This window comes from Lycium barbarum, chromosome 5 (assembly GCF_019175385.1).
Source record: "Lycium barbarum isolate Lr01 chromosome 5, ASM1917538v2, whole genome shotgun sequence".
In the NCBI taxonomy this organism is placed as follows: Eukaryota; Viridiplantae; Streptophyta; class Magnoliopsida; order Solanales; family Solanaceae; genus Lycium; species Lycium barbarum.
This window is the reverse complement of record NC_083341.1, coordinates 81,667,992-81,740,080: the sequence shown is the minus strand read 5'-3', so window position 1 is coordinate 81,740,080 and position 72,089 is coordinate 81,667,992. Positions and strand designations below refer to the sequence as shown.

General features: G+C 35.5%; 4 protein-coding genes across 21 annotated transcripts in view; 1 reads left to right on the top strand and 3 right to left on the bottom strand.

The window, feature by feature from the left end:
* Positions 1–1,628, top strand: part of LOC132639529 (uncharacterized) — a 2,042-nt gene extending 414 nt beyond the window's left edge. Inside the window, exons 1-4 of the mRNA XM_060355972.1 lie at positions 1–538; positions 776–840; positions 1,044–1,248; positions 1,330–1,628. The exon at positions 1–538 is cut by the window's left edge and continues 414 nt beyond it. Coding sequence (XP_060211955.1) covers positions 1–538; positions 776–840; positions 1,044–1,248; positions 1,330–1,628 — 1,107 coding nt within the window. The remainder of the gene's footprint in view (positions 539–775; positions 841–1,043; positions 1,249–1,329) is intronic.
* Positions 1,629–38,422: 36,794 nt separating this feature from the next.
* Positions 38,423–49,172, bottom strand: LOC132641017 (uncharacterized). Of its 17 annotated transcripts, none has more exons than XR_009582588.1 (6): positions 48,278–49,172; positions 47,884–47,954; positions 42,567–47,686; positions 42,000–42,069; positions 40,593–40,682; positions 38,423–38,822 (listed from the first exon to the last, which is right to left on the bottom strand). XR_009582588.1 is itself a non-coding variant. In XM_060357868.1 (6 exons), exons 2-5 carry the CDS (start codon positions 47,944–47,946, stop codon positions 40,634–40,636), a joined length of 462 nt encoding a protein of 153 aa, XP_060213851.1. In that variant the 5' UTR covers positions 47,947–47,954; positions 48,278–49,168; the 3' UTR covers positions 38,423–38,822; positions 40,593–40,633. The 17 variants fall into 17 exon arrangements, 1 of the variants encoding a protein (XP_060213851.1); XR_009582589.1 differs by having other exon boundaries at positions 42,000–42,059; XR_009582575.1 differs by having other exon boundaries at positions 42,000–42,059; positions 47,407–47,686; positions 48,278–49,169.
* Positions 49,173–60,005: 10,833 nt separating this feature from the next.
* Positions 60,006–65,146, bottom strand: LOC132641016 (uncharacterized). Of its 2 annotated transcripts, XM_060357867.1 has the most exons (9): positions 65,008–65,146; positions 64,707–64,779; positions 64,368–64,609; positions 63,899–64,105; positions 63,693–63,785; positions 63,516–63,617; positions 63,054–63,428; positions 62,800–62,889; positions 60,006–60,162 (listed from the first exon to the last, which is right to left on the bottom strand). In XM_060357867.1, exons 2-6 carry the CDS (start codon positions 64,771–64,773, stop codon positions 63,582–63,584), a joined length of 645 nt encoding a protein of 214 aa, XP_060213850.1. In that variant the 5' UTR covers positions 64,774–64,779; positions 65,008–65,146; the 3' UTR covers positions 60,006–60,162; positions 62,800–62,889; positions 63,054–63,428; positions 63,516–63,581. The 2 variants fall into 2 exon arrangements, with proteins under 2 accessions (XP_060213850.1, XP_060213849.1); XM_060357866.1 differs by lacking the exons at positions 60,006–60,162; positions 62,800–62,889 and having other exon boundaries at positions 62,906–63,428; positions 63,516–63,785.
* A 1,094-nt stretch (positions 65,147–66,240) lies between these two features.
* On the bottom strand, positions 66,241–69,021 carry LOC132641015 (uncharacterized). Its single transcript, XM_060357865.1, has 2 exons — positions 66,594–69,021; positions 66,241–66,500 (listed from the first exon to the last, which is right to left on the bottom strand). The coding sequence occupies exon 1, from the start codon at positions 68,870–68,872 to the stop codon at positions 66,716–66,718; it is 2,157 nt and encodes a 718-aa protein (XP_060213848.1). The 5' UTR covers positions 68,873–69,021; the 3' UTR covers positions 66,241–66,500; positions 66,594–66,715.
* Positions 69,022–72,089: the final 3,068 nt, after the last annotated feature.

Here is a 72,089-nt window from a genome sequence, read left to right as displayed (position 1 = left end):
GTTTCTCTTCAGTTTGCAGATCAAAGTACTAAAAAACCTAAGGGAGTAATTGAAAATATTCTTGTAAGAGTTGATAAGTTCGTTTTCCCTGTGGATTTTATAGTACTTGAAATGCAGGAATGTCGTGATGAACCGATAATTTTGGGTGGACCATTTCTTGCGACAGGAAGAGCAACCATAGATGTCCATCAAAGACAATTCATTTTAAGAGTAGATGAAGAAAGAGTCATTTTTGATATGCAAAAATTGCTAAGATTTTCAGGAGATGAGACATCATCCCCATGTTTTTCAATTGACATGATTAGTGATCTTGCAGATGAATTCAAAGATGATAAATTGATTCTAGATTCTATGGAAAGATGCTTGTCCAAATCTGGCACCTCACAAGATGATGATCCCACCATCAGGAGCGAAGTTGAAATATTGGAAAAACATTATAAGGATGAGGAGATACAAGCGGAAGAAGTTCAACCAAAAATGGAACTCAAAATTCTTCCTTCTCATTTGAAATATGTTTATCTTGAGCATATTATTTCCAGTAATTATTTCATCTTCTCTATCTGCTGAACAGGAAGACAGTTTAATTAAAGTATTACGAGCACACAAAGGAGCCTTAGGGTGGACAGTGAGAGATATCAAAGGGATTAGTCCAGTTATTTGTACGCACATAATCCTGATGGAAGATAGCTACAAACCAATAGTCCAGTCCCAAAGAAGATTGAATCCTACAATGCAAGAAGTGGTGAAAATGAAATAATTAAACTTCTTGCGGCAGGTATCATCTACCCCATTTCAGATAGCTCTTGGGTAAGTCCTGTTCAAGTAGTACCAAAAAAGGAGGTATGACGGTCTTGAAAAATGAAAATAACGAACTCATACCTACTAGAACAATTACTGGATGGAGAGTTTGTATTGATTATAGACGCCTCAATTATGCTACCAGAAAATATCATTTTCCTTTACCATTTATCGATCAAATGTTGGAAAGGGTAGCAGGATATGGTTTTTACTGTTTTCTTGATGGATATTCAGATTATAACTAGATACCAAGAGCACCAGAAGACCAGGATAAGACAACTTTCACATGTCCCCATGGAACATATGCCTATAGGAGAATGCCATTTGGTTTATGTAATGCACCTGCCACATTTCAACGTTGTATGTCAGCAATTTTCTCAGACATGACCGAAAAAATTCTAGAGATTTTTATGGATGATTTCACTCTTTTTGGAAAATCATTCGAAGATTGTCTTTACCATTTGACCTTAGTTCTTAAGAGATGTGAAGAGACAAACTTGATTCTTAATTGGGAGAAATGTCATTTTATAGTTACAGAAGGAATTGTTCTAGGACATAAAATCACTGCTAAAGGGATAGAAGTTGATAAGGCTAAAATTGATGTTATAGCAAGATTACCCCCTCCCACAACAGTTAAAAGCATTAGAAGTTTTTTAGGGCATGCAGGTTTTTATAGACGGTTCATAAAAGACTTTTCAAAGATTTCAAAACCGCTGACTAACCTTTTGATGAAAGATGTTAAGTTTGAATTTTCGGGTGATTGTTTGAAGGCATTTGAAACCCTTAAGGAAAGATTGTCAACAACCCCTATAGTTGTGTCCCCTGATTAGAGCCAACCTTTTGAGGTCATGTGTGATGCTAGTGATACAGCCGTAGGAGCTGTTTTAGGCCAGAGAAAAGATAAGATTTTTCGTCCCATTTACTATGCTAGTAGAACATTGAATGAGGCTCAATTGAATTATGCAACTACAGAAAAAGAATTACTAGCAGTAGTATTTGCATTTGACAAGTTTTGTTCCTATTTAATAGGGACCAAGGTTACTGTTTATACTGACCATGCAGCTTTAAAATACCTCTTAGCGAAGAAAGATGCTCGACCGAGATTGTTAAGATGGATTTTACTTCTGCAAGAATTTGACCTTGAAATAAAAGACAAGAAAGGAACTGAAAATCAAGTAGTTGACCATTTGTCTAGATTAGAGAACCCTCCTTAGTTTACTGAGATAAAAGAAGAATTTCCCGATGAGCATATTTTTTCTGTTGTAACTCAACCACCCTGGTTTGCAGATATCGCAAATTACTTGGTTGGAAAGTGGACACCTCAAGATCTCACTTATCAGCAAAGAAAAAAGCTTATGTTTGATGCTAAATATTACCTGTGGGATGAACCTTACTTGTTTAAAAATTGTGCAGATAATATCATTAGATGTTGCGTACCCGAGGAGGATATGAAGAACATACTTTACCGCTGTTATGGGGGAGCAATTGGTGGACATTATGCAGCCAACCGAACTGCCTTTAAAGTTTTGGAAGCTGGATTTTTCTGGCCGACAATATTTAATGATGCTCGGGCATATGTTGCACAATGTGATAAATGTCAGAGAACAGGTAATATAACTAAGAGAGATGAAATTCGATTACAATCAATACAGGTATGTGAAATATTTGATGTTTGGGGAATAGATTTTATGGGTCCTTTTCCTTTTTCTCACTCTTATACATATATCCTTGTAGCTGTGGATTATGTATCAAGGTGGGTTGAAGCAATTCCTACAAAAGAAAATTATGCTCGTACCGTGTGTGATTTTCTTAGAAAAAATATTTTTACCAGATTCGGCACACCACGAGTCATCATTAGCGATCAAGGGACTCATTTCATCAATAAACAATTTTCTTCGTTGCTGTCAAAATATGGTGTGACTCATAAAACAAGAATACCATATCATGCTCAAACTCAAGGGCAAGTTGAGGTATCCAACCGCGAATTAAAAAGAATACTTGAAAAGACGGTTGGAATCTCAAGAAAAGACTGGGCTTTAAAATTAGATGATGCTCTATGGGCATACCGAACGGCTTTCAAAACGCCAATCGGAACATCTCCGTATAGATTAGTCTTTGGAAAAGCTTGTCATTTACCTGTTGAATTAGAACACAAAGCTTTTTGGGCGTTAAGAGCACTAAATTATGAATTGACCTCTGCTGGAAAAAATAGATTTCTCCAAATTAATGAATTAGAAGAAATGAGGTTGGGAGCCTATGAAAATACGAGATTTTTTAAAGAAAAAACAAAAAAATGGCATGACAATTTGATCCGACCAAAGAGTTTTAAAAATTGGAGACTTGGTACTTCTTTATAATAACAGGCTTAGGCTATTTCTAGGAAAACTAAAATCCCGGTGGACAGGTCCCTACAATGTTACAAATGTCACTTCATATGGAGCTATTGAAATTTAACAGATCAGTGGCGGAAACAAGTTTAAGGTAAATGGTCACAGGCTGAAATTATATTTTGGAGGAAAATTTGAGGAACAACTATCGGTGACTCTGATTAAATGATGAATCAAGAAGTCAATAAGTCGAGCTGGCGACATTAAACTCAGAACTCCTATTTTCAACTGTAGCCATTGAGGGTGAAGCAATGGAACGTCATAAGCCCAATATAAATTTGCATCAATAAATTGCTTAACCAATTAATCTGGTGAATATCCAGGTTAGTGTACAACCGGAGCATCTCATGAAGGCCTCTACAAAAACAGAGTCACCTACAAAGGAGTAATTCCATGGTGATCGATATGCCTAAGTAACTGGTTGGTTAACCAATTTACTGTAGAAGTTAATTACTGGCTCAGGTAATTTTTTGGTTTATAATAAACAAAGATCAAATAACTAATAACGTCTTGAATTAGTCAGTCTAATATAGACATGTGAGTTCACAGTTATTTTAAGCCTATAATATAGATATATTTCTTTTTAAAGTATGTTTTTGTGTGCATGTGTGTGTGTGTGTATATATATATATACATATACATATTAGTTAGAACATAAGTTTTATTTTATCTTAAAAAAAATGGAGGTGGAGTTGGAGGACTCGTTTAAACTGATTTTCATCTGGAAGAATGAAAAGCTCAAGTGTGGGGAGACTTTTTAGATCTAATCCACCTGTTTTTGTGTATATATCCATATGCTACTTCTGTTTAGGCTATATATATATATATATATATATATATTGCAGTAGGTGAAAAAGAAGATGGAATCTAGGAAATACTTTAATACCTCAAAGTGGGTAATATTGTATTCCTCTCTAATAATGATTAGGAACTAGTAATGGGTAACTCTTTGATAGGACCAAGAACAAAAAAAATAATTATATAAAACTATGTTATGGCATACATAAGGTGTGGGAATGCAGTTTCTTTCAAGCTTTCTTCTGCAGTTGTAAATTTGAAAGCCAAAAATATTTTTATTTTATTTATAAATATTATATATGTATTTCTTTAAACTTGATCTTGTTGTAGGTATTTTAGTTTTAAAAAAAAAAGTACTTTACATTATGTTCAAGATAATTTTCTTTTTACCTTCACCAAATGATTTTCATGTCTATGATTTTGACTTTGTGAAAGAAAGAGCAATCGTCTTCAACTCAAGAAATCATTGGAATTGAGAAAAGTTATGATCACCAAACAGGAAGAATCACTCTATTAGCTAGAACTTGCTCTTAATGTTTTTCAAGGCGAAATAATGGATGATACTTATTTTTGAAAAATGATATTAGGCCTTCTTTCATAGCCTATTTTAACCTTTTCATTTTTACCCAAGCATACACATTTTCCCTTTTAGAACCCTTCTTTGAGCCATAATTTTTTTTCTTTTTCTGGACACCATAATATTCTACATATATGTGTGTATATACATATATACGCATACACACACAGAGATCTCCTAGTCCTTCCAGCTATAAATAAATGAGCAGAAACCAAAAAGGGGAAGAAAGTGAAAGAAAAAAAAAATAGGGGTTGAGAAAAAGAAAATTGTGAATATACAAGTCTTTGAGACATTGCAAAAGAGGAGAAATGAAAATCAAGAAAAGTTTATCAAATGGAGAAATATATATATAAAAACAAATAAAATAAAAAGAGCTTTATATATCTACTCCATGCTGGGAGAAAAAAGTCACTATTAAAATATCCTTATCTTACCAGCCTGAAGCCTGACATTATAAGCCAATAAAAGTCCTAAGATGATTTCAGAAAACAGTGTCGAATCTATATTAGTGGAGATAAACATAAGGAGCAAGCCTATGGACAAGACTGTGATACTCAATGAATAAGTGATCATAAATTTATCAATTCTAAAAGATTCAAGGGAAAAAAGAGTGCAAGTTCATTCTGATCAAAGCGGAATTCAGAAATCAGGAAAAATATTTGGTGAACTTGAAAAGGTTAGATTATATTGAGCATTATGAAAGAAATTTATTTCTGAATAATTTTTCTATCCTATAAAGATCATTGATTTTTAAATGTTTGAAAATTATCTTTCTCCTCGAGGACGAGCAAAAATTCAAGTATGGGGGAGTTTGATGGATATAAATTATTCATGATATTTTGTATATAAAAATAAGTTTTTAAATAAAACATGAATAAATATATCCTATTCTCGCATATTTTCTGACAATTTCTACAGGAAGAAGAGTACTGCAGAAAAATATAGAAGAAACAAATTGTCAAAGAAGTAAGCAAAGAATTCAATAGGTGCAACCACGAATTCATAAGTCATAACCGTGGAGTTTTACATGTGTCGCTTACGAGTTAGACTTACCATCTGATCTGGAGGCAGTACATCCGATATTCCATGTATCAATGCTCCGTAAGTGTATTGGTGATCCTTCCAGAATATTTCCTATAGAGGATATCCAGGTAACTAAGGAGCTATCCTACGAAGAACGACTTGTAGCTATTTTGGATCGTCAGGTGAGGAGACTGCGCACCAAAGATGTACCTTCTGTTAATGTCTTGTGGCGAAACAATAACCGAGAGGAAATGACCTGGGAAGCGGAGGACGAGATGAAGAAGAAGTATCCTCACTTGTTTCCTATGCCTACAGGTAATCTAAATTCCTAAATTGGTTATATTGATTGGTGAATAATTTATATGTGCTGTCCATAAAAAGAAACTCCCCCGAAATGCGTACAAGACCCTATAAGGCTAGTTTAACATTCGAGGACGAATGTTTTAAAGGGGGGGGGGGGGGGGGGGGGAGGATGTTATATCCCGTATTTTGCATATTCGGAAAAAATTAAAATAATTGTGACTAGTAAGAGATAAGGCAATATTTTGATTTTATTTAATATATATGTTGTTCATGAAAAATATTGAGGCGGAAATATGGAGGAAGGCTAAGGGAAAAATTGGAATTTTGAAAATTTGTGTCATGACTTACAAAATATTAACTAAAGTAAATGGGCTAGGAAAAAAATGAAAAAAAAAAAAAAGAAAGGAGAGGCCCAAATCTATGGGGTGGCCGGCCATGGGAAAAAAAAGGGGACCAAGCCCATGTGCTAATTTAATAGACCAAATAAATAGATAAAAAGGGCCACCATTCAAGAATATTCAAGAAACAAAAGTTAGAGCAAGAAAAGAAGGGGAATTCGGCCAACAAGAGAAAAAAGGAAAACAAATTTGAGCCATCAATCTTGGATCCAAAAATTATAATTTTCTTGAATTCTTACTAAGTTCAAGACTCTCTTCAACGTGGTATAATTATTTAAGCAAGAAAACCATTTTGGTGGCAAGTGGAAAATTGAAGAAAAAGGTAAGAATTATATTCTTTTTATGTTATGGAAGACTTATATATATGTTGTAGTATGTGGAAATGAATGAAAAGTATGAAATTTGTGTGTTGTGGGTGTGGCCGTGTGGGTATGTGTGAGTGTATGTGGCCGTGTGGGTATGTGTGAGTGTATGTGGCCATGTATGTGTGTGTAGTGTAGGGAAGATGAACTAATTTTTATGTAGTAATTTGGTTGTTGTTGATATGTATTCTATGATGAAAATGAGAATTTGGTGATTCGAGTTGAAGTTGTGATGAGTGTGGGCTGTTTTGGAAGCCACCATGGTCATTAATGTAGTTCTTGTATTTGCGGGAATAACATTGCTAACGTATGAATTGTTGTTGTAGTTTATGAATTTGAAAGAAGAAAATGCGTCGTCGTAGTTTCGTTGCATTTGTAGAAGTTTCGGGTAGAATATGGTGTTAGTGGGATTGTTTGAATATTGTACAAATTGTTTAATGTGTTCTTGAATTGTGTTTGAATGATCTTGGATTAGTCATGAATATGTGAGCATTGATATTGTCTTGAAAATACGTAGTTGAATTGAATGTGATAAGCTACGTAGAGAAGAAAGTTACTAATGTTAGAATGCGTTTAAATTGATTCTTGATGTTATTGGTATGGTTGTTGGTATTGTTGGTATGGTTGTTGATGAATTTGGCCGAGTTAAATTCTCGGGGATGTTGAATTTACAGGGGAGATGCTGCCGAAATTTCTGTAGACAAGTACTAGTTAGAATTGGATTTCTAAGTACTTGTAGCTAATGTTTGGTAATTGATAACATTACTGTAGATATTGGAGAGCCCGAGACTTGAGTCAGGATTTGGTTAGCGAGCGATTGAGATATGTAAAGCCTACCTTTCCTTCTTTTGGCATGATCCTTTTGAAATGAACAAAAATGTATATGTATGCTTATAAAGAAAATCCTACTCTTAGAGCCACTAGGATGGCTAACATCTTTGACTTCCATAAGCTATTTCATATGGCTTGATACGTATTTGTTATATTCGAAGACTCTAGTTGTTATGTTTCCGAATGTTGTTCGAAAGAAAAATCGAGATGACTAAGTCTTTGATGAATATTTTGGTACGTAAATATGGTCCAAAAGTCTCCATTTGATTGGATCCATAATGTTATTCGAAAGTTTCCTAATATGAATATTTGATCCATAATGATGTTCGAAAGTTTTCTAATATGAATGATACTTGAATTTCCAAGTATGGCTTATGAAATATTTTTAGAAGGTTCTGTACTTCAAAAGCTCGTAACTTTCTTATACTAATTTCGATTGACCCGAATCTTATTTTTGAGCCTTCAGATGTCGGTAAATATATTTGTCCATCGAGTTTTGAAATTTATTTATGTACTTATATGCATATGGTTTCCTCACTACTCCGCTCGTGCATAGAACTATGATATCGTTCGCCGGATCCCGAGCCGGTTTTGTGATCGTGCGCAATATGTTATATTCGGCAGTATGATGTGTTACGGTTCCCGAGACCTCGTCATAGGGTCGGGTACCGCTTATATACGGCGTTATGATGTGATATGGCATATGATGTGTTTGATGTTGTGATATGTCATGATGATACGATATGTTCGGGGATTGTACGAAGATTTGAAACCTTCTGGAGTATGATGTGTTGTGGCGCCAGCGTCGGAGTGGCGACCACGTTCCTGACCCCTATGCATGATTTTTATTTGCATTATTTATATTTTCAGCACAGGTTTTGATATACTAATTCTGTATCCATTTTCTGTACTCCTCACTTCAGTTATGATTCGGATTACTGTGCTTCATGCTTTACATACTCAGTACATATTTCGTACTGACCCCCTTTCTTCGGGGGCTGCGTTTCATGCTCGAATGTACAGACGTTCGTTCTGGTGACCCGCCAGTGTAGGATACTTATTCTGCTATTTGGAGTTCTCCTTTGATCTGGAGCTCATATTTTGGTACATATCTTTTGTCATACATATTTCTGTATATATGACTATTTGAGGGTACGACAGGGCCCTGTCCCGTCATATGTTTCTGTTATGGTTTGTAGAGGCCTGTAGACATATATGTGGGTCATGGGTCATGTTTGTTCGATTATGTTTGTGATTTGTGCCTTAAGCGGTCCCGTTTGCTATCATGGCCAAAACGGCCCACATGTTTGTTTGTGTATGTATATTCGGGCGATGTGTATTCCGCCAGCCTGCCGGCTTTTGGTATGATATTTTGTTACAGGTGACTGCTTAAGATGACGTCTGTTTCTCTGTATCCGTATAAATAACGTATGTTAAATTTGAATAAGTCTTTGATATGTCGATCTGGTAATCAAGTCTGTATGGGTGTCCAGTTAGGGCACTAGTCACGGCCCACGGGGCGGGGTCGTGACAGCATCTACCACATGGAGAAGAACTTGCAGAAATATTTCTCATCCGAAGCGATCCTATCACTGTTCTACAATGCAACAACTACCTACAAACAGGCAGAGTTTCGTACCTATATGTCACAGATACAACAAATCGACCCAAAAGCTGCAGAATACACAGAAGAAGAACCACCGGAAAGATGGGCACGTTCATTCCACACCAACAGGCGTTACAACATGCTCACAACAAACAATGTCGAGACAATGAATTCTATATTGAGGAAAGCAAGGGAGTTGCCAATGATGGCATGTATTGATTACATCTAGAACAAGCTGCAAAATTGGTTTTACCAGATAAAATTGGACGCAACAGGACCGTCCCATGACTGACATGTTGGGTTGAAAAGATTCTGCTTGAAAAGATAAGTAGAGCCTTCACAATGAAAGTAAGTACATTTTACCAACACACACTTCAATATTAGTTTGGTGAGCAATGCATAGTTTAATTTTAACCAAACACAAAAGTTATGCTGGATAAAGGAAGAACTATCACCCTATTTTTATACTTCGTTCTGCCGGAAGGGGCAGACACTTATATTAACTAGCATGGAATTATGCCGGTGAGGGCATAACTATGACACTGTTTTTATGCTCACAATGAAAGTAAGTAGATTTTACCAACACACACTTCAATCTTAGTTTTATGAGCAATGTACAGTTTAAAATTAACCAAACACAAAAGTTATGCTGGACAAAGGAACTATGACCCTAATTTATACTTAGTTCTGCCGGAAGGGGCAGACTCTTATTTTAAATGTACAGGAAGTATGCCGGAAAGGGCATAACTCTCATATAATCTGAAAATTCCCACAAAAAATATCACTCATTTATATTGTCAATTTTCACAAGTAGAAAACATAACTCCCGTCAAATTTGTTGTGAAAGATGAAGGATATCAATACAATGTAGACCTGAAGAATATGACTTGTGAGTGCTTGGAGTTCCAAACTGATGAGTTACCGTGCACACATGCCATGGCAGTTATAGACAAAAGAAGTTTGCCAAAATCTACATACTGTGCGGACTGGTTCAAGAAACAAGTCTGCCAAGAGTCATACAAAGGTGAAATACTAATAGTTGGTAATCAAGACTCATGGATTATTCCACAAAACATTATGGATATTAAAATAACGTCGCCTGATGTTAAAATAAGCCTGGAAGAAAACAAACAAAAAGATATCGCCCAAGAAGAGAATCCACAAAGTACACATACAGATGTGGTAGATGCAAGTTCTTTGGACACACTAGGGCAACCTGTAACCACAGTCCAACTCTCAATCCATATTCAAGAAGATACAGGAAGAGGAAATTGTCATCCTAACATCACACTCTTATACATGGTTTATATGAATTTATCTTATGATTCTTGATGCATAATGCACACTCTGCCTGAAAGAAATGGCAAAACTTTGGTATTACTAAGACTGAGACTTCAAACATCTTATCACTCATTTATTCTTCTGTCCATTCTTTCTTTTATTATTTTCTTTTATTAAGTTGTTATCTTCTTGTTGCTGATAATAAAAGACTATATAATAGCAACAGATAAATGTCCCTACATGAAATCTACAATTCTCTACCATAAAACATTGAGGAAAAAGAAAAAAAATTATCAACTTTAATTATCCAGTTTTATAATTTATGCCTCCTCTGACAGGTATAACAGTTTTTGCCGGGGAAAATGGCAAAACAAAATTGGTATCTCAAAGACTACATCCTGGTAAGTTTAATAAATGTATGCCTTGGGACATAACAATATTCCTTCTCTCTGTTGTTTTCAAGTTTTACATTTATGCCGGAACTGGCATGTCTTCCGCTTACAAAATAAATAAGTATGCTGTTAGGGGCATACTTATGTGCTTTGTTGTTTATAAAATATTTTAAAATGCTGAAAAATTGGAAAAAACATTCAGCACAACACAATTAACATTAAGTAAAATATTTCATTCATTCATAGTAAAATTTCATTCATACAAATTTTGGAGAGCAACAAAAAAAAAAACAACAACAAACATAGACTAAAAATAAAAATTCATTCATACCAAAACAAAAATTATGAGCAGATTTAGTCTATAACTACAATCCCCTCCTTCTTCTCAACAATAATCCCTATGCCAACATTGCACTCAACAAGCCTAAAGCATAGAGTATCTCCTTCCTGCAGCCCATTGGAATCAACAAAGTCTTTCCACCCCTGGCAAAGACGCCGATATGCACCAACTTTGTAAGTCATCTTGTAGTAATGCCGACCATAAAGCACATAGGCTTCACATTCAGAGTTCGGAAGGCTGTCTGAGATGTCATTTGGAAGGATCTGCAACGAAATAAACACGCAAAATTATTACTAAAAATAAGGATGAATGGAATAAAAACCCAGATGAAAACAAAAAAGTTTCTTGGTAACATTTACACATACAAAGTCATCGTTAAGGACATAGGACCTGCTTAACCTTTTCTCGAAATTCACATCCATTGTTATGCGGCAAAAGTTGTATAAGAAAGAGATAAAATGTGAGTGAATGTAAAAATGGTCTAATTTATAGTGTAAAATCATAAGTATAGTCAAAATACATTTAATTAAAGTTAATAAATGCGTTTGACTGCCCAAAAAGTTGGCCACTAATCCCAATAAAATGCATTCTGATTGGTCAAAAAAGTTAAAAGGTTTTGTCTTTGTTGCTGGTTGTGGCAACTTTTCTGAACTTAAATTATGCCGTAATGGGCAGAACTTCTATTTACAAAATGAGAAACTATGCCGACCCCGGCAAACTCCTATTACACAACCACCATAAAGTTGTGATGCAAAGGGCATAACTTTGGTTTTCAACAAAATAACAGCATTACGTCACAAATAATCCCCAATAAATGCATTTTGGCTGGTCAATAACTTCAAAGGGTTTGTCTTTGTTGCTGGTTTTGGCAACTTTTCTGAACATAAATTATGCCGTAATGGGCAGAACTTCTATTTACAAAATGAGAAACTATGCCGACCCCGGCAAAATTCTATTACATAACCACCATGAAGTTGTGATGGAAAGGGCATAACTTGGATTTTCAACAAAATAACAGCGTTTATGAACAGAGAAGTTGAGATTAAAAATGAATACCATCAAATTACAAAGGGGCTTAAACTTGAAATTTATAACACAAACAAACTATACAATCTTATAGCATTTACAAAAAACACAAGTGCGCACGAAAAAAAAAATTACATAGTGCAAAAATAACTAAAACAAACTATTTTTTTCACAGATCTAGCTCAACTAAAACAAACTATTTTTTTGCTTTCTTCACATATCTTGCTCTCTTTTTCATCTCATACTCACACTCCATATCGTTATGCTCATGATAATCGCTTCCAGCTGTATCTAGCGGCATGTCATAACCCTTTTTCAGCTTATCTTTCCCATGACAAACAAAATTGATTGACCACTCTTTCATGTAGTCCATCAAACCAGAACCATCCCAATCAGCAGGATCTTCACCACTAATCAGCATATCAGCAAACTTGATCAAAAAATGACCACAATTATAATATGTGAAAGTCATAAAAGAGAGATGTTTTAGAACAACAGAAAAACAAAAACAATAAACAAAAATAAAAATCAACAAAAAACAATGGAAAAAGCTAAAAAAAGATAAGAATGAAACGTACGATCCTTGCTTTGGACAGGCAGCCCAGGTATATGTCAGATTACTGAAGTTATTGTATGATGGCCTGAATAATTGAAAATCATTGACCTCCAACAACTTAGGGATCATACCACTGTAGTCCTCGACAATGCAAACCAAACGATCATCATTATGATTGAGTGAGTTATAAACTACCAATTTATGCTCATCAATCATGAAAATAGCAAGTACATAGTGAGAAATTGCTTTAGGATCATCAGATCCTGGGTGAATAGGAATTAATACCCTGTCGACATTCTCCCATGATATACCACATTTTCCTCTTTGCCCATACACAATATTACTCAGCAAAAATGCATCATCACTGCCACCAGCATACCAGTGGTAATTAACCGGGTCTTGGTAGTATCTATTGATGTCAAATTGCACAAGCTGATCAAACATCATATCTACGGTTGTGTACTTAACAGCATTGGCAGCTGGAGGATGATACGTCATTTTCTTCCTCAAATAATAGAGCATCACATCAATATGCTGTGTTAAGGAAAAAAAATAGCGATTCAGCAATAAAGAAAAAAAAAGAAGCAAGAACCAATAACTAATAGAAAAATAAGAAAAGAAAAAGTAAAAGACAATCACGAACCTCATCATTAAGCGCATAGACATCATGGTACAGCTCCAAAAAAAAACATCCTATATTTTGGCTCAACATCACCCAACTTATAAACTTCACTCAGTTGGTTCAACTTTCCAGGATACATTACCTCATCTTTTTCCTTGATTAAAGAAAAGGGAACAAAAATTAGAAAAATACAAACAGAAGTTTGGTTCACAGAAAGGAAATTTTATGAATAAGGTTTGCCGGAAGAGGCAAACCTTATGGTTGAAAAAGGGAAAAGTATGCCGGAAGGGGCAAGATTTAGGTTTCAAAAAGTAAAAGTATGCCGGAGTGGGCAGAAAATAACTTTCCAAAAGAGATGAGTATGCCGGAGGAGGCAGAACATGAGTTTGCAATAAAATGTGAAACTATCCCGGAAGGAGCAAGAGCTAAGTTTCAAAAAGTAAAAGTATACCGGTTTAGGCAGAATTATAACTTTGCGAAAAACAGTAGTATGCCGGAGTAGGCAGAACAAGAGTTTGGAATAAAAGGGGGGATTATGCCAGGAGGGGCAAAAATACAGAGATTGTACCTAAAAGTCTGAAAAGAAAAAAACATAAACCCAAAAATAAGGAAGAAAAATGCAAGAAAGCACACAATAACTAAAAACTTACCCAGTAGGTCGAAAGCTACTTGGTGGAAGATTTCGAGGATTGATAAATTTTTTCCAAAAGTTCACGGCAAGTTTACTTTTGAAGTAATGGAATGGGCACATCCTTCTGTACTGTTCATCCCAGTCACTTTCGTCCTTCCGTGACCTAAAAGGAAGATCGTTTCGTCCAGAATATAGCATCCATCCGGGTGCCGGGGTATCACCCACTACTTTCCTTTTCCTCTAGCCCCTTGTCTTCAAGGAAGATAGCACTTCCGCCACTTCAACAATAGGTTCTTCTACAGGAATAGGAGGGGTTTGACTAACAGTACTCTCTTTCACAGCGGAAGAAGCGACATTTACAATATCTTCAAAGGACACATATCGAAAATTGTCCTCCATTCCTTGAGAGTTCTCAACCTTTCCATCAACAACAGCGGACTCCCTTGGAGTACTGACTTGAACCTGGTCTGCATTGGCTGGTTCGCTCCTCAATGGCTCAACAGCATTAATAGGCTCGGGCAGGTCTGCATTGGTTGGTTCGCTCCTCAATGGCTCAACCGCATTAATAGGCTCGGGCATAACACCAATATGAGGAACAACAGCGCGTTCATCACCCTCGTTAGAAACTTGAGCTTCAGGTGTTTCACATCTTATATGCTCAAGATTTTCAAGTGTTGTTTGCTCAAGATTTTGAGCCATATCTCCTTTTGGTGGAGATACAATGGATTCTTCGCAATTGGCGTCACCAAACTGTTCACCGCCCAATTGTTCCTCCACAACAACCTACATAAAGTAACAAATTAAGAAACACAACATCCGTTATCAAAGCAAAAATATTAAATAAAAAGTTAACAAATTCTGCAAGTGGTAAAAGATTGAAAATTATGTCGAAACAAGCAGAAATTAGGTTCACAAAAAGGAAAATTTACGAACAAGGTCCGAAAAATATGCCGGAAGGGGCAAACCTTATGCTTGAAAAAGGAAAAAGTATGCCGGAAGAGGCAAGATTTAAGTTTCAAAAAGTAAAAGTATGCCGAAGTGGGAGGAAAATAACTTTCCAAAAGAGATGAGTATGCCGAAGAAGGCAGAACATGAGTTTGCATATAAAATGTGAAAGTATGCCGGAAGGGGCAAGAGCTAAGTTAAAAAACTGAAAGTATGCCAGTGCAGGCAGAAATATAACTTTGCGAAAAAAGGTAGTATGCCGGAGTAGACAGAAAATGAGTTTGCAATAAAAGGGTTGATTATGCCAGGAGGGGCAACACTATCATTTGCATAAGCAAAACATAGAAGAGCAAACAAAGTGTTAAAAACAACAAAGTATAAATGTAAATTTACCGAAGGCAATTCAGCCTCAACATTTCCAGTTGCATTTCCTTCAGCTTGAGATACAATGGATTCATCATGATGAGGCGACACTAACGTATCACCCTCTTCTATCCTATCATCTCTGGCAGGAGATAAATCTCGTTCGAGATAATCAGAAACCACCACATCGTCATCTTGAATTTGCTCAACATTTTCAAGCATATGTTCTTTCGGTGGAGATACGTTGGATTCTTCACGATTGGCGTCACCAAACTGTTCACTGGCAAATTGTTCCTCCACAACAACCTACATAAAGTAACAAATTAAGAAACACAACATCCATCATTGAAGCAAAAATATTAAAATAAGAAATTAACAAATTCTGAAAGTGGTAAAAGATTGAAAATTATGTCGAAACAAACAGAAGTTAGGTTCACAAAAAGGAAAATTTATGAACAAGTTTTGAAAAATATGCCGGAAGGGGCAAACCTTATGCTTGAAAAAGGAAAAAGTATGCCGGAAGGGGCAAGATTTAAGTTTCAAAAGTAAAAGTATGCCGGAGTGGGCAAAAAATAACTTTCCAAAAGAGATGAGTATGCCGGATGAGGCAGAACATGAGTTTGCATATAAAATGTGAAAGTATGCCTGAAGGGGCAAGAGCTAAGTTTCAAAAAGTAAAAGTATGCCAGTGTAGGCAGAAATATAACTTTGCGAAAAAGGTAGTATGCCGGAGTAGGCAGAACATGAGTTGCAATAAAAAAGGGGATTATGCCAGGACGGCCAAAACTATCATTTGCATATAGGAAAACAAAAAGAGCAAACAAAGTGTCAACTACCAGAAAAGGCAACTTAGATTTAGAAAACAACAAAGTATAAATGTAAAATTACCGAAGGCAATTCAGCCTCAACATTTTCGGTTGCATTTAGAGATTCAACTTGTTCAACATCTGTCTCCATGGGACATGTCACATTTGCTTGGCCTTCTCCAAAAACATCTTCAAATGCCACATTTAGAGAAGCATTTGCATCTTGTAATGTTTTGCGTAATTTTCTTCTCTTGTAAAACTGGATTTTTCGTCCCAACTCTGTCTCATCAATGGTTCTTTCACTCGAACCGGCTTGCACATCTTCGATCTGAATTTCTTGTTTACTTTCAGCCTCAACATTAGACAAATCAACACCGTTGCCCCCCTCATCTCTGGTGGCAGTTTCAGATTCCCAAAATTCCTGTTCAAGATCAGCAATATCTTCCCCAACATCAGACTGCACTGATCTTCTTCGTTGCCCAACGGAAGATTGCTCAACATTTTTACGAGGCATGGCTTGTTTAGTTTTCCTTTTAGCAGCAGCACTTTTACGAACAGATCTTGTGCTCTTGCGCCTACCCTTTTCAACATGACGAGGAGAATCAATATGTCGATGAACATATTCAGCATGAGAAGCAGTTTGGGATTCAAAATTTAACCCTGCTTTTTGCAAAGCAGAAATCAGCTGATCCTTCCGAGCCTTCTCCTTCTGTTGATTATTCAAAATCCTATCCAATTTAACATCACAAACATTTTCCAGGAACTGTGAAAATAAACAAATACAGCAAAGTGTTAAACTCAAGAGAAAAAAAAAAGGAACAAAACGTTTACAGGAAAAACAGAGAGGACCCATGAGAAATACCTCAATGCGACGCTCTAGAGAAGAGCTTTCAGTGGATTTGCCAGCAATATTGGCATCTTCAGATTCACTTTCAACAACACTTGAATTGTCCGGAGATTCATCAACCACCCCTTTACCTCGCTATTGAAATAAAATCCATACAATAATAATAATAATAAATAATGACATCAAAACAGAAAAAGAAAAACCACATTAAAAGTTGACACGAAAAGTAAAGGGCAATAAACACCATTACCTTTCCACTCGTGTACTCTTCGGATACAAGCAATTTCTCCACTTCATTGAAATGTGGAGATTTATTGCTGACATACGACAACATCAGAGGTTCACGACAATTGCCAATAATATCAACATATAGTTTGCGATAGTCATTGAACCTAGACCAAACCCAAACACTAAAGCCAAAAACAAAACCAACAACACCATAATCAATGGTATGTCTGTTTATCCCTTGCTTATATATTGATTTGAAACACCTCAGGAGTTCAGCAAAAAACAAAGACCCCCAATTAAACTTCTCGAACAATTCACTGTCCTCTATGTATACAATATGCCGCCACAACACCTTTTTATCAATTCTACCGCCCAATAAAACACGACCAAGAATGTATACCTCTGCTAGCATCACCGCATCAAGGTCATCTTCAAAATATACATTTTCATCACTCATCACATTCTTCAAATCCCTCATTTCCAAATTCCTTTTACCATCTTCAACACCAAAATATCTTCTCAAAAGACGACTGCCACTGGTTTTGTTATATTTAGCATAGAAAGATCTAGGAGGTTCAGTAATTGATAACCCAGTGACTCTCTTAAATGATTGGTCTGTAAATGTCACAAGTTTATCTTGTATATTAAAATGCATTTCATTGGTTTCAGAACACTGAACTTCCGACAACAACATAAAATTCACCAAGATACCCGGCATTTTTATATTATGTAATTCCATAAATTTCCCAAAAGGACGATTCTTCAAAATTACCTACTGTTCTTTTGTAAGAAATTTCTCAACAAATTTAACAAATTTTTCATCCCCTCGCCATACAACACTGATGCGTGTGTCCGTCCACTCTTCCGGAGGAATATAATAGTCAGCAACTTGTCCAAATTGTCGTTTCATGATTTAGCACACTGACATGAGCAAAACATAAAATTCAATCAGAAAAAAAAAACACATAAAAAACATTACCAACAAAAATACATTACCAAAATGCATTACCAAAAACGTAAAAAGGAAAAAAAAAACAGAAAACCCTATTCAAATAAAATACAAATACAAACAATTGAAGGAAATAACTTATCAACAAGTAATAAAATAGTAACTAATAACTTACAGATGAAATTGAAACCCCACTAAGAGAAATCAATGAATGATAAAGATGATATAGGAAACGTGACAAAGCAACTGCCTTCTTCAGCTTTAAAGTGAACAAACAAAAATAAAAAGTAAATTACAGGAAGAGCGGGCAAATATATATTGAACAAAAAAAAAAATTAAAACGCACACGTGCTAACCACGTGACAAAACTTATGCCGAAAGCGGCATAATGTAAGTGTGTTAGGAATAAAAGTTTGTCGTTGTAGGCATAACTGTGTGGCTTTATATAGAAGTTCAAATTAGTGCATTTTAAATTGGAATAACTGTTGAAACGATTGGATTTCAATTGAATGAGGATACAAGGAGTTTTGCAGTTTTTTCTAAAAAAAAAAAAACCAAAACAGTTAGTGAAATTTGAATTGAGGTAACTGTTGCAATTATTGACAAAAATACAAAGAGTTTTTCAGTTTTTTCTTTTTTCTTTTTTTTAAAAAAAAAAAAGAATTAATACATTTTCAATTGCAAGTAAATGTAGCAATAACTATTAGAGATATTGGGAATAAGAGTCACTTTTTCATTATCTTTTTTTATTTCTAGCGAAAAAACAAAACTGTTACTACGAATTTAGAAGTATGCCGGAAGGGGCATAATTTCTATTCCCAACAGGTAAACTTATGCCGGAGGCGGCAAGATTAAAATTATTGAATTTTTTTTTAAAAGCAAAAACAGTTACTGAAATTTAAATTGGAGTAACTGTCGCAACTATTGACAAAAATACAAAGAATTTTTCAGTTTTTCTTTCCATTTTTTTTAAAATAAAATAATTAATACATTAATTGGAAGTAACTGTCGCACTTATTCGAGATGTTTTGGAACAAAAGTCACTTTTTAATTAACTTTTTTATTTTTAGGAAAAACAGTTACTTCCATCTTAGAAGTATGCCGGAAGGGGCAGAACATCTATTGAGAAATGGCAAAAGTATGCCGGTTAAGGAAGACTACAGAACACAGTTTGAAAAAATGAAACTTCATTATATGTACAAAAAATGAAAGAACAATTTACATATACATCATTCGAAAAAGGGAGAAACACAATAACATAACACTTGCCGTAAATAACAACAAAAAAATCAATTCACTTTCCTAACTCTTCTGCAGTACAATATATATCTTCAACAGCAGAACTCAATCGTTTCTCAACTGGAGTACTGCTTGGTGTAAGCAAATACCAATTAGGATAACTATCATCTTCTTTGTTTCCATCTTCGCATCTCGGACGTTTTCTACTATCTTCAACAGCAGCTGCTGCTTCATTTACATTTGTGATGCTTCATTAGAAGAAAACACATAATCTCTGCATAGAAAAGCATTATTAATTGCAGCAATTTCTTTAACGCGGTCTTCATTTTCTTTCACAAATTCCTTTTCAAACTGAGAAAGAGTTTGAGTTTTATCAGACGGTTGACTTGATGAAGAAACAACAGCATCACAGAGCATATCGAGCATGGGAGACGTCTCATTTTTTTTAGACCTTGCTTTACAAAGCATATTCTCCTCTTTTCCAAGATGTGCATCTAACTTCACCTCATCATTCACTGAATAACCCAAATCAGGTTGTCTTTTACCAGATGCACAAGCTTTACAAGATTTGTTTTCGCTATGCAGTCGAACTAAACTTTCAACACAATGCATCACATAATCAAATTTACTTTCCAAACTGTCAAGTCTACTTTCTAAACAAGTTCTTTTAGCACTTTCAGAAGCTGCTACACATGAATTTGTTTCATCATGTACATGAACTAAGCTATCCATAGCATTAATCGCGCCAACAAAATTTTTATCTAATTCTTCGAAACGGCTATCCAAACACTACAAAAAAACGAAAAAAAAAATTAAACAAAGAAGAAAAGAAAATGAGAATAAACAAAAACAACGAATGCAGCATGCAAAGTATACATATCATATTAACAAACTCAAAGATAAAAAAATAAAAATACCTTTACTTGATTGACAATTGTAGATCGTTCATCATCAAGTTGCTTCTTCACACTAGACAAAATAGCCTGTATAACAGATCAATAAAACAACACATTACTTTTGATGTCACTAAATTAATGTTGAACAAGTATGCCGGAACCGGCAGAACTGAAGTCTGAAAATGAAAACAGTTTGCCGGTAGGGGCAGAATTCAAATATGAAAGGAGAACTGTATGCCGGAAGGGGTAGATTTTAAGTTTGCAAAACCAAAAAATATGCCTCAAGAGGCATAAACTTTCATTTCCAAAACCAAAACAGAGAAGACTGCAAAATGTGTTACCTACTAAAATTAGTCTCAAAATGAGAACATTATGCCTGTAGGGGCAGAACTGAAAATATGAAAGGAGAAATGTATGCCGGAAGGGGCAGATTCTACGTTTGCAAAACCAAATAATATGCCTCAAGGGGCATAAACTTTAATTTCCATAACCAAAACAGAAAAGACTACAAAAATGTCTCCTACTAAAATACTATACCACAAGGCCTCTAACTCAGAATTCAGTTAAACAACCAAAAACACAAAAAGCAAAGTACAACTTACATCAACTATCTGAGAAGTAACTTCAGATGGCAAAATCGCACGGGAAGAACAACGGCCTGAATCATCAGGAAATTTAAGTGCAACTGGATAATCCAGCATCTCTTGTTTCGTACCAACAACAACAGCATGGACAATAAATTTCTTGAATCTCTATAACACAATATAAACACATCAATTTAGACAAAAACACAAAAAATAACAAGATGGAAAAAGAACCAAGAAAAAGAAGCACTAACAAAAGGGAAACACATACTTTTTCAGCATGGAAGAAATTATCAGTAATAACTTTATAATCAACTTGCTTTGAAGGACCCCAAGACAACATACGAGGAGACTTCAGACCATGAAAACTTGAAAACCCTCGAAAGATAGGGAAAACCTCCAACAGCCACACATTTAAAGCGTAAGGGAAACCACTAATCATATAATGTGTAGATGGCATGCTCTTGAAAGTCTTCACACAACCACAAATCGACCGTACCAACCAATTAAAACTAAGAGAACCCCAAGGATAAGACACCCGAAGACTGTCATCGTCAATTATCTTCATTAGATGACCTTTAACAATACATTTCTCGTTACGACCCAACAAAACCCTCTCCAATATATAGACCTCAGCAAGTCTAACAGGATCACTATATCTTTCCCAAAAACCACCAGTACGATTACTTGACTTGATCTGTAAGAAACTCTTGAGATCACACAACCTTATTCTATCCTGATTTGGAAAATAAAGTCTCAACAATCTATTTGGTCTGCTAGACATAACACTAAAATCGCCAACACAAGAATCCAACCCAGTAATAAGACGGAAAGACTCGGAATCAAATACACACACGCGATAAAAAATCTGAAACTTTAACGCACTATCATTACTAGATGAAAGTTGCGATAAGATCAAGCAATGGAAAATACTATCACTCAGGCGGACATCAACCAAATCCATAAACTGTCCAAACACACCCTTTTTCAACAACTCCAATTGAGAGACACTCAAAAAGGACAAAATCAAACTCCGAAAATGAAAATCACCACTCCACATGCCACCTCCTTCAACCCAGTGTTCAAACTTAACCAAGGGATGTTCCTCCTATAAAAGAAAAATTAATGTCAAAAGAAACCAAGAGTTTACATAAGAATAAACCAAAAATGAGAATGAAAATAATTAACATATACCATAATAAAAAATCAGCCCCTAGACTGGTACACAAATACCTGCATAATAGAAGAAAGAACCAAAACACATAAGATTGCATAAAAAGCCAACATTATTAACAAAACAACACCAAAACACATAAAGATTGCATAAAAACCAAAATTATTAACAAGACAACACCAAAAAACCAAGACACACACAAATTAACTTAATTCATGAAGTTATGCCGGAACAGGCATAACTTTATGCCGGAACCGGCATAACTTCAATTTCAAAAAGCAACAACTATGTCGGACCTAGCATATGTTGCCTCAGACAAACACATTCTTCACAAAACCCAGATTATTAAACAAAAACAACAGCAACAACATAAAACAGCTGTTCACAGGCAAAACTTCAAAGATTCAACAAAGAGAAAACCAAAACGCATATCAAAATCAACTAAAACATATTACGACATTCATAATACGACATTCAAAAAACCAGAATATATACATGGGGAACGAAACTAATGTTCAAAAAATCATACAGACACTGTAACAAAAACACTATAATTTTAAATAAAAAATGATCAATTAAATATAAAAAACGACGAAGACAAAGATATCAATTCAACAAACAACAATTTAACATAAAAACAAATATTGAAACGAGCAAAATATCCAAATTCGTACCTAAATTTTAGAACAGATAAGACATACACAAAACAGATGAGGAACGAAGAAGCAAAAAAAGAAAAGAAAAGGGCAAATGACGAAATAGAAAGGGTTTTAATGGGGTAAAGGTAATTTCGTCAAAAAACATTCATTAAACAGGCGGCAGGGGCAAAAATTAAAGAAGGCATAAATGAAGGGCAAAATATAAAGACCAACCCAAAAGAAGGGCACTCCGCGCAAAAAAAAGTTTAAAAAGGCTAACTCGATCAGTTGGCCCCCTAAGCTATCTCCAAAACCATGCCCAAATATGAGGTATACTATATTACTTTACAAAGTATATATTTATATGTTCATGTCTATATACACATTATACTATCTAGTACATGTTACTTCCTCATATGATATACATATATCTATCTATATGCATATATACTTTTTTTACATACATATATACATCATTATACTGTTTAACCCATATACATTCTATATAATACTTATATGTAATCTGTATGCCTCATAATTTTTCAAAAAGATTGCTTTCCATTTTATTTTATTTATTTATAAATCACCACTTCTTTTTAAGCAAATAATAATTAGAAATAGATAATCCCCCTAGTTAATTAGACCAAATTTAAGAAACCGTCTTAGGATGAATTTTAAGTGATCCCTGACTATAACGACCCGTTTGGTCGTTTAGGCATTTTACCATTTTACCTCGTTGACCCTTCCCCTAGCCTCGTTAGAGCGTGTTTGACTTGCGGGGATGGGTAGCACTGTTCCCGAGGTGATCGGGCGAGTCTTATTTGATTTTTGAGGAAATTAGAAGTTCTAAGTTTAATATGTAGAAACCCTTTGACCAATAGTTGACTTTTGGGTAAACGGACATTTTTGTGATTTCCTTTAGTTCCATTAGGTCCGGCGGGTCAATTATGACTTGGTGGGATGATGGTTTTGGTTCTCGAGGCACTCAGGAGCGTTTTGGGCCTTTGGTTGGAAACTTGGTTTTGGCCATTTGGGGGTGACCGGGTCAAGGTGACCTCCGTTGGAAATTCTGAAGCTACGGTTGAGTTCGTAGCATGTTTTATATGTGTCTACATATTTGGTTTGTATAACGGAGGTCTCGGATGGAGGTCGGATTTTCGGGTTGAAAATCAAGTTTTCTGGCGTGTTGCTTCTGTAATGGGGTGACCGCTTCTGTGGCCCACCTCAGCGAGGCTTGGTCCACATATGCGATTTTCTGCTAAGTTGGGTATTCTCCGCACATGCGAAGTTCCTTCCGCAGGAGGGTTATCATGCAGACGAGCATTCTTTCCCATCAGTGAGGATGCTGAGTCATTAATGAACCTGCACGCTTTTCGAATCCTATTAACTAACAAAGGCCACGCTTGTTACAACCCCATCTGGCAACGCTTTCACACCTTAGGCCTACACTGCGAAAGTGTGTCCTTTATTGTTTTATAGGCCACGCTTTTTAAACGTGACTTCTAAAGGAACACTTATAAAACGTAGCCTTTGCCTATAGACATGCCACACGTGCAACCCATATATATGGCCACACTTTTAAAGCATGATCATTTTGCTAGATTATAAAATATATTTTTAAAGATTTTACAAGCAAAAATTTTCTAGTTAAAAGGTTACATTTTGGATATATCATGTAATCACTGTTATTTCAAGATATGCATTATTTTTATATAATTTGCTGATATCAAGAACAAAATTAGCTAATAAATACCAAAAACTAATTCAAGTTCATATATATAAACTTGCAATGGACTTCGACTTAGTCATGTAATACACATGCTAATAAAACAATGTATCAAAATGCCCTACCAATAAACTTTACAAATTAAACTGAATGTATTCATATAATATCATGAATAATAGACATCCTAATTATTCAATAGTCTTCGCCATTCGCATCAATAGATCAAATTGACTTTCTGCCATCATTGCCAATTGCATCACCCCTATTCTCCTACACATAAAAAGAAAATGTTGAATTGATACATAACTAAAGAAAGAAAATTAACAAAAGAGATGTACACATACTAATGTAAATGCTGCTAAAGTTCCAACTACAGATAGAACCTTAATACTAATATTCTAAAGAAAACTTAGCACTCAGAAGAAATGTTGTCCTTTGAGTTCATTGCAATATTTGTACATTACTTTCCTACCAAAAAGCAATGCAACACTTGCCTTCAGACAACTATATTATCTATCATAAATTGATACTTTCAATAATCACATGTCTATTTTGGGGGTGAAAGGTAAAACATATTAGAAGTTGATTCAAATTGAAAGAGGAAATGCAAAACAGGAATATTAGATAGTCATCATTCTGAACGACAGTAAAATATTCTTACAGCTAAAATTTGCTTATTGAATTTAGATACATTAACACAACCCTTAAATAGTACACGATATCATAGGTGTCTTATGTGTCTTCTTTTAGAAACAACAATTCATATATCCATTGGTGTCACACACAACTCATGTCTAATTCCATCCTATATGGACTTAAAAAAAAAAGTCCTATCTCTATTTTTCATATCCAATATAATTAGTTTGGTCGAAAAGATCAAATAAAGCTGGAACTAAAACCTGATTCCATGGATCTTTGCTCAATGCAGTCTCGAGTTGTCGGACATGGATGCATAAAAGGGTACAAAAATTTCAGCTTGACTAAATTATCTTTGTAATTCAGTTAAATACTTTGCTCACTATTTTTCCCAAGTGGATCTCAGACTGTCGCTACCACTAGCAGAAAAAATGAATATTTTTTCGGGTATTCATTCTTCCGGATAATAACGCAAAGTAGGAAACTATAAACAAAGATGAGAAAAATGGGTACTATCAAATGGTGGTCAAGCTGATGTTAGCTCAACCAATCAGTCCATTAAATTTGTATCTCTGTTGCTAAAAACAAGAACTATAAAATCTGCATCACTAGATTCATAGTGAAAATCATTTAAGTTTGGTGGGATGTGGAGTATAAATACCTTTTCAAGAATTGAATCATGAGTTGATGCAAAAGAATGTGGAAGATTATGGCTTCTTACTGCCTGTGAACTATTAGCATCAACTGGAGAAGGTTGGTTAGATCCGACAATATCTTGAACATTTAGTCCAGGATTATTTTGCACCAATAGACTAAAGCAATGTCGCAATTGCCTCAATTCATGCATGTCTTCTCTCATTTCTTTCATTTCTTCTTTCATACTAGAGACTTCATTGTTATGCTTTTATTGGAGCTTGTTGATTTCCTCGCCTTTTTTCAGAGAACTTGTTGTCACTGATCTATCGTAGCATCTTATTCGACCAGGCTGCTCCTTTCCAAATACTGCCCTAAATGCTTCATCCGCTGTTTTCCCAGAGTTTTGACGGTTTTGAAGTTCAGACTGTCATAAAAAACACGTGTGAGAATAATATATGTGTATCTGATCTTCTTCTTCTCTGCAGATACACAAATATTAACTATCCAAATCTATATTTTTCAAAGAACATGTTATTTAAAATAAAATCTATCAGCTATATTTATATGTGTATCCTCAAATGGCTGCTCTGTAAAATCATTCAAGTCAATTAATTCCCACTTGTGATTCTGTTTTGAAATGCTAGCATGTTATTTAAAATAAAACCTATCAGCTATATCAATTCAAACTTAACACCAAAATAAGATGCAACAGCAAGTAAATAAAATATTCAAGAGTTAATAAAATATTCAAGAGTCACAGGCACAAAACATAGGCAACTATCCAATATTTCACCCAATTCCACTAAATTTACGTGAAAAACAACCACATTATAACTCTCAACTGAAACTACATCAAGGATAAAATTAATTCTGGCTAGGAACTTAGCTAATTGTGGCTTGACAGTTTCTCGAAACACAGCTTTCTAGACAATCCTTCGCACCACTCGAGCAGGTATAGATAGAGCTCTTTACTAATTCCATAGCTCATTGATCTTAAAAAAAAAGGCAACTGAAATGAATATAAGGCAGGTCGTCCAGTACTCTTTTGGCGTTCACGAATCTTCTATATGCTTTACATGGACCACATAATTGCAAACCATATAGGCACAATCAGGAGAAAGACCTTTTGTTAGACCTCCACGGATGATCCATGGATAGAAAAACACGATGGTCCATATAACACATTTTTCGACTATGTTCAAGATAGCGAGGATTAGTGCCATAATTACAACAAGGGCAAGCCAATTTTCCTTTTGTACTCCAACCGGATAACATAACATATGCAGGGAAATCATTGATTGTCCACAAAAGAGTTGCTCGCATTTGAAAAGTTTGATTTTTTGAAGCATCATATGTTTCTACCCCGAACTCCCACAACACATTTAACTCTTATATCAATGGTTGTAAATAAATAGTAATATCATTTCCAGGTGATTGTGGCCCAGATATAAGCAAAAAAAGCATACAGTATTCTGGCTTCATACACATCCAAGGAGGCAAATTATACACCATTAAGATAACTGGCTATGTGCTATGAGATATGCTCATCGTCCGAAATGGATTAAACCCATCACTTGCCAAGCCAAGTCTCAAATTGGAAGAATATCTTGCAAAATCTGGATTTAAGCTATCAAAGTCTTTCCATGCTTGGCCATCAGCAGGATGTCTTAACTTTCCATCTTTAGAACACTCTTCGTCATGCCACCTCAACGTATCTGCTGTTTTTGAGAACACAAATAGCCTTTTGAGTCTAGGAATCAATGGAAAATGTCTCAAGGTTTTTGCTGGAACACGATGATCTTTTTTGGACGCTCAAGCTCTCTATCCACTTCAGGACATTTAATATATCGAGAAGCTCCACAAATATGGCAATATTCATCAGCCTTATAGTCATTCCTAAATAGCATGCAATCATTGGGACATGTATAAATTTTTACATAATCAAAACCGAGATCCTTTACAATAGACTTCGCTTTATAGGAGGATTCAGGAATTTCCAACTCTGGCATCGCCTCTTTCAATAACCCTAGAAGGGAAGTAAATGATGCATTGCTCCATCCATGTAGACACTTCAACAAATATAGGAGGATCGTGAATGATAATCTAGATAAATCCTTTACAACTGGGATATAATTCTTAGCTTGCCTCATCAACTAACTTATAAACTTTATTGGCATTTTCATTGGGACCTTCATAAGCTCCTTCAGCTTGTGCAACATCTCTAAATTGATTAGTCAACGCTCCATCAATTTCATCGTACATGTTATCAACATCATACATATCACAATCAACAACCTTCGAGATTTTCCATTCTCCATGATTTATCTTGTGTAACCTATAACAAATTTGTACCATATTAGATGATTATACAATACACCCATTCGAGTCCAACGTATATTGCAACACTTTGCACATGGGCATTGAATTTCTTCACCTTGGGGATCTCCATAAGAGTAAGCAAATTCTAAGAAAGATTGAACACCATCAATATACTCTTTGCTATACCTTGGTAAATCCATCCAATCCTTGGACAGAACATTTGAAGTCCCAAAAATTAAATATTAATATTAGATCTTTAAATATATAATCATTTAAGCATATGTGTTACAAGATGATAAGGATTTCTTACGTAGTCATGACACTTACGCTAAACCAAAATCAACTTCAAGTAGACCAAAATTCCTAAGCGTTGACTAATCTTCTTAGAGAAAAGAAATCGAAATTAGCAGGATCCACACAACTAAGAGAGAAAACAACAAAATACTCTTGCGAGTTAGGATGACTGAGCTGGATACATACTTATTAGGCCAATACCACTTGTTAAATTGGTTTGTTTCATAATCAAAAACATAAAAATTCAACAAACATGACCCAATATCTCCTCAACCTCCCCCACTCCATGAATAAAATTATTACATAAATTATACTAAGATATGGGATTAAACTACCTCAACATTAAAAGGAACTGGAATGAAAACAAAAACTAACAAAACAAATGTTGAAAGAAAAAGCAGGGAGCGAGAAAATAGTAGTGTCAAATTTCTATATACCAGACAACTTTTCACTCTTATAATTAAATCACACTAACCGCAACAGTATATCTCATCCAAAATATTTTGACGAAGATGAAGAACGATATTCTTAGTGTCACGACCCAATTTCACTAAGTCGTGCGGACACCTACCTTTCCTACCTCGGTAGGCGAACCCTTAACCCAACATTCACAATTAATAGAAAGTAGTGGAAGAAGTAAAATAATGAAAGCCTCACAAATATAATATAAATAAGAGAATGCGGAAGTAAATAAAATCCGCCCTAGTATCCGGTCTGGTCATACAAGAGCATCTAAATAAATATTACAAGTCTGAATCATAATAATACATAAGTAGTCTCAAAGATCATGTCTTAGAATAGAAATAAAGACATAATGATAGAAAGAGTCATCGGCAGCGAACGTCCTCATGCTCACCCTGAAGGACTCGAATCAGCCATCCTTGAATATCACTCACGAGGAGTAGAAGTCGATCTCACCTGGTACTCTGCATTCATAAAAGAATGCAGCAAGTGCAGGTCAGCACAAACAATAAGTACTGGTAGGTATCATAGGCCGACTAAGATTAGAAAACATATATCAAGGAAATAAAGTAAGATTAACAGGTAAATCAACAATGTATAAGTTAAACACGAGCCAGTAACCAAGTACATGTCATCACCTATGTTATAGCATCTAACCCAATTGTGCCAAGTCTCAATATACTCAATCTGAATCCGTATATCACAAGTACATCACAAGAATATTACAATAGAAGCCATAGTACAATGCTGCAATAATGTATGGAATGTGAATGCAATGCATATGCACCGTACACATGTACTCCCATGATGGAACATCACATCTCGGCAGCACAACCCATAGGGGACCCGCAAAGTCCATGTACCTCATAGTTCAGGTAATAAACTCGGCAACCGCTACCTCACAATTCTGGCAACAACCTCAGCAATCGCTACACTCATCCTCGATTCCGGGATAAACATCAGACATCGGTCCTCACATTACTCTCATCCAACTGAGCCCAGCTCATGACAGTGTTTCCTCAAGTATCATCAATGTATCAACAGTATATCATGAAGGATGAGAATGCATGCAATGAATGAGTTCAATGTCAATAATCAAATCAATATCAAAGTACCACACATGGGCACACCAACAACATCATGAAAAGGCTACACAATAAGCCATAATAGAATATATTTCCTCGAATCAAACGGCAACAGGTAAGATACTACAAAGCCATAATCAGGATGTATCAATAGTCTCCAATATCTACTATCTCTACGTGACATCGAGCCAACAACAATAGAGCAAGATAGGTCACAGCATAACGGGGTGGCTAACCCCAATCACACAACAGGGCCCAACCTAAGACAATATCCAACCCAACTTCATACCCAAAGGTTTATATGCATTCTCCGATAATATCATCTAAATATATGCTTTGCTAAATGAAGTCTCACCATAGGGTAAACCGTAGCCTACCTGGAGGGCGAACAGCAAGTTCTCCAATAATCAGACCTTAGTCTTCTCTTTCCTTTGAGCCTCGAGATAATGAAAGTCTAAACAATCCGAATTATGGAATTAGAATCAAGAAGAGCATCATTCAAACCCTACTTCTATTCAAGACCCAAATTCCCAACCTATGGAATAGGGTTTATAAACTAGAAAGGTGAAATTAAGAATCTAAAGATCTCAACATGAAATTAAAGCTATAGGTGATAAATTCCCATCAATATCAAGCTAGAAGAACCAACAATTTATTAAAATAAGAATTCTAGGCAAAACCCCCAAATTTGGATATAAACCCTAGCTCCTAATTCAACAATTAGATCTTAATCAAGAAGTAAACATGTTACTAAAGCTTATATTCATCAAATCAATGCTAAATAAAGCAAACCAAACCACTAATTTCAGATTTATAGCCAAGAAATCCATTAAAACCCACTGTTAATACCCAACTTATTGATGAACTTAGCTTGAACCATGAATTTTTATAGTGATTTAATGATCAAGGGATGAAGTATAAGGTTGGGGAAACTCACCACAAAGCTTAGCCTCTTCAAGAACTCCAAAACCCTCTCCTAGACTAAATGGGAAAATGTTTAGAGACTTAGGGGTTTTTATCACTTAGAACATTCAGTTACTGTCCAACAGACGCTTCAGTGCTTAGCTTGACCGCTTCAGCGGTCGCGCTTCGGCGCTCAGGGTACCGCTTTGACGGTCCCTTGCAAATGGTCTAGACCTCTTCGGCGGTTGGTCAACCGCTTCCGCGGCGCCTCTTCGGTGGTACTGGTGTCGCGGAAGCGGACACCAGTAAACCAGAAAACAGCCCAAGTTTCATGAACTTCACTGAAGTCCCGACTAACACTCGATACGGTCTACTCAAAAACTAAATATGCACACAAGTTCTAACAGACCATCCGGACTTCTCGGAATCAACGAATTCTCGAAAAAGGTCTGTTTACTCAAAAGTCAACTTTGAGTCAACTACTTTTTGCTTTTAAGCCAAATTTTCCCAAAACTTACCCAAATCAACTCCGATGATCTCGGAAAGCGTGCCAACGGTCCCCGCGGGTCAAATATGAGCTAATAAAGCTTGATAAAGGATCAAAAGGCTCAGAAACGCAATAACGACCAAACGAGTCGTTACACTCAAACATTACAAATCTATAATAAAAAGGCATAAATCAAAACATCTCATTGAATTGCGAAAAAATAGCTCGGAATTAATTTTCGTGCATGCAAAGCTCTAAGTTCCAAAATCTCTCAAGTAATAACTAATAGATGCCTTGGTACTTAGCATTCTGGGACTTAAAAATACTTAATCTACCTATAAACCTATATGATGAATAGCAAGAGAAAAGTAGCAGATAACATATATAGAATCAGTACATACCCTAGTTGTCTTCCATCAACTCTTTGCAATAACACACAATTCCAACTGAACCACAAATATACAGCACCTAAGCGGTTATCTCATAGAATTTTGCAACATATAAAATGCATTTCTATCGATAACAAAAATAAAAAGAAAAAAGGGAAAAACCAGCAACTTAATTCATGAATTGGCAAATGTAGCCTTCTACTAATTAGTAAAAACACCCACTTTCAGCTCAAAATGCTTTTACCCAAAAATTATGTATACATGTACCAACATTTACCTATAATGAACTCTGTGATGCAACACTAATACAAAATGTCAAAATTGTGATGGATTTGTGACGGAACTGCGGCCGTCACATAGTCTTTGGTCATAAATTTCTTTTGACGGATCTCAATTTTGTCACAATTGTTTTTGATGAAATTGTGACAGATATTTTCGTCACAAAATTGAGGAGCCTTGCTAGGCTTGATTCCGTCACAAAATTGTGACAGATTTGGGATGACTTACTCCATCACAATATTTGTGATAAAACGTTTTTTGTCACAAATTTTAATTTCTCACCCAAGCATTTTTGACACCATATTCCATCATAAATCTTTATGACACAATATTCCGTCACAAATTCAAACCTTTGGTAGCTATTTTGTGTCACGACCCGACTAAGGGCCATGACGGGTACCCGGGGCTAACCACCGAGCACCACTCATACCTTTACCCATTGTACACATCAAGCGTTCATTCATTAATCTTATACTCAAATCATAGGAAAACCATTTCTCACTTCGAAACATAATTACCTTTACATACATAAGCCCTTCGGCTATCAAAATAATATACATACAATAAGGACATCGTGAGACCATATTACCCACACATGCGTATCTACGAGCCTCTACTAGAGTACTAGACATATGGACGGGACAGGACCCCGTCGTGCCCAAAACATATATATACACAAAATAATAAGTCAATGGAACCTCCGGAACAATGGAGTGCTCTCAAGTCTGCTAATAGCTCCTACGAGTCTGGATCACCTCCCTGTCTACCTGTGGGCATGAATACAGCGTCCAAAGAAAAAGAAAGTCAGTACGAACATTGTACTGAGTATGTAAGACATGAATCAAATGAACATAATAAAGAAATCATAAGACATAAGATGGACATATAACCTGCTTAACTTTTACGAGTGGATGCATTTCATACATATATCATATATAATCGTAGTACATGTATCATCCCAGCGCATACATCATATATATATCATCGTTAACTCGCGTCCGGGTAACCATCATATGCCGCCCACTAGTGGTGTCATGCCCGGCCCTCTAGGCTCAGTGTAAACATAGCAGCCCGCCTTAGCGGTGACATGCCCAGCCATCTAGGCACAGTGTAATCGTATGCAGCCCGCCTTCACGGTGACATATCCGGCCATTTAGGCACGGTGGAATCGCATCGTCATATACTCATCATAAACTTAACATTATCATATATTTCATAGGCATATCATAAACTTGGCATCATCATACATTTATCTTTAGAACATACATTAGAACTTGGAAGCAACTATGGCTATGTCGAGGTGACATGAGGTCGTGAACCCCCGACTACGTTATGGAGTGATCATAATCGTCATATCCCACCTTGAAGGAACTAACATTTTAAGGTGAGTGCACACAAGGGAAAGCATCAATGGAATCATACTTAGGATCATTAACCTCATGGACATCGTACCTTACTTTAAGATTCTTTATACTTAACTCGTCATCATCATTATCATGCTCGTATCGTATCTTCTTTCTTTATCATATGCGTATGTAGCTCTTTATAGTCATGGACTCATAATTTCCGTTATTTAGGAAGATCATGGAAAAATAGGAAGATTCATGCCATAGGAATCATGCTTTAGAAGGAAAGGGTTAGTCTTACATACTTTTTTCATTTAACAATTCTCTCGCTTAATTGTTCTCCTTCAATGCTCACGTTTCTACCTTCAAGAGAATTCACATCAACATTAGCTAATAGATTATATGAACGTGCTTACTAATGCTAGAGAAAATTGGGCAGCATTTCCTTTATTTATACCACTTTCCTCATATTACATATCAACTCCCAAGCATCCATAACAACATTCACAATATTATAAGCAACAATCATCATTCATCTACATTATCCACATTTCACAATTTCACTTCAATTCCTCCATAACCATGGTCATAGTTCACTATTAGGATTTCCCACATATAATATTTATCCCATGTTCTAAATGTCATTTATAGCATACTTACAATCACAACATATCAATAGTCATGACTCATTCCAATCTACTACTCAAAATCTCGTTATTCCTATTTTTGTGACCCATTTTCTATCTCCTTCCACAATCTAAGTCTTTCAACCTCTCATTACCTTAAAAAACATGAAAAGATCATAAAACTTACCTTAGATAGTGTAGGAATAATCCTTGAGTGTAAATACTTCTCTTGCACCAAAACCCTAGTTCACTCCCATTGGAATTCCTTGGCTTGGATGAACTTCAATGAGTTTCATACACTTGATTTTGTTGGTTTGATGAAATTGATCACAAACCTCTGTTGGGTTCTTGTGGATGAAGAGTGGAGATCTCTCTAGAATGTTCTTGAAGTGTGGAGAGAAAGAATGGAATAAATGGAATGAGATTGGTCCCTTATATAAATTTTAAAAGCTGTCCCGACCAGATTCTACGGACCAACATACTGGCCGTATAATTTATACTGGTTGTATGTATGGCCGTAGATATGGTCCTGTGAAGGACCCATTCTGGTCACAACATATGGCCAGTATGTTTTATACGGCCAGTATGTTGGGCCGTATAATGCCCAGCTTTCCGAAGTTCGTTCTCGTTGACTCGTTTGACCTCCAATCCTTATGGAACCTTCTTGACACTTGTTTAACACCTCATTACCAATCTAAGGGACATTATAACTCTTCTCCAAAACATCATGGCCCTGAATGTAATTTTCTGCACTGACTACATCGTGGAACTGGTGGTCTCCTCTGGCTATAATCACCCCTAAACTGGGGACCTGAAGCTCTCGAACTCTGACCCTGTCCCGAAGGAATGGAGCGGTCAAATCTCCTACCTGCAAATCGTGGAGGTGCACTAGTCGCCGACTGGCCTGAGAGTCTAGAATGTGTCTGTCTTGATCCCCCTCTATAATCACTACCTGCCCCCATAGATCTGGCCCTCTTGCTTTGCCCCTATCATTATCACGCTCACCCCTTTGTGGATGTTGTTGTCCTTCTAAATTCTAGGCATGGGCTTTAATGCGGGAAATATCCATCCCGTCTTGCAATGAGGCCGTTAGACAATCTTTAAATAAATGTGGCCCTAAGCAGCTCACAAACCTGTGCCACCATAGTCGGGGCATATCTAGCCAATGAATGAAACTGAAGGCTATAATCCCGAGCATTCATATTTCCTTGCTTTAAATTTAAGAACCTGTCCGCTCTAGCTCGGCGGACCTCGGGTGGCAAATAGTGGCGGATGAAGGCATCTACAAATTCTTGCCAAACGGGAGGAGGCGCATTCTCTTTTCTTGATGATATCCAATTATTGTACCATAAGACTGCCACATCCCGGAGTTTATAAAATGCTAACTCCACAGATTCGGTTTTGGAGGCATGAATAATCTTCAATGTTCTCAATATTTCATCAATAAAACCTTGTGGGTCTTCATCCGGCTTTGACCCGAAAAACTCCGGAGGATTCAAACTCATGAAATCTCGAGCTCTAGTACTAACGGCCCTGTCACTTGAACCCAAACCTGCCGCTGTGCTTGGGCGGAAACTAACTGCGTCAATAGATGAATAGCCTCGGTCACTTGTTGACCCGAAGTAGCCGGTGGAGGGACTGGAGGCATAGGAGCAGGAGCTAAAGCTCCTTCCTGTTCTTCTATAATAGGCGGAGTAGAAGAGGCATCAGATGAAGCCTCATTATGTGATTCACCCTCTTCTACATTCATTTGCGGCTCCCTTTCTACCCGTCTTTTCATCGCAATCTTGCCCTTCTTGGCGGCTGTAGCTTTTCCCTTTGGCGGAATTTCTTAAATCATAGCACACTATTAAGGAGGAGATAATCTTATAACACAGCTCTATCGCACGATCTCTTAAGATGAAGGATGGTCATTTTTCCTAAATGCCCTGTGGCCTCCTGTTTATTAGTGTGGCGCGCAACACACCATAAACAAGACTCTACTAGACACGGCTCGTAGACACTTCCCAGGACTGAACTACTCTGATACCACTTTTGTCACGACTCGACTAGGGGCCATGACAGGTACCCGAGGCTAACCACCGAGCACCGCTCATACCTTTACCCATCGTACACATCAAGCGTTCATTCATTAATCTTATACTCAAATCATAGGAAAACCATTTCTCACTTCGAAACATAATTACCTTTATATACATAAGCCCTTCGGCTATCAAAATAATATACATACAATAAGGACATTGTGAGACCATATTACCCACACATGCGTATCTACGAGCCTCTACTAGAGTACTAGACATATGGACGGGACAAGACCCCGTCGTGCCCAAAACAAAAATATACACAAAAGAATAAGTCAATGGCACCTCTGGAACAATGGAGTGCTCTCAAGTCTGCTAATAGCTCCTACGAGTCTGGATCACCTCCTTGTCTACCTGTGGGCATGAACACAGCGTCCAAAGAAAAAGGACGTCAGTACGAACATTGTACTGAGTATGTAAGGCATGAATGAAATGAACATAATAGAGAAATCACAAGACATAAGATGAAGATATAACCTGCTTAACTTTTATGAGTGGATGCATTTCATACATATATCATATATAATCGTAGTACATGTATCATTACAGCGCATACATCATATATGTATATATATATATATATCATCATCGTTAACCCACGTCCGGGTAACCATCATATGCCGTCCACTAGTGGTGTCATGCCCGGCCCTCTAGGCTCGGTGTAAACATAGCAGCCCGCATTAGCGGTGACATGCCTGGCCATCTAGGCACGGTGTAATCGTATGCAGCCCGCCTTCGCGGTGAAATGTCCGGCCATTTAGGCACAGTGGAATCACATCGTCATATACTCATCATAAACTTAACATTATCATACATTTCATAGGCATATAATAAACTTGGCATCATCATACATTTATCTTTAGAACATACATTAGAACTTGGTGGCAACTATGGCTATGTCGGGGTGACATGAGGTCGTGAACCCCCGACTACGTTATGGAGTGATCATAATCATCATATCATTCCTTGAAGGAACTAACATTTTAAGGTGAGTGCACACAAGGGAAAGCATCAATGGAACCATACTTAGGAACATTAACCTCATGGACATCGTACCTCACTTTAAGATTCTTTATACTTAACTCGTCATCATCATTATCATGCTCGTATCGTCTCTCCTTTCTTTATCATATGCATATGCAGTTCTTTATAGTCATGGACTCATAATTTCCGTTATTTAGGAAGATCATGGAAAAATAGGAAGATTCATGCCATAGGAGTCATGACTTAGAAGGAAAGGGTTAGCCTTACATACCTTTTTCGTTTAACAATTCTCTCGCTTAATTGTTCTCCTTCAATGCTCACGTTTCTACTTTCAAGAAAATTCGCATCAACATTAGCTAATCGATTATATGAACGAGCTTACTAATGCTAGAGAAAATTGGACAGCATTTCCTTTATTTATACCACTTTCCTCATATAACATATGAACTCCTAAACATCCATAACAACATTCACAATATTATAAGCAACAATCATCATTCATCTGCATTATCCACATTTCACAATTTCACTTCAATTCCTCCATAACCATGGTCATAGTTCACTATTACGTTTTCTCACATATAATATTTATCCCATGCTCTAAATGTCACTTATAGTATACTTACAATCACAACATATCAATATTCATCACTCATTCTAAACTACTATTCAAAATCTCATTATTCCTATCTTTGTGACCCAATTTCTATCTCCTTCCACAATCTAAGTCTTTCAACCTCTCACCTTAAACAACATGAAAAGATCATAAAACTTACCTTAGATAGTGTAGGAATAAGCCTTGAGTGGAAATATTTCTCTTGCACCAAAACCCTAGTTCACTCCTATTGGAATTCCTTGGATTGGATGAACTTCAATGAATTTCATACACTTGATTTTGTTGGTTTGATGAAATTGACCACAAATCTCTCTTGGGTTCTTGTGGATGAAGAGTGGAGAGCTCTCTAGAATGTTGTTGAAGTGTGGAGAGAAAGAATGAAATAAATGGAATGAGATTGGTCCCTTATATAATTTTTAAAAGCTGTTCCGACCAGATTCTACAGACCAACATACTGGCCGTATGTATGGCCGTAGATCTGGTCCAGTGAAGGACCCATTCTGGTCACAACATACGGCCGGCATGTTAGGCCGTATAATGCCCAGCTTTTCGAAGTTCGTTCTCGTCGACTCGTTTGACCTCCAATCTTTATGGAACCTTCTTGACACTTGTTTAACACCTCATTACCAATCTAAGGGACATTATAACTCTTCTCCAAGACATCATTAAGTCATCATTAATTCGATACTCGCAAATCCTATCCGACACACAACATATACCTTACTTTCCTTAACAACTTTCTTGTCTTACCTTAAATGTCTTTGAAATCTCGATTAGAATCATCACATGCTATTTCTTACTTATCAAAACATACGTCGTGCCCTTTGTTAGTCTATTCACTGTACGTTAACGGAAAATTTCCGAGGTGTAACATTTTGTGACGGATTTGAGGCTAGGTTTTTTGTCACAAATTTTATTTGTCACCTTTCACATTAATATAAAATGACATCAAGTTAGCTAAAAGCACAAAATAATTAACAATAACAAAAATGTAACTTTCATACTATGAAATATATTACAAATGAATTTAAAAATTGCAAATACATAAATTCTTCTATAAAAATTTAGAAATACTAAAGACTGAGTATAAAGTTAACAAAAGTCTAACATTAGTAACCACTAAAGCATCCGAAGAGTCAGTATCAAAGGGACGAGAATCGAAGAAGGAATGATAATGCCATCTCACTCATCATGCACACATAAATCGCTCCTCCACATAATGTAACCGACCTTCTCTCTGTTCACTCAAATGTGAAATCTCCTCCTCTATGCATGGTTAGAGAACGATGCTCCAGTCTGTTACATCAGCTACTCTGTTTTAGCCTCAGCTCCCTTATCAAAATAATTATTTTGCTGCGTCAAAGGTAAGAGATCAAATAATAGCAAATGGCTGACATCAAGTCAATGCTATCATCATACAATTATGCCCAAAATAAATTGAAATGTGCACAATGCACCAGGACAACATGGTGAATCTTTTGTATATGACAAAAATATGACATAACTATCTCAAACCAGTGAACCACAATTGAAAAGTTGAACAGATTCCTAATCTTGAGAAATTTAATCAGTCACCAGAAAGTAGAGGAAAATTGTATCTCAAACACTTGCTTATAATTATAAGATCAGCACCACCTCAGAGAAAAGAGAGGGAGGGCGTCAAGTACTTTTCTATTAATGCGGAATTAGTGTTAAGAGAAACCTTGTTATACCCTGTCAATAGAAACAATTAGACTTTCGGCTAAAATAGCTCACCAAGATGCTTACCAAAGTCATGCAATTTTATTCCCTATGAGAATATCCAACCACACGATACATCGTCACGAAACATGCAATAACCATATGACATGTCAATAAATTTCAAAGTAAACTTTTTCACTTCTCAAATTAATAAAAATGTAGGAAGGTGATTAACTTTATTGCCTTCAAAGGCAATTTTCCATTAGTTATATTACGCTCCACTAACATAACAAATCAAACAACTTTACTACAACCCTACTAGCAGAGATACAAGACACGACACCCAGAAATACAAAAACGGATCAATTGATTAATTTGATGAAACCATTTGGACTTAGTCAAAAGATATAACCGCCCTCTCATAATTAGAAGAAGTGCACTCTACATAGCAAAAAGCACATGTAACGCTTTGCTATCTCTGTAGTCATTGACAATGAGAAATATGGATATGATCAGTAAAATATTACATGTCTATAAAGTCAATGATGCATGTTCCAGACCTAAACCATGATTTTCAGGCTGCGGAACATTAAGGAGAAATATAAATATGACCAGTTAAGTGCTTAATCTCTATCAAGTCAACGATGCATGTCCCATCTGACAGAGGAAGGACAAAATTCAATTCTCCTTTTACCTTTCTTAAAAAAACCATCAATAAATCTAGTTAAAAAATAGATGAATCAGAACATAGCAAAAAAGGAAACATCTCTGGTAAAAAAATTTAAGAACGGGAACAGAACAAAAGCACTCAATTTCTAAAATTTTAGTAGTTAGACATGGAGTGTATGATTGTTTAAGCCACAAAGGTGTATTGGTCACAAACTGAAACAAAATGAGTGGCTAATTTAGTTTATCCCATTAAGATTGCAAAAATATGATATGTATATTTTTCTTATCTTCTAACAGAATAAGAATATTATGAATGATAATATCAAGAATAAGAATAGCATGCTAAACATGACCCTGGCACAAATGAAGTCTCCAGAATTCTAGTTATCCTGAACATACATGATTCTTTGGTGAATATTAGTTACCCAGAAAATCACAAATGAAAGGCACAAGAAAAAGGCCCCAAGAGAGTGAAGTGTACGAGCACGTTAAAAAATTATAACTCTAACGTTCAAATATATATGGACATATCATTCCCCTTTGTGAGTATAATGCTGAGGCGTCTTGTATAAACTGATCGCACAAGTTATAGCAGCTTAAAAGTTCTCACTGGATGCTTGGCATCAACTAGTTGTCTAAGTACTTAGAATTATCCATTGCATAATGATAAGCAATAACAAAAATGCCAACAGAGTTAGCAAAGAATCCTAAATCTTATAGGCATTATCTGCTACACTGATTTACTATTTTCATGCACATTGGGCAAATACTTACATGAATGATTACGCCAAAGTCCCTCCACTGAATCCCACAAATCAGCAAAACGAAGTAAGAAGCTCTACAAAATGCAAGCCTTGAACATTTCTGCAAAATAAGTTGCAATACACGATAAGACAAAAGGTTGATGAAGAGCCACCAAAAGATTCTAACACTATTTCATCCAAAATCTGTTTAGCCTATATTATCTTAGCAAAAAAAAAAAAAAAAAGGGAAGGTATTCAAAGCTGGCTACCAACAAAAATTATCTTAGCCAAATTAGACAAACCACCTATGAAGATATAGAGTTGGGATCCAACCACTCAGCCTTGTCAACAAAGTCATAACAATCTTTTAACTTAAAAACTTTTAACTAGTATTCTCAAAAAATAATCTTTACTACATATAAAGTACCTTTTTTTTCTTTCACCAGAAACAATTAGAACGACATAGCTCTCATTACTATTAACTGAAACACTTAACAAAAAGCCTTAAAAGGATATGGAAAAGTGATCAATTTTCATACTGAACTTGTATATTAATCTCCATGTAAAACATTTTTTTTTTAGTTTAAAAATGTGATTGATGTATTTCTTATTCTCAAAACATCATTTAGATGTATTTCTAACTAATAACACTAAAAATGAACACCCCTTGACATGAACAGACAATCATTTGGACTCACACACACACCCCTTCACATACTGGGGGAGTTTCATGAATTAAGGCTACTCAGACTTCAGCACATCCAAATTTATTTGAGTCATTTCATCGAACAATTGGGTGGCATAACTACCATTCCTCCATTTTTGAAGATAAATGGTTGAAATGCCCTCTGACTCGATGAAATGTTGAAACAACCCCCATACTAGTAGCACACATACCAAACCTACTTATTTTCAAGTCAAACAAAGTCCATCTCTAAAAGCTTTTAAAATAGAAGCAAGTTACCATCTAAAATGAAATGTCATCCAACAATAAATTGTAATTGAATTGAATTAATGAATTCTCTTAACCGTGAATTAGGACCAGCATCCTATTACCAAAAACATCTGCTAAGGTAGTAGGTAAGCTAGACTAATTAACTATATTAGTTTGCATTGTTCTCTTCATGCTCTAAACTTAACAAATTCAAATAAACTAATGTACTCCAACAGATTCACCTGTATCAACAATGAAACAATTGTACTTTGAATATAAGAAAATGAAAAGCAAAATCAACTAAAAAACCTCTTCAGTCAAGTTTCAAGAATTCTAGTTATCCTAAACTTACTTTCTATTTATCCTAAACTTACTTGATTCTATGATGAATATTAGTTACCCGGAAAGTGCCGCCAAATACTTACATGAGTGATCACGCCAAAGTCTCCTCATCGAGTCCAACAAATCAGCAAAAAGAAGTAATAAGCTCTATAAAATGCAAACCTTGAAGAAAGAACTCCTCTTTGCCTTCTCCTCTTGCAATACACCATAAGACGATACGAGCTACCAATATCTAGACATATAAGCTTCAAAACTAAAGGCACAACTAGGATAATACTACGAATATCACTCAAATGATCTGAGCTACAAAAGATAGTGAAATAAGTACATCTATGATAATACTATAAAGTAAAACATGAACTTCGGCACCAAGCTTATACTACGAACCCTTTTCTTTTGATAACAAAGAGTGATTTTTAGGACGTAACCATTGCGACCATAAATTGATCATGAACATCGGGAGTTCCTTTAGGAAAATCAACATTGCAACAAAAAATTCCTTTAGTAAAATCAAAGCTTTTCCATTTAGCCCAAAATTTGTTCAAATCAGAAAGAAAGTGATCAAAATTTTACCCACTTCAAGTGAAGGACGCAATATTCTAGTTTGATGAAGACCCACCACAAAAAATTCAAAAATCGGTGCATGCAAAAGCTGGTAGGAGTTTTTTTAAACATAGATTGAAAGATCTAATAACAAGATCCAAAAATTATTCACTTTAGAATACTTACACAGGAAATCAGAGACAAATTTGAGCAAGAATTGAAGGACCCAATATGAAGATCCAAAAGTTATTCACTGTAAGTTTTGGTTAATAGTGAAAAACTAAACCTCCTAGTGAAGATGACAGCGGAGTCGAAGTGAACGGCTTGCTACTTTACTGAAATCATCGAGAAATTAACGGAATCGAAGCTTAGAAGGGTCTAATTTTGGGGAAAGTAAAGCTACTTTGCTGAAATGTAATGGGGTCTAATTTTGGGGGAAGTGAAGCTATTTTGCTGAAATGTAATGGGGTCAAATTTTTGTGGGAAACTAAAAAGTAGTGAAAATTTTTGGGGCCAAAATTAAAAAGTTGCCTAATTTTGTTGTTGTGAGGGAAACAAATCTATCACAAATTTATATATTTGTTATTAATTGTCTTGTTATTATATTTGTGACGGAATATTCAATCCGTCACAATTTTTGTTACGGATTTGTGACAAATAATTGTCATTTTTTCTTATCAGCCTTAATTTGTGACGAAAATATGTCCGTCACAAAAATCATATTTAAAATTTGTCACAAATCCGTTACCCTCAAAACTTTTATGGGAAAAAAAGTTTTTTAAAATTTTTTATGTATGAAAGGTTGATCCATCACAATTTTGTCACAATTTGTGACAGAACTGCTCCATCTCAAATATTCCGTCACAATTTTGACATTTTCTTGTAGTGCTGCAACTCTGTTAGTTACCCAAAGAAAAGGAAGAAAAGTGCAACCCCGTTCATGAATCTGCAAATGCAACTTTCAAATGTTCTAACAGAACCACAACATAGTACTTGCAAATAGCAAGGTGCACAATATATGAATTTAAAAAGTTGAGTAAAATCTACAATATATATGTATTAAAGGCAAAGGAAAAATTGTTAAAGAAAATCTTTACAACAAAGCTCTCAAATAAAATAATGATTGTGGAAAGTACCCGCGTATACCTATTATAGCTAGAAACAACATGAGCAGAAAAAAGAAAAATTGAAGCAGGGACTAGAGCTCCGGCGTCCGCATCCACACAAAACACGCAAATAGCACCGATATTTTCAATTCTTTTACCAAATTGATCAGAAATTAGAGAAAACACTTTGTTGAGATGGGTTTGATGAGTAATACCAATTACATTTTAAAGCACACAATTTCATCCAATTTAAACAATAGTCTAGAAACCCAAAAACCCATATTTCGGCAAAATTTCGAAAAATCTCACATAAGCATATTGTAAAGCAGGATAAAGTCTCCTTTAAGTTAACTAGGAAAAAATCATTATGGTAATGGTAGATAGCTATCTGAACAAGAAAACCCACAACAAACATAATATCGAAGTGTAATCAGAGAGTAACTAGCACTTCAATAAATGAAGAAAAATGTAAACCTGTATGAGTAATGAATTAGGAGAAACAGAGAAGAAAAAAGATGATAATATTGAAGCCAAACCTGTAAAAATAAGCAAAACCCAAAAAAATCTTGAAGAAAAACAACAAATGGAATATGGGTTTAGCTACTATAACACTTTTTAACTAATACTAGTATAAGTACCCTCGCGATGCGCGACACGGTGATGTGGAGTAATCACTCGGTGAGAACCTAACAACACTTCCTCTTAAACAATACTTTGGTAGATTAAAATTACCGTAACAATTCTAATATATGGAAGTACTTTATACAGCAGCATAAATTCTAGTCAAAACTTATTCTGACATAGACCAAATGACGAAAGAAGTACATTGTTAACGTGTTCCCCTTTTTCGTTTTGTGTGAATGCTAACAGCTTAAAATAATCTTGTCTTTGTTTTTTGATGAATCAAAGTAAAAAGCTGAAGGTATTATTAATTGTACTTGCTGTCCAGGAAAATCATCACAGTTGTTTTTGCCACAAATGGTCAACATAATTCTTCTCCCTGTGCGCTAATGAATATGAATAATAGCGACCATCAACAAAACAATCCATCATTAATGCTCACGAATTTGCAAAATAGACATGCTAAGCAACAATCTTTGTTGATGTCGTATCTCCTTTCATCAACTCCGTATATCCCTTTTATTAGATAGCACAGTACTTAACATTGGAAAATAAGTAGCATAACGTTTAGGAACAGTGAATTATTAAGCCACATAACTTCTCTTTTCTTCTCCGAAGTACAGTTAATTCTCAAATGATCTTTGCGTCTCATATCGTTAAGCTCATCTGTCCAAATACTGATAGAAATTTGAAGAAACCTCAATGCACCACATGCATATACCATTTTTGCACTACTACTACAGAAGCAGAGCACACCATTGATTCCAAAATGAATATTCAAGAACCAATTAAATTCACAATCTTTGCAGATAAATGGAGTGGCTATACTTCAATTTTTTGTCGGTGATGGAGATTACTACCCTTTTCAACTGTGGTTAATGCGACCATTTGATGATCCTGTTGCCAAATTGAATAAATAATAATGCGCTTGCCAACAGTTAAAGCCATTGCGAGGTTGAGAAATTGGGCCGTTTTGAGTGACGTTGATTATTAAGATAGCAGTGACTTCTATTGGTGTTTATTCAATACTTCAAAGAATTGCCGGCTTGACAAAAAACATATATTTTCAATCAATTTATAAGGCCTTAGAGTAATAAACAGAGTTTAAAAAGTTTCAATTGATAAGTCTAAAGCTTTATCAATAGTCGCATATTTTTCAGTTGATTCAAGTTTTAGCTGTGAATCAATTTATTATTACAAAAACATGGGCTGCATTCAATTTGCAGTACAATAAAGTTCGAAAGTGTGCCTAAATATACAGACGGCAAACAATAGTAATGACTAAACCATAGATGATGATGTGGCTAAAAAAAATACAAAAGAACACATCAATTAAGAACAAACTGAATAACCAAGTTGCTTCATTTACGTTCTTTGCTGCTGTGATGTCATTTTATAAGTCTGCTCATGCTTCATGGTTAATTAGACATGTTCCTAGGTCCAAGAAAAAGTGCTCATCTAAAGGATCAGAAGACTAACACAACCTAACATTAGGGTCTGCAACAGTAGTAGCCTCTTAACTATTGCAATGTGATTTATCCAGGTTGCGATATGAAGGGGTGTAAGGCCAAGGCGTTCCTAAAATTGATTTCCCTCCACTCTTCTTAAGGAATGTCAAAGATGAATCAACATCACTCGTGTCATACTGCAGCCCACAGTTCTTTTGAGCGTTCATTGAATAAAACTTTCTAGCAGAAATGTGTTGCTGCCTCTCACTACTAAAAATCACTATTTTCCCATTGAATTTCTCACAGAAAAATGTTCAGTGGCTATTTTCCACTGAATGTCAGTGGGGAAAACCTAAATAGTAGTGTTTTCACATGAAAAAATTATAAAGTTTCCCACCGTTTCAATGGTAACATGTTTCCACCATGCGTCTTCTCAGTGAGATTGTTCGATGTGAATGAGGTGGGAAAATCATGTTTTATAGTATAAATTTTTCACTGAATGACGGTGGAAAAAACCTTTATTTCTAGTAGCGTCTGGCATGATAATGGAACTACTTCCTCCATTTGGTCATATAAGTTAGTCTCTATCTTTTGGATCTCTTATAAAGTTAGCAGCTATTCCTACCACTCACGACAGCAAAAATCATTTGCCCCAAAGATAATATGCTAGTGAATATAATATTAAAAGGTCATCCAAGTTAGTACTTCAGTCTTCAGAAAATGAAATCAAGACATCTTAAACTTGTCGTGCAACAGGCTAAATGTATAACGGAGAACTTTGAATTAGTAGTAATTGACAGCAAAAATTATTTTAACTAATCAAGACACGAACAGAAACATCAAAGTAACAATGAAATATCAAAGTACATGACGATACAATGTAGTAGAAAAGATGGCAGCAGCAGAAACAGAGAATGCTAAGAGTGGGGAGATATATGGAGATTCTGGGGGTAGGTGTTGATGGTAGTTTACAAAAAGTGGGTCAGAAACATACACACTATAGAGCAAATATGTTTATTTGTTTTTACTTTTTTCTTGATTAGGCAACAGTTATCTATTTACGTGGGCGTTAATCTGTTCCCAAAACGTGCATTGGATGATACAGGGTTACCACGATTCAATTAAAAAAATTTACAGTAAAACAAAATGAATTAGTTAGGCTTCAACCTAGAAATAAATTCAACCATAATTCAGTGGAAATAAGTTCAGTTATAGTCAATTAAGCATCAATGAATATAAGTACAGCAAACAGTAAAAATAAAGTAAGTCTAATTCTGTACTAACCAGGCAGGATATCTTGAGGCAAGGCTTCAAGAAATGGAATAGGTAGAATATAATCAAAATAGACCATGACAATAGCTTATAGAAACATTCTGGACTCATCCAAATAAGTTGCAACAGTTAGCCACAATAGTACTCACCACAAGAAAACAAATGATCCTCCAACAAACAGTAGAGAGAAACCTATAATACTTTTCTTGCATAGAATCTAAAGAAACTGGAAGTACTGCAATTACTATCTTACTAATAAGAAATTTCATGAAAACTACCACCTATACATTCTCTCCGGTAAATAATTTTATGTAATGTTAGTAGATTCATTTCCTGTTCTGCGAAATAATATTGGGTTTTAACGTGTAAAAGCATGAGATTCACCACATGCTCAAAGAGTTTAGATTTATTGAAATTACTACTTTGGCTCATGGGCTGTTGTTTAAAGTTTAACAGTATAATTTAGATAATAGTTATAGATAGTAGCTTGGTTTGTAGGTATTAGCAATCAGTTCAACCCATGGACAACAGAAAGCAAATAACGGAAAGTAAAAGAAAAAAGGAAAAAGATTTAATTACCGAATAGTTCGGTGTTGTCAAAGTCCTGTGGATTAGACAACTGCTCATAGGGTCTGAATTTGAAGATACACATGTCGAAATATGGATCCTGTATTTCCTCGACAATGGTCTTCTGCGTGAAAATCAACTTACACTTGTGGTCTTTGGTCCTCAGTTTCTCCTTATTTGGACAAACGATGAAATTCTTCATGATGTACAAACCCAATTCCTTGATTTCTTGGTTCATCGTTTTCAAACTTTGAATAATATTCCTGCCAACACTTGCGTGAATTCGGCCGCCCTACAAAAACACTAAATCAGTAAATAAGACTAAGTTTTTCCGGAAATTTTTCTTGTATAATGATGCATATGTAAACAGTGCAAAATAGAAGTAAAGTGAAAATATTTAATCTTTTCATCCATCAGAATAAGCTCAGTTGAAAAAGGACTATCAGGTTTGTTGTGAAGTGGTTTTTCCCAAAGCCTGACAATACGAACCTTTAACCTCCAATTCATCGGCTTGGTGTTAATTTCGCTAATAAAATTACTTTGAGCCGCCATTAATTCCTCTGTTAATAGAGAAGAAGTGTGAATCAATATTGACAGCGAGTCAGCGAGTAGAAACGAAAAGCCAATATTATAGAGCAACTGTTATAAGAGAAGAGTAAAATCAACGTTTTCAAATTATTCAAGCATATAATTAAATAAATTGTGTTCATCAATGTAGAGGAATTGATTTGGTTACCCAATTCACCAAATACCTAAATGATATAACCATGAATATGAAAAAAACATAAACTATGAAAAGAATATTGTGCAGATGGTAATCAATGTGAAGTACAACAATTATGTTTAAAGAAATTATTCAGGAATTAGAAATCAGATTACTCACTTTAGTGCAAAGAGAGCTTTTTGCAGAGAACATTCAGGACTTCTGTCAAGAATTATGAGTGTTGACAAACCGCTGCATCGTGATTTATTGCCCTTTGTAAACTGCTCCATTATGGAGATGAGGAATGGAAACGTGGAGTAGATGTGGGTTACTTTAGGAGTAGGTTTTTTTTTTCTTTCTGATTTCCCCCTTTTCCTTTTCCTTTTCCCAGAAGAATTTAATAGAAAATTAATTGCCAAATTTTAAAACTGAAACGTGGAAGTTGTATCCACACCATCTGGAATGTTTTTTTCCCTGTTATTTTTTTTTTTTAAATCCACATCTATATATAATTAATTATTAAATAACACTAACTAATAATTACTTAATAACTAATTAACTATTTTCTAAACTAATTGTAACACATGACATTCTGTTACACTGCCACTTGTCACAATGCTATTGCAAACTATCCTCTTTTTAATTATATATAGATTAACCTTGTGGTTATTCATAAATAGGTAAAAACAACCAAATAGAAGCAAGAAAAATTTGTGAAAACTGTATAAAATCCTGGTAGATCAACGGACAAGATGAACCAAAAGTAATAATAAAATAAAACCAAAAACATGAAATACTTACCTGTAACAAAGTAATTCAGTGGATGTTTATGAGAAGAAAAATTGTGAAGTAGATAGCACAAAGCTTATGTTTAATGACAGAGAAAGAGAGGGGAAAAGTAGAAAACTGAAGGGAGATAAATCGAATATAGGGTTTACCTATAAATGGGAGCAGCAATGAAGGGAAAGGGAAAAGAAATAGGGTTTTCACTATATGCCTTGTGAAATTTGGTATTTCAGTAAGTACAGTTTTGGTAGGAAAGGTTTTGGGAATTTTTTTTACAAGAATTTTTTGGTGTTTAATATAATAATATAGCAATGCCACAAAAATGTTGCAACACAACTAATAAGTGTGGCCAAATAGTTCATGATTTACCAACACTTAAAAAGCGTTGCCTTTACTTTTAAAGGGAATGCTTATTAAGTGTTGCCTTAGAAACTGTGGCTAAAGGCGCTAACCAAACAGAGCGCCCCCAAAGACATTTTTGGCAACACTTTCTAAGCGTAGTTATGAAGTAGTGTGGCTATAAACCAAAAATGTTGTAGTGCTTACTCTATTTGTGTTTATTTATGGTCTGAGTATAGACTTTATGGTGGAATTAAGGGATTAGTTGGGAAAGATGGGGTTGTAAATCCTAGTGTTGAATTTATGAATCTTGTGCTATGAAAATGAGTTTTTTTGGGAAATCGTATGAAATCTAGTCAGGGAATAATTGGCATGGATTAATTGGGATAAGTAGATATTAAGTTGAATTACTCTTTAATTCATGGAATTTGCAGAGGTTGGTATTGACATGATATGGAGGTTATTAGCAAATAATTAGTATTCTGTGCTCATTAATGGTCAAGCCCATGGGTTCTTTCATTCAATGAGGGGAGTAAAACAAGGTGATCCTCTTTCACTTACACTATTCATCTTGTCTGCTGAGGTTCTTAGAAGGGCTCTAAATGCATTGTTTGAGGACAAGAACTTCAAAGGATTTGGTATGCCAAAATGGAGTCCAGAGTTGAATCACCTTGCATATGCAGATGATACAATTATATTCTCATCTGCAGATAACTATTCCTTAAGTTTGATTATGAACACTCTGCAGAAATATGAGGAGATATCTGGATAGTTAATCAACAAAAGGAAAAGTTCTTTTTATATGTATTCAAAGGCTACTAACAACTTGATTCAACAGGTGGAAACAATCACTGGATTTTCAAAAGGTTCCTTTCCTTTTGTGTATCTAGGCTATCCTATAACTCATGCTAGGAAAAGGAAGGCTGATTATAATGAACTTCTCAAGAGGTAAGGCACAAACTGCATGCATGGAAAGAAAAGTTGATATCTCTAAGGGGAAAAACAGTTTTGATTTCTAGTGTGTTACAAAGCATTCCAATTCACTTATTGTCTGTTATTAAGCCTCCAAAGTGTGTGATCAACGAACTTCATAAGATTGTTTCAAGATTTTTCTGTAGTAGTAAAGAGGATAGTAGAAATAGACACTGGTCTGGATGGTTGAATATGTGTTATCCAAAACTTGAAGGGGACTTAGGATTTAGATATATTTTTGACATGTCAAAAGCTTTATGTGCTAACTTGTTGTGCAGGTTCAGAACATCAAACTCTCTATTGTCAAATTTTCTTTGGATTAAATACCGCAAAAAACAGTATCCTCAGAATTTACAGTGGAAGAGTGGATCTCAAGTTTGGAAGATGATGCTTGAAGCAAGGGACAATATTGAGCAGGGAAATTAGGCGGGAAACTAGAAGTGGCACTGCAAATGTCTGGTATGACAACTAGACAAGATTTTGCGCTTTATACTATGTCCTTCCATGACAATTTGAAATTGATGAGTGTCACGACCCAACTTACTGATCGTGCGGGCACCTACCTTATTATCACTAGTAGGCGAACCCTTAGCCGTTAACCCATTAATCACTAGCCAATTTCAACTTCTTTAATCATTTATACTCTAACAATAAATAAATAAATAAGTGAGTGAATAAACCAAGTCATAAATAATAAATAATATAAGTGCGGAAGTCTTAACTATTACACCTCCAAACTCTGAAAGTCATCATATAAGAACCCTAACCAACAATGTCTAAAGAATGAAATATCTCTCAAGTATAATAACAAATAATGTCTAGAATGAAAGTAGACATCTGGAAAGAGAGATGTTCAGGTGGCATGGCATGGATAGGAGCTCACCCTCGGATCCGATCAAGATAACAAGCTTCAAGCTAGAGACGTGGTCTGGATGAAACCTTTGGAACACAATCTGCACTCAAAAAGGCGCTGCAAGGTAGTATTAGTACAAACACTATGTACCGATAAGCATCATAGGCCGACTAAGATTAGTTCACACATATAAATATAAAATAAACAAGATAAACAGATAGACACTTAATACTCAAATCCAAGTGACAGAATATCCCATAACAGAGTCACAGCCTAAGATGAAGCATCTAAACCACAAGTCTGTCAAGTTTCAATAATCTCACTTGATAATCACAAGTCCAAGTTTCGTCCCTAGGTAGAGTCACTAATCCACAATTTAACTCAGTCAATGGTCATATTTATATCACAATAGACATTCAACATCCATACCAAAATCAGAACCAAACGAGCATATCATAATGTAGAATAAAATGTAATGATGTACAATGCAAAATATGATGAAGTGCATGCAATGCACTGGCCAAATATACACTGTACACACATGCTCACTGGTGTCATTGCCCAGAAGTTATGACTGGCAGGGGACCTATGGTGTCTATGTACCACTCGTTCCGGATTCAATCCTCGAACCCGAGCCATAGTCAAGGCCACATCCTCACCCCCAGTCAAATGTGCCTTTTCACATATATATACCTCTCGTTCCGAAACAAAACTCGGACCACGAGCTCACAACTAGGCCACATCGTCACCTCCTGTCAAATGCGCCTTTTCATAGACATATATTTATTTATTATCACATCACTTTTAATGAGCGATTATCACGTACCATGAATCAAATAGTATCACAAGTTCAACAGGAAGATTATATTAACTTCTTTACTAATTTCACATCACAATGTATGTCTCAACGTATTCCAGTTCATTAGTATGTATGGACTATGAACAATTAGCAATATCAATGTCAAACATAAGGCATCATGCCATAAGTCTTTCATGAATCGTTTCCGAACCATTTCCATCATGTATGAGTGCATGAACGCATAAATGAGTGTAAACATGATAAACCAATGCAAACCAATAAAGCAACATGGTACAAGTCACAAGCCACAAGTCGTATCAAGAATTAGATCAACTCAACCATGAAATGAATCATATCAAACCGTCTCAACAAACATAAGAGTCTATGTCCCTCTTTACTTCCACATATAGCAAGTACGCCTCACAACTATGTCTTGTACCACCAAGATGCTCCATTTTTCTATATATTATCATCAATAGTAAATCATACATCAAGTTTTCATCTACGTAGTCTAAACTCATTATCCTTCCTTTCTCTGATGATATGTGTCACAATAAGAGAGAACTGAGTGCAACATAACAATTTATGTATTTAGTCTAATCACAATAGTAGGGCAACAAGCCACCATCAACAACAATCAGCCTAACAGAAATCCATCCCGAATCACCACAGTATGAATACAACTACACCTCAAATTTCAGTACATAAAATAATGGCGACGAGCCCACAAAATCAGAAGTCATGCCAACCTAGCTAATATCCAACCAAAACACCATGTCCGAAGACCTAATCATACTCTCTCTCGTCAATTCTACAAAATACATACGTTCCGCTAATTAAAGTCTAACTAAAGTAAGTCGTAACCTACCTCGAATGCAGAACAGGAGACACGAACTACGCCACACGAGCCTTCTGTTTCCGAAGCGCCTCAAAACGGTCAAAGTTTAACAATATGATGCTAAGTAAGCAACAAACCATGTATTTAAACAAGATAAACAATTTGGGGAAGAAGACCCACTTGCTTCTACCCTTTTCAATGGATGAAACCATTTTTTAATTGTGAATTTATTATAACTTCTATTTCTACAATCATTAACCTTCAGTTCATGGGTTTCTAATCAATTTTACCCTTTCAAACAGATTTTAGGAAAAAGTGTCAATTTTAATTAGAACCCTAAGTCTCAATATGCATTTTCAACCATAAGAAATCAAATTCCCTCCCTAGAAAGTGATAATCTATACTCCTAGATGATTAATCAACAACAAAATCAATAACCCATCAATCTTTTTTAAGGGTTTACTAATTTTAGGGTTCTAGGATTTTCACCCACCACTGATGGACCTTAAACTAATCATGAAACTTGAAGAAGAAAGGGAAAGGAAGAAATAAAGGTGGGGACTTACCCTCCAAGATGCTTTCACCAGTGAACGGAATGAAGTTTGCCGCTTTCTCTCTTGAAAAATGACTTTTGGGGTCTTGTGGGTAATGGTTCGGAGTTGATATATAAAAATAGTGCATTCTTCCCCCTTCGGTCACTGCGGCGGTCATCATGGCCACTGCAGCGGTCCCGGTATAGCGGCCATGAGTCCGCTATAGCGGACCTGCTGGAACAGTCTGCACAAAAATGGTCATAACTCCCTCATACGGAGGCGAAACGTGACGATTCTTTTTACTATAGCTTCTTAATTATGATACGAATCTAATGGTTCAAACCTAACACAAAAAAGGTTGTTTGATCAATGTGGGCCCCTTTCTAGCCAAATACCTACGGCAAAAATATCGAATACGAGCGCGACAAAATCCAAACCCATCTGGAACTCTTCGGAACCTCACCAAAACTTGTGGACAAGTTCAAAAAAATCATATTAACTTGTTGGAACTTACAAAACATTGACACGGGGTCATCCTAACCTGGAGTTGATCGTGGCCAACTCTAACTCGTTAACTTAACTAGTTCCTCCGCCAATAACACAGATCACACTCAAACCTTTCGGGAACCAAACCAATGACTTCACTAAGTCATAGATCGTACTAACGGGACTCTGGGGAAGGGTCAACGAGGATGCATGGGTCAAAACCGCTGTAATGACCTAACGGGTCGTTACATCAGATACCAATTTATCGATCGTTCGTCCTCGAACGAAGAAGGGGAGTACGAAGGTTGGCGATAACCCAAGGACATACATTATAACCACACGGAAACCTTCATGGCACGAAGTGCGCCCTAATCACTATCTGTTCGTCTTATCGGTCAAAACTCTTTCTAGCCTTAGCTTAAAGGCCCAATTTTCATATTTCTGTACTCGAACCTACCACAAGAATTGCTACAACACATATGTGTCATCTAATATATCGAAGTTTGATCATACTAATCCCAATTTATACCTCTAATGATTACAACTTCTCTAGACCCTTATGATCACCAGTGCAATCAACAATTCTTTCTTAGATCAGTAAACTAAGATTTCATATCTCAACATGCTTTGTCTATTCCCCCAACTCATTTACCCTTTTTCCTCGAGAGTAATCCATTAGGACACTCTTCATAACATCTCGTCTTATCGGAAATGTTTAACATCTCTATATTCCTTACATTATAACAAATTTACTACTTATTAGGACGTCACAACGGTATATCAACTCTCAGACAAATCTCAACTACCATCAATTTAGTAATTATTCCTCATATCTATCTCGACAAACTAGGACTCAGACACCTGCTTCACTAAGTTCATAATTAACCCTTTTTTTGACTTAGACAACTAATTTAACTAAGATCACCATTACTTTAATACGACGGAATTTAACTCAGAGATCTCGAAATTAAGCCTTACCTTAGCAATATGACGTACAACTCGGGAACACCAACCAACAAACATATACATAACACCAATAATATCATCTCTCACTAGCCGTAAGTAACACAATAACCACTAGAGTCTTCGTTTTTGTTATCCAACCAATGTTCCCTATAGCTATGACGTACTAGAACTTACCAATTTATACATAACCCTCGAGTTGATTTCACATTGTACAACCTCAACATAACTCCCAAATTATTAGCTCTTGTTTCGAACAATTCCCCTTCTTATCCTTAATCAATCTTAGTCTAGATTAGAGATTCAAGCTTATGATTTACTACTTCATGAAATCCCATCTTACTATTGGCAAGACTCACCAATTGAACTAATATTTAAATCCTATTATTTAATTCTCAATGCTAAGGTAGAAACTCATTTTCTCCAACTAGTCCCCATACATTTGCACCATTAATTTAAGCCTAAGAGGATAGACAATCATAAGACAAGGTAAGGGAACTTACCCCCAGAAGAAACAACTTCACAAATTCTTCAATTCACCCTAAATGCTCTCTAGAACTCGAGTTAATTCAAACCTCGTCATTAATTTATCACTTGATGTCCTACTCGTCGAACCAGAATCGAACTAGAACACCCTTAGCCATTTACGCAATTTTTTTTTCCTTTTCATTTTATTAACTCAACTGAGAAGCAACCCCAGTAGTAGTAGGAACTAGCTGAATCATTACACAATAGGTTCAAGGCTCTCAAAATCTCTCAAGTATGCTTAAAGAACAATGAAGGGAAATGACAAGGTTTTAAGGGTTTTAACTTAGGAAATATCTAGAACAACTGCCCGTCGTTCGCTGCAATGGTCACCACGTCCGCTGCGGCGAACTCGCTGTGGCGGGTCAGGCTCCGCTATAGCGGATTTTCCCATTTCCCAAATTCATGATATGGCGACGTATTGTTCGCTACTAAGGTCTCACCGTAGCAATCCCACTTCCGCTGCAGCGAACCTTTCCAACCAGTAAGCACGATTTTTCTACTCAGTTTTCATTCTGAATCCCAACTAGTTATCCAAGGCCTTACAACCGCAAACTAATCATGTAGGTCAACATACAAACATGTTACAGACTCACCCATGGCCTTAGAATTCCCAGCGGATGTCTAATTTATACACATTTCAATCTAGTAAAACATGCACCCTTAATCTGACAAGCATGTCTGATACCAATGGTTCCCTTCCTAATAATGGAGATTAATCCATCCAATGTTCTATTCTTTACAAGATTATGCAAACAAAATAACTGGGTCTAAATTACAACACATACAACTAAACTTCAAGTCACAATTGGAAACTGAATTTGGATCACGCATCCAAATCAGGAAGACGCATCTAGTACTATACCAAGCCATGCCATAACACAAACTACTCACATAAAAGTTTAGGAAAGAGGTTTCCACCATTCGTGGAAGAATAAGACAAGGAAGTGCAGATACCAATTGGAATCGTCTAGATACCAATTTGAATGAAGTAGCACAAAAGAATGAAAGAAGTGAAAGTTTCCTAAATGTCCCATAGCCTCTCGCAGATAGGTACGGAGTACTTCATACCGATCCGCAAGACTCTACTAGACACGTCCTTGTACAACGAGATTCATGAACCTAGGCTCTGATACCAACTGTCACGACCCAACTTACCGATCGTGCAGGCACTTACCTTATTATCACTGTTAGGCGAACCCTTACCTGTTAACCCATTAATTACTAGCCAATTTCAACTTCTTTAATCATTTATACTCTAACAGTCAATAAATAAGTGAGTGAATAAATATTCTGACCAAGTTATAATTAATAAATAATATAAGTGCAGAAGTCTTAACTATTACACCTCCAAAATTTGAAAGTCATCGTACAAGAACCCTAACCAACAATGTCTAAAGAATGAAATATTTCTCAAGTATAATAACAAATAATGTCTGGAATGAAAGTAGACAACTGGAAAGAGAGATCTTCAGGTGGCATGGTATGGATAGAAGCTCACCATCAGATCCAATCAAGCTAACCAGCTTCAAGCTAGAGATGTGGTCTGGATGAAATCTCTGGAACACAATCTGAACTAAAAAAGGGTGCAGCAAGGTAGAATCAGTACAAACACTATGTACCGATAAGCATCATAGGCCAACTAAGATTAGTTCACGCATATAAGTATAAAATAAACAAGATAAACAGATAGGAACTTAATACTCAAATCTAAGTCACAAAATATCCCATAACAGAGTCACAGCCTAAGATGAAGCTTCTAAACCACAAGTCTGTCAAGTTTCAATAATCTCTCCTGATAATCGCAAGTCCAAGTTCCGTCACTAGGTAGAGTTACTAATCCACAATTTAACTCAGTCAATGGTCATATTTATATCACAATAGGCATTCAACATTGATACCAAAATCAGAACAATGCAGAATAAAATGTAATGATGTACAATGCAAAATATGATGAAGTGCATGCAATGCACTGGCCAAATACACACTGTACACACACGCTCACTGGTGTCATTGCCCAGAAGTTATGACTGGCAGGGGACCCATGGTGTCCATGTACCCCTCGTTCCGGATTCAATCCTCGGACCCGAGCCACATTCAAGGCCATATCCTCACCCCCGGTCAAATGTGCCTTTTCACATGAATATACCTCTCGATCCGAAATGATCCTCGGACCATGAGCTCACAACTAGGCCACATCGTCACCCTCTGTCAAATGCGCCTTTTCATAAACATATATCTATATATTGTCACATCACTTTTAATGAGCGATCATCATGTACCATGAATCAAATAGTATAACAAGTTCAACAAGAAGATTATATTAACTTTTTCAAAAATTTCACATCACAATGTATGTCTCAACGTATTCCAGTTCATTAGTGTGTATGGACTATGAACAATTAACAATATCAATGTCAAACACAAGGAATCATGCCACAAATCTTTCATGAATCGTTTTTGAACCATTTCCATCATGTATGAGTGTATGAACACATAAATGAGTGCAAACATGGTAAATCAATGCAAACCAATAAAGTAACAGTGAAAGTACCAATCACAAGCCACAAGTCGTATCAAGACTTAGATCAACTCAACCTTGAAATGAATCATACAAATCGTCTCAACCAACATAAGAGTCTATGTCCCTTTTTACTTCCACATATAGCAAGTACGCCTCACAATAAGTGTTGTATCACCAAGATGCTCCATTTTTCTATATATTATCATCAACAATAAATCATACATCAAGTTTTCATCTACGTATTATTATAAGTTTATACCACAATTCAAGTCTAAACTCATTATCCTTCCTTTCTCCGATGATATGCGCCACAATAAGAGAGAACTGAGTGCAACACAACAATTTAGGTAGTAAGTCTAATCACAATAGCAGGGCAACAAGCCACCATCAACAACAATCAACCTAATAGAAATCCATCCTGAATCACCACAGTATGAATACAACTATACCTCATATTTAAGTATATAAAGTAATAGCGATGAGCCGACAAAATCAAAAGTCATGCCAACCTAGCTAATATCCACCCAAAACACCATGTCCAAAGACCTAATCATGCTTTCTCCCATCAATTCTACAGAATACATACGTTTCGCTAATCAAAGTCTAACTAAAGTAAGTCGTAACCTACCTCAAATGCAGAACAGGAGCCATGAACTACTCCACACGAGCCTTCTATTTCCGAATCGCCTCAAAACTGTCACAACCCAGCTAGGGGCCGCGACGGGTACCCGGGGCTAGCCACCGAGCACCACTCGTCCTACTACTCACCTTACTCATTTACTGCTCTTTTATCAATTTATATTCAAATCGTAGGAAAAGTCATCTTTCATTCAAGAACATAAAAATACTTTTATATGCATAAGCCTCTCGGCTATCAAAATAATATATACATACATAGTAATAAATCGTGAAAACGTCTAACCCACACTGCGCATCTACGAGCCTCTACTGGAGTGCTATACATAAGGACGGGACAAGACCCCGTCATGCCCAAAAATACATATACATGAATATACACAAAAGAATCGTCATAAGCACCTCCGAACAAAGGAGTGCTTTCAATCATCTGACAGCTACTGCTGGTCTGGGTCGAGCTCTCCTCCCTGTCTACCTGTGGGCATGATCACAGCGTCCAAAGAAAGCGGACGTCAGTACGAATATTGTACTGAGTATGAGAGGCATAAAAAAGGAAATAAGGCAATGATATACAAGAAGTATCAATATGGAATAACTGTATATGACTATCAAGTGTAAAAGAAATAATGCATGCTGGCTTACTCATAGTCATCATCAGGTTATGTGTGCATAAATATATAAGCTGCCCGCCCGTATAGGTACAGTGTAATAATGTATAAACTGCCCGTCCATATCGGATCGGTGTGATAATCATAACATTAGCCTGCATCCAGGCCTCCCGCGTCCGGGGTATCATCTCATGCCACCCACTAGTAGTGTCTGCCCATGCCATTTGGCCATGGTGTATCGTATAGCTGCCCGCCTTAGCGGTGACTGCCCGGCCAAGTAGGCGCGGTGTTATATCATCGTCATACATGCTCATCATAATGTACTTATCATAATACATGCATAATGCTTATGAAAAACTTTACTTTATCGGGGTGACGTAAGGTCGTGATTTCCCCCGATTTCATTATGGAGAAATTATCGACATCCTGCCACTACAAGAAAGTATGGAATTTGCAACAAAATTTGTTGCAATATATTCAATATTGTTGCCAAAAGTACTTTTGGCCACAAGAAAAAAAATTGTTGCATGTTGTTGCTATAAATGCTGTTGCGAAAAGTTTATGCAACAACAAAAAATATTGTTGCCAAAAGTTAACTTTCGTAACAAAAAAATTCATTGCCATAAATCAGATTTTTTTGGTAAAAAGTGAACTGTTGTGGCTTATGCAAATATTTAGCAACAAAAAATATTGTTGCCAAAAATTAATTTTTTTTCCCAACAAAATAAATAGTAGCAAAAAGTGGGCAGAAAGGTTGTAAATATTCTGTTATGAAGGCTTTTAGCAACAACTATTATTGTGGTAAATGCCAATAATATTAGTCATCACATTCAACTTTAGCAACAACTTATTAGTAGTTGCTAAATACACAATCCACATTTTCTTATAAAATATTCAGGAATGCACATAAATTAATATATATATATATATATATATATATATATATATATATATATATATATATATATATATATATATATATATATATATATATATAGAATATTTGCAAGGTCAATACATAGAACTAGTGCACTAGAGTAAACAACTGAATATTCCAAAAAAGTATGTTTTACTAATTACAAAAAGAACCAAACATCATATAAACAAGGTCATTAAGTTCTAATTCAAAAGTAAATATTCCTCCGATAGCTTGTGCCTGACATGAATCATATTGCTATCAATGCTGGTTTAAGCACGTTCACCCTACAAAAAAAAAGATAAATATAAGTACATTTTTATAAAAGGATTCTATAAAGATAAATATAAGTACATTTTTTATAAAAGGATGCTATCAACGAAATGACCATCACAGAGAACGCACAAAGCACAAGCTGAACTCGTATTTTGTCAACATAACAGCAGTTGATCATCGAGCCTTGGCAGTTAATTCACAACTTTTTTCACTCAGAATACCTTACCTATGTTCTATGTCAAATTAGGAGCTAATTAGCCTGCTCTGAAGTAAAGCTCTAAAGAATAACTTGTACTTCTCAAATCAAGTAAGTTCTCTGCAACAAATACTATGAAATCTTCCAGTTATAAACACGAGCAGAAAACATAACAAAATCTAACATGTTTAAATTCCACACGACTCAGATCAGCTCATCTCACTGCTATAATATCAAGATTCAGTTTCACATTTTAAGCATATACATATCCAATCACACTTCAACGGCTCAAAAAAACTCACATTTCATCACTACCAAAACTAACACGATTTCAAAAAGTATATAAGGAACAAATGAAAATCTCACCTATCAAAGTCTTGCACAGTTAAATACGAGCAAAAAACATAACAAAATCTCGCTGCTCTAGTATCAAAATTCGGCATATTTTTTCACATGGTAAGTATATACTTATTGAACACTAATTATAAGCACCCAAAAAAAAACATTACAAAATCTAATATATTAAATTCCACACGACTTAGATCAACTCATCTCACTGCTCTAACGTCAAAATTCTGCATACTCTGAACTAGTACAGGGGATTCCACCTATTTTTTGTCATTTTGTGTCCAATATTCCCTCTGTCCACTCTGTCATAGTTCTCGTGTCGATTAAATCCATTCCTATAAGTAAGCGCAAGAAAAAAGAAATAGCAATCGCCATAGAGGCTGGATGCCAATTTTTTTCCTTCTAAAATCAGATTGAATGGAACAATCTACAACAATGAGCTAGCATGCTCTTTTCGAGAAAGAAAACACATAAATTTACATCAGTTGGTTCTGTGCAAAGATAAAATAGCTGCTTAGCAAAATTTAATTTTAGCAGCCAAGGAAAACATAGCAGCTGTGCAAAATCAGCTGCAGCAACCAAGAACATAGCAGCTGTGCAAAAGTATCCAATTACCAATATGCAGCAAATAGTAAATGCTACTTGACAATCAAGCTTGAAAGAACCAAAAAGATCCATACCACAACTCCAAAATACTCTAGCAGAAGCTAAACAAAAGAGACGCCGTATACGTGATGTATCTCCACCAGGGAACAAAAATGAAACAGAAAACAAACCAAATGACATTTCAATTTCAAATCAGTGCAATAATTCCCAATTTTCATAAAATGAATCAATCTCCATAGCAGCTGCACCAGATGTATTTTAGTTCAAAACTTAACAAACATGACTTCAAACTACGTTAACACAAATTATCAACAAAAGTAGTTTAATCGTTCATCGAGTAGAATACAAGTGGTGCCTCCAAGTTCGGGACAAGAAGTGATGCAGTTTGTGGAAAAAGCTAAGGAGCAAGGAGTGTTCTATCTATTGGCAGAAGCTGAGGTGGTGTAGAAAGGAGACCAAGTTTATGTCACTACCGATGTAGAAATCTAACACTCTATTTTAAGTTCCAACTTGCAGAACAATATTATTGCGTTGAGATTTTATGACTTCCTTTAGGAAGTACAAGCTATTTGATAAGTGAAAAGTTAAGTCTCATGCATAGAAATTAAAGTTAAGCTTCAAGCATGTCAAATAATAACATGATTCAAATTTGAACAACTTCAAAACCAAACAGGAAGTAGAAAGCAAGTAAATAGAGGCCAAACCATTCAGCTTTTAGACTCATACTTGTAAATATATAGCATATGCCATAACTACTTTTAACCAGTTTATACAACCATCGAGAGTGAGAAACTATTCAGCTATAGTCGATTCTAGTAAATCTGTCCGATAACATATTCTCAATTTTCCTTATCTCAATTTGTTTATACAACCGTCAACATTTGTTTTCCTCAATTGATAATAAAAGCAGTAAAATAGTTCACTATTCTTTCATAGGAGAAGATTCACTAGAGTTATGGCACACCTAATGAATCAGCAACACATAAATTATGGCTTGCCCAAAATAACACATACAATGCACATTATGTCAAGAAACAGTGAAGCAGAATAATCAGTGATTTTCGAGATAAGCATTTATCACATACTGGTTTTTTCATTCTGTGAACTATTCCTTAATTGCAGCTAAAGGAAACAACGCTCTTTCCTATTTCACAAGCTCAATATAAAGAGAATAGTGAAGCCAAGCAACTCCATTCTACATTATCTCCACGACTTGCCAATTTGAAATATCCACATTTGAAGTTTCAGTGTGACCATTAATAGACAGTCCATTAATAGAACACATGTTGACACATATTCAAAGTATTTTCATCGCAGCTAAGGTTTACTTACTAAAAAGAAAACCAGATGCCCTTGATTTAACATTTTCTAGATTAAGACTTAACAACTTCCAGGACTTCCATTCAACATATGCAAATGCATACTCCAAGAGAGTGTACTAAATTAGTAGTGATTCAAATTCCCTTCTTGTATTAACAAGCATCATAAGGCTACTTACACTGATGTCATCCATAAGACTTGTAGGACTTGCAGCATCTGAATCACTTGAATCAGCAATAATATTGAGAATTGCAGACGGAAGTACATTCTGTTAGATATAATACAACTAAGGGATTTAAACATTTAGAACTGAGGAGAAAACTACTTTATAACATCAAAATAACTAGGACAACTTTATTGACCATAGCACGGCAGTTTAATCAAAATGTTCTTAGGATCAAAAGCAAGTAATTGAACCTTTAACACCTATACCTTGGAATTTTACAGATGAGATACTAGTGCCATGATTCCTCCTTTTAACATTTTCTGGTCATGTACCAGACGAGCTTCCATGACTTCTCGATTTTTTCGCTCCTCTTCTAGCTGATTTTTTACTTCAGTTAGCTTGCATTCTACACTCTCTCGTTTACGACGTTCTTCTTCTACCTCTTTTCGTTGTGCCTGTAATTGCTCTAGAACTCCATTCATATATCTCCTACCTGTTTGCTTAATTCCCGATCCTTGACCACCACAATACCCTGACGTTTCTCCCATAATTCTCACAAATGCAGCATTAATAATAGGATCTACATCAGTATCCTCTTCAACATCTTGAATTTGTTCAGCAACAATTTCTTTCAACTTATCCTGCAAAAAAGTTATACCAGCGTTAGCATCAATATTTGTTTCAATAGACTTATCTTTTAGGAATAAAGATAAGAGTTATGCATGTACATTCAGTTAAGCCGATGCATCATTAACCCAATGCCCGTTCTTCGTGTGAGTCAATTCCCAAAGTTTCTAAAGGTTTGGCTCTTTTCCAGTATTTATATCTCTCTAACAAAAAAAAAATCAAATTACGTTATTTAATGAAGAATAATTAAAAAGCACCAAAATAAGTATACATCTCACCTTTTCAAAAGATATGGCCTGGAAGGATTTTCTGCCGCAAATATGATTTAATTCTTGTTTTGCCTTATTAGTTTTATTTCTTTCACTCATTCTCTGCATTGAATATGAATCCATAAATGTATTTTGATATAAGTGTAACAGGGAAAATTAGAAAAAAAAAATATTACACAGTTAAATTTATTTAATTTTGATGTACTTCTAATTACCTTAAAATCGTTGGAGTTGAAATATTCTACCAAGAATTTCCATTCAACTTCATTAACCTCTTTTGGCTTGTTCTGTAATCTTTCCTCCTCTGTAGCAAATTTCTTGAAATGATCATGGAGCCTTTTACGACGATATCGATACAAATGATTAGCTCTTTCAAGGATAGTATCCCGAATGTGTTGTGTGTCTGGAAGTTGAAAGGTGTCCTGCACTCAAAACAAAACTTAAGTGAGCTTACTTAAAATAGAACTTTGATTGTCTACAAGTAATTAAGAAATAAAACTTAATAGGTGTTGTGAAGATGAGGCCAAAAATTGTTGTAGTAGTTTCTTATAACAATAATAACTTACACTTTGGTGACCTTAATACAGTAAGATACTCAACCATTTGAACATATATTTATCAGTTATGAGGACTTAACATTCTGTAGGCTAGATCAGAAACTTTAAGAGAAATAAAGTGAATTACCAGCATATGCGCAATGATCCTATCTTTTGCTAGATTAGAAACGTTCTTCCAATTCTTGACATCATGCCTAGCATGCTGAAAAACTTTGACCGAAAGTTCGGTAACAAAATCATTAGCTCTAGGACCTACTGCTATTGTTCGATCCGGTGGGATAATCACCTCCAACTTGCCATTGTCACTGCATTTGCGTTTCTTTTGGATTGAAAGCCCTGTTGTCTTCCCCCTTCCCTTTCTCGTTTTTCCTTGAAAAGTATATGAAAGTATTTAGGTGTATAGTAAACAAACATGTAAAATTTAGAAATTTTAAAGGGATAATTTTTAACAAATGAAGTAATTTACCTGATTGTGGATGTGAAATTACATCAGTAGGTCCAGTACTATCAGAAATAAGCACATTTGTCATCATGATAGGCTGCAACAAACTAAGAATTTTACTATTCAAAACTAAAGTAGAAGTAAAGGAAACAAAATGTTCGGAAATATACGAGATATGCTCAGAAAATGAGAGAAACAAACACAAATTACAAAGAAAAGATCATTGATGGAAACCTGTTAATGCACATATTCTACAAGACATATATTTAAAATGTAAAGTATTGTAAACAGACAACGGAAGGAGTTTGTTTCACGTTATAGTTACCTTGGTTGACAGGTTAAATTAATTGAGCGACTAGATGATGGAAGAACCGAAATCCTATAAAGAAAGTGATTGTAATAACCAAAGTTGTCTTGCAGTAGCTGAAAGTCACAACCAATCATCATCCTCATTTGCATCATGTTCATCTTCAGAAAGATATTCTTCATCTGTTGCAGAATCACTGAAGTCATCTCCATTATCATGATCATATTCATCTATAGATTCTAGGTCTATTTCCTCCTCGTTATTGAGAGAAGGTGCTTCAACACTCACTCCGTCAATGTCTTCTATTTGTATTGTAACGACATCATTGTCCGACTCTACTTGAAGACTTGCTTCTCCCCTTTCAACCAAGTCAATTAGTTGATAAGGCTCTGTTTCATTTTCTTGTTCAGGTACATCGTACAGATTTCGTGGTCTGACCTTTACCACTGCATGCCATTTCTCATTTTGACCATGTTTAACATAATACACAGATTGAGCTTGCGAGCCTAAAATGAATGGATCATTTGTGTAATGGATCCGTGTCACATCTACACATATGAATCCATATTCGTCCCTTTTGTAACCTCTAGTTTGACTTCGACCTTGAGACGGAACCTCAAACCAGTCACATTGAAATAATATGACAGAATTATTGCTTTTGTAAGGTATCTTTAAAATCTTTATGATCTTTCCAAAATAATCAGCATTTTCCGTATGCTCATCACTCTTTACAACCACACCACTATTTTGCGTTTTAAACATAACTCAGATTCCATTGTTCGGAACCTAAAGCCATTCAAGGTATAACCATTATGACAATAAACACGAGGATCCAGACCTCTTGCCAAAGCTAGTAATTCATCAGTAATTCGCCCATCACCATTCTCTTTTAAATGTACCACCTATATTATGTTAATTACAAACTCAAACATTAATACTACTTTGAAAGTAAAATTCACAAATTTTCCTAAATAAAGATAAACTAGCTTCAAATGATATTATTTACCTTTTCTTCAAACCACAAAGGAAATTCCTCCTTGTGCCTCTTGGAAACATTTCTATTGTTCTCCTTTGTTAATATTTCTAGATGTTCCCTATGGATTATGATTTTTTTTTAAAGAAAAAACAAGAAAAAAGCATTAGAACATAGTTGTTGAGAGGTTCATAAGAAGAAAAGGAAGTAAACTAAATGAAAGGTATCTTACTCAGTCCAAGGACGGACTTCCTCACAATTTTGGAGGATGTAAAACTGAGCTTGTTTTATTTCAAGAGCACTCAATTCTTCCCAGAAACCCCCTGGTAATGGCTTACCAGGACAATTGAATATGGATAAACCGTTGGGATCTATATTGGAAGAATTAAAGTTTCTATCCGGGCGATTTTCCTTGGTCTCTATATCTGTTAAATATTTAGAACAGAATGTCATGCACTCCTCTGCAAGATAGCCTTCAGCAATTGATCCTTCTGGACGAGATTTGTTGCGTACATAATTTTTTAATGTGCGCAAATATCTATTGAGTAAACATATATCAGTGAGTAAACATATATCAGTTTTGTAACATATTTAAATTAAAAGAAAGCTTCAGAGGAGTAAGAATCTAAACCTTTCGATGTAATACATCCATCGATATTGAACGGGACCAGCCAACTTCGCCTCGTTTGCCAAATGAATTGCCAAGTGAATCATAACATCAAAAAAGTTCGGCAGGAACACACGTTCTAACTTTCAGATTGTCATCCGTATACTTTTATCTAGTTGATCTAACTTTTCTACATGCAACTCTTTAGCACACAAATCACTAAAGAACAATGACAATTCAATTAATGGATCATAAGAATCCCTTGGCAAAATCCCTTTGATGATAATTGGAAAAATACGCTGAAAAAGAACATGGTGGTCATGACTTTTAAGTCCTAAAATTCTGGCTTCCTTGACACAATGACTAATGTTAGAAGCATAAGCATCAGGAAACTTGACTTCTTTGACAAGCTGACAAAACTGAAGCTTCTCAGTTTTAGACATTGTATAACTTGCCGGAGGAAGTATATACTTATCCCCACTTTTTATTGGATGGAGTGGCTTTTTTATTCTCATCTCTTGTATGTCCAATCGAGATTTCAATGTGTCCTTTGTTTTTCCTTCAATATCTAACAGTGTTCCAATCACACTTTCACTAATATTTTTTTCAATATGCATTACGTCCAAATTATGTCTCAATAATACAGTCCTCCAATATGGAAGTTCAAAGAATATACTTTTCTTCTTCCAATTGTCAGGTCTTCCAACATCTCGTTTTCTTTTTCTTGCATTGCAGTCGATTGACCCTTGTGAGGATGTATTTAGTTGTGCAAGCACATCATCTCCACTCAAAGCTTCTGGTGCAAGTCTTTCTTCCCTTGTGTTATCAAAAGAACTTTTATTCAGATGATAAGAATGATTTTTCTCCAAGAACCTACGATGACCCATATAGCAAAGCTTTCGACCATGTTTCAAGTAAATGGAACAAGTATGTACATGACAAACAGGACAAGCTAATTTACCTTTAGTGCTCCAACCAGACAAAATACCATAAGCTGGAAAGTCATTAATTGTCCACAACAAAGAAGCACACAATTTAAAATGTTGTTTCCTAAAAGCATCATAAGTATCGATTCCACCCTCCCATAAGGTTTTCAAATCATCAACCAAAGGTTGGAGGAACACGTCAATATTCATACCAGGGCCTTTTGGGCCAGGAATAAGCAAGGACAACAAAATATTAGATTGTTTCATGCATAGCCACGGGGGAAGATTATATGGAATCAAGACTACTGGCCACATGCTATAAGCATTACTCATAGAACCAAATGGATTAAAACCATCTGAAGCAAGTCCAAGCCTTACACTACGTGGATCTAAAGCAAAAGTCGGATGTTCTTCATCAAAAGTTTTCCACACTAATGAGTCAGCTGGATGCCTTAATACTCCATCCTCAACTCGCTTATTTTTATGCCACCTCATATCTTCGACCGTTTGTTTTGTCATATACAACCGTTGTAATCGTGGTATCAAAGAAAAGTATTGAAGAATCTTTCTAGAAATTCCTTTATTTTTGTTAGTCAAATTTCTTGAAGCAACCTCATCATCAGTATCTTTTTCTTTCCTTACTATCCATCGTTTCTCACCACATTTAGGGCATTGCTCAAGATCTGCATATTTCTTTCTATATAAGATGCAATTATTAACACATGCATCTATCTTCACATAATCTAAACCCAAATCTTTAATGATCTTTTGAACTTCATAAATAGAATTAGGAAGCACATTTTCTTTCGGAAAAACGTCACCCAATAATTTCAACAATGAGTCAAACGAAGTATTACTCCAGCCATGCAGACACTTCATTTGAAAAAGGCGCATTACAAAAGAGAGTTTCGAGAACTTTTGACAATCTGGATATAACTTTTGCTTTGCGTCCTTTAATAAACTATAAAAACTCTTTGCTTCTGTGTTAGGCTCTTCGTTTCTAGACTCATTGGTCTCATCATACTCATAATTATTAGAAGGAAAACCACGATACATGTCATGTAACATTTCAAAAGTGGAAGCATCGTCATTGCCTAAATCTGAATCTGCACCAGAATTTATTTCATCATCCGAAGATGAATCCGACTCACCATGAAAAATCCACCTATCATATGTTGGATCTATTCCCCATTTAAGTAAATCTAACTCCACTTCTTCTCTCGTTTTCCAAAGCACATTGTTACATTTAATGCACGGACACTGGATTGTTACACCAACCTCAGGATTTGAAAATGCATAGTTTAAAAATTGTTCCATACCGGTCAAGTATTCTGGTAATATCCTATTCTTAATAAGTATCCAATTCTTATCCATCATATACTTACCTACAATGAAATATAAAAAAATAGCATTATCTTCATTGAGCTGAAGTCTTAAGTAATGGGAACTATCTAATGTAATGTTTTACCTTTTCTATTTACCCAGTGATTACAACTATGGAGTAAGTTGACACAAACTAGGAGGACATAGAGGACCTTATTTCATTATAAGAGTAGCATAATACTTTCAAGTGTTACTTTGGATTCAATGAATATTTACATACAAGAATAAAATATTAGAAGAACCAAAAATTGGACAGAAAATTGACATACACCAGACATTTTAGGAACCGAACAGATCCAAAACTTAAAAAAAGCAACAACTAATTGATGAACTTCTCATGAAATCGGGAGTTAAACATGTAATTTAAAACATGGATAAATGAGCAAAGTTATCATGAAGCACCAGAAATAGCAGCAAATTCATTAGAACATTCATAAAGGACCTAAATATGTATTTATTAACTCCTAAATACTACATCAGCATAATTTTGACTACTCTTTGAAAACTAAAAATAAGTCTGAAACAGGGAAAATCTAACAACTTAGAAGATAAGACAAAAACTTGCATCTAGTAATTAACAGATTAACAAAATTAACTGAACTCTTTGAAACAAGAATTCACAAATACACAGCTAATAAAATCATACCTATTAATCCACATATTTAACAACACAAATGGGTATACAAAAAAGATGAAAGCTCAAACAACAAGAAACTGAACAGTAAACTTTGGATCAGTACTACACAGAGACCAAAACACTTTGCAGTAAAGCACAAAAATGGAAAAAGAAAAAGATAAAAACTTTAGCTGATTACCAAGTGAGAAATTTGAAGTGAAGGTCGTCAGTCCTCACTAAACAAGTGAGAGAGATCTGAAGAAAAGGTTTAAACAGAGAGAAACAACCTTCACATACTCTGCTATAAATGTACTCTTTCTTGAAAAAGATTAGATTTTTTTTCAAGAGATGCAAAGATGAGAAAACAAGTAGATAAAATCTAATAGGAAAATCAAAATCCCCAAAACCTAGCAGCAACAAAACCTTGGGTTACAAGCTGCTGGAAACTAAAATCAAACCAAATATAAAAATTGAAGTTGAATAGCAAACGAGAGAGTACTTACAACTTTTTCCTTTGAGCAGCAACAAAACCCAACAGAGAAAGATATAGTTTCAACAATAGAAAAAAGGAATTTTGGGTAGAATAAAAACTGGAAAAGAGAGCTAAGGATTTTAGGATTCAGTTTCAACAATAGAAAAAGAATACATGGGTAGAATAAAAACTAGAAAAGAGCGCTAAGGATTTTAGGGGGAAAAAGTTTGCCGCGTTTGGTTTTGGCGGAAAAATAAAAAATTTAGGCCACAATGCACTTAAGTTGTTGAGAAAATTAATATTATTACCAACAATAAAATTTTGTTGTTGCCAATTCTATTTATATTTTAAGTTAATTATATTAACTATAAGTTATGGCAACAAAAATTTAAATTGCTTGGTAACAAGGAAAAATCGTTGTTAAAAGCTTGACGATATGGCAACAACTGAAATAAAATTGTTTCCATTTACTGACTTTAGCCAACAGTACCATGGTGGTTGCTAAAAAGTTGTTGTCAATTTATTTTTACTTTTATTTATTATATTAATTATAAAATATGGCAACAAAATTTAAATATTTGCCAACAAAAAAAAAATTGTGGCTAAAAGGTCTATGATAGAGCAACAACTAACTAAAGTTGTTGCCATTTCTTAATATTTAGCAACGATATCATTATTGTTGCTAAAAGATTGTTGCTAATTCTATACTTTGTTGTAGTGTGCCTCACCTTGAAGGAACTAACGTATAAGGTGAGTGTGAGCAATAAATAACATCATGCCATTTTAGGATCATCATATCATATCTCTTATCTTATATTGCCATTCATAGATACAGGCTTTTAGCTTTCCGGAATATAGGAACTCATGAAGAGGAAAGAAAATCATGCCAGAAGATTCATGCCATTAGAAAGAAGGGACTAGCCTCACATACCTTTGACGTTTAACTAAGCTATCGTTCGCTTGTTCTCCTTCGATATTACGTTTCTACCTTAGATGATGGTTGAACAAGCTTTGAATGGAATCACTCCTCTAGCATCAAAACCCTACTTCACTTCCTTTGGGTTTCTTGAGAAAGATGAACTTTAGTGTGATTCTTACACTTGATTTCGTGGGTTTCATGTAGTTGATCACTAATTTCCTTTGAATTCTTGTAGTTGAAGAGTAGAGAGCATTCTAGAGGTTTCAAGAGAGAAATATCGTGAAGATGAAATGAATTTAATGAGCTTGGGTCTCCTTTTAATGACTTAAAATCTGATCCGAAATGAATAGTAGTCGAAGTGCACAGTGGTCGTAAACCTAGTTTACGGTCTGTATTCCAGTTTACGGGCCGTATATCATGGTCGTATTTAAGAATATCAAAACCAGAAAGGTATGCTGAGGATCATTGTGATTTACGATCGCAGTTTACGGGCCGTATTTCAATTTACGGTCCTTATTCCAAGTCGTATTTAACCATTTGAACATTTGACGGAAAGCTGAAGTTTTGTGAGTTGAAATACGACATGGTGGTTTACGGGCTGTATACTACTTTACGGTCTGTATTTCACTTTACAGTCGACTGGGCCAAAGTGCAAATCTGCGACTTTCAAGTCTTAAAAAACCTATAACTTAGTCATTATGGAGCATAACCTACCTCTTGTTCCCATTGCTTTTGAAATCTTACTTAAGGTCGTCAAACATCGTTCCCTTCTCCTTAAAACATCAAAATACCCGTGTTCTTCGTTAGTCTATTCGTGGTACGTTCACGGGGAAATTTCCGAGGTGTAACACTCTTCCCCCTTTTTGGAACATTCGTCCTCGAATGTTAAAAACTCAGGATTCTACGAAAATTTTGCCAGGGTTTCCCTTGTAATTTGGCACTACCAACTTGTCACAACAACCCATAATATCATCGTCTCACAGGGCTACATTACAATATCAATATATCTATGGCCACACACGACCAAAAGGATAAAAATAAAGCATATATACCTCATATCGTTGGCGTTTCATCTTGAATCTCCTCTGGGGGTTGGAATAAATGCGGGTACTTGGACTTCATCTTCTCTTCTGCCTCCCAAGTCATTTCTTCCCAATTATTATTTCGTCATAAGACTTTGACTGAAGCTACCTCTTTATTTCGA

Coding starts and splice junctions, on each gene's coding strand:
- LOC132641017 (XM_060357868.1), bottom strand. CDS start 47,946: ATGGCGGCTCAAAGTAATTTTATTAGCGAAATTAACACCAAGCCGATG. Junction 42,070..47,406: donor TGACAACACCGAACTATTCG/GTAATTAAATCT, acceptor TTATATGTCTAG/ATATTGGTAGCTCGTATCGT. Junction 40,683..41,999: donor AGAGGAGTTCTTTCTTCAAG/GTTTGCATTTTA, acceptor CTTATTTTGCAG/AAATGTTCAAGGCTTGCATT.
- LOC132641016 (XM_060357866.1), bottom strand. CDS start 64,773: ATGATGACAAATGTGCTTATTTCTGATAGTACTGGACCTACTGATGTA. Junction 64,610..64,706: donor AATTTCACATCCACAATCAG/GTAAATTACTTC, acceptor ATACTTTTCAAG/GAAAAACGAGAAAGGGAAGG. Junction 63,786..63,898: donor TCAACTCCAACGATTTTAAG/GTAATTAGAAGT, acceptor TATTCAATGCAG/AGAATGAGTGAAAGAAATAA.
- LOC132641015 (XM_060357865.1), bottom strand. CDS start 68,872: ATGATGGATAAGAATTGGATACTTATTAAGAATAGGATATTACCAGAA.